We start from the raw sequence: 71,258 nt of genomic DNA, 5'->3' as shown, positions 1-71,258 counted from the left end.
GGTCCCAGAAGTCCAGCCTTGTCACAGGGAAAGCTGTCCGTTGTTTTCAGGCTGGAACTCAACATGTATCTTCCGACTGCCGCAGGGAGGCATCTCTTGGGAGCCCACAGGTTTCATTTGTGAGGCACGGTGGTGTTTCTCAGAAGAATCCAAAGGCCTCCCTGGGGCACACCAGCATGGAATGTAAGGCTGCTTGGAACGGCGTTCCTGAGGCCGTTGGAATGCTGTACAAACGAGAGCTGTCGAGCGATCCGGGCAGGGCTTTGCCATTACCGCTGCACATTCACAGCGTTAAAGCAAACGAACCCATTTGCTTCTGTTGGCTCAAACGCAACAGAAGACTTGGACGGCATTCAGTGCCCTTTCACAGATGTTACAACGAACGTGAGTGCACAATGAGTCGTGAAAGACGCAACAGTGTGGCAGCATTCCTTGAACCCATGCTTCTCCGCTACTGTGGCATACCTAAGCATACTATGGGAGAAATCCGGACTTTTACTTGAGGTCAGGGGTCCAATTTCTTGGCCGGCAAGCTCCAGTGTGCTCCTAGAGGAGCTCCCAGCAAGGAACTGAGACCAGCATGCCTCATACGAGTACACTCACAGTTCTTTCGGGACGCCGTCAGGTAGCAAAGAGAAGATGGGCAGCAGGAGTGTTTTTCAGGCAGCTTTCAAACCGCCACTGTCTCGCCTCCCACGGACGAAATTAAGGTTTTGCCAGGGTTGCCCGGTTTCAAACTGGAGCTCATAAGGTTATCCTCAGTAGTCTCTGACTACCTCAAGGAAACACACGGGACCCACAGGGCCCTTCCATGGAGACCCTTTGGGCACGGGCACCTCTGCATAGGATGAACTGGGTAAGAATTTCAGTCCCTTAGCTAGGCCTCTGTGACCATGGCTCTTGCACATACCTAACCGTGTTAAGTGTGAAAACTGTACTGGTCTTCAGGCTGGATGAAAAGCTCAGCTTTTGCTTCTGTGAGAGTGCTGTCCTGTGTCCCGGACTGAATCGTCAGCACAATGTGTATTAGCAGTGCAGTTCTGTTTCAGTCACCGAGACCGATCCACTTGCAAAGAGAGTCTGCCAGGCGCTGCTTGCGCGAGGCTCTTTGACGACTGGAACACTCTCCATAGGCAACCCCGAAAGGAGTGCGTTGCCCTTGCTATGAATGTGAAGAGTGCTTCCCGGGGGCCTATTTGGCCTAGGGCTCCTCAGAAGCCAGCGGCCGCTCTGGCGGCACACAGCGGTCATCATGCGAAATTGGTGCACGATCGACTGTCCTATGTGTCCCCAGGCGCATAGCAGAGTTAAGGCAATCCATTTCAGAGTATGGCTTCGTGGATACCACTGCACACCCAACTCTGCTGATGTGAAACACTGGACCTTACCTTGAGGCCTTAGGTCACCTTTCATTTGGCAGGAGCTGAATCTGGAGTGCAGTGGGATGAGTTTCTAGAAAGGAATTGCCAGCACATTATTGACATTGAGAGAACGCAGCCTTGGCCCACAGCGACAATCCTGCAGTGAAGAGAAGTTGGGCCGCTAGTGCTGTTCAGGCAGCTTGGAAGCCCAAAGCAAGTCCCTTCCAAACCGGGAGAATGCGACCGTTCCCATCAGTGTCCCCCTTTCACGCTTGATGACACAGCATGTTTATCTGAAGATTCTGCCTAGCCCTCTAGTACTAGGGAAAGACTGCCTCCTTCTGCTAAGCAAGGTTTTCACGTGGGGAGTGCTGTACGTGCAGAAGAGCATTCCCCCGCCGTGCAAAAGTTAGGCCTTGGTGAATCTGGAGGGTCCCAGAAGGCAGCCTTGTCACAGGGAAAGCTGTCCGTTGTTTTCAGGCTGGAACTCAACATGTAGCTTCCGACTGCCGCAGGGAGGCATCTCTTGGGAGCCCACAGGTTTCATTTGTGAGGCACGGTGGTGTTTCTCAGAAGAATCCAAAGGCCTCCCTGGGGCACACCAGCATGGAATGTAAGGCTGCTTGGAACGGCGTTCCTGAGGCCGTTGGAATGCTGTACAAACGAGAGCTGTCGAGCGATCCGGGCAGGGCTTTGCCATTACCGCTGCACATTCACAGCGTTAAAGCAAACGAACCCATTTGATTCTGTTGGCTCAAACGCAACAGAAGAGTTGGACGGCATTCAGTGCCCTTTCACAGATGTTACAACGAACGTGAGTGCACAAGGAGTCGTGAAAGGCGCAACAGTGTGGCAGCATTCCTTGAACACATGCTTCTCCGCTACTATGGCATACCTAAGCTTACTATGGAAGAAATCTGAACTTTTACTTGAGAACAGGGGTCCAATTTTTGGCCGGCAAGCTCCAGTGTGCTCCTGGAGGAGCTCCCAGCAAGGAACTGAGACCAGCATGCCTCATACGAGTACACTCACAGTTCTTTCGGGACGCCGTCAGGCAGCAAAGAGAAGATGGGCAGCAGGAGTGTTTTTCAGGCAGCTTTCAAACCGCCACTGTCTCGCCTCCCACGGACGAAATTAAGGTTTTGCCAGGGTTGCCCGGTTTCAAACTGGAGCTCATAAGGTTATCCTCAGTAGTCTCTGACTACCTCAAGGAAACACACGGGACCCACAGGGCCCTTCCATGGAGACCCTTTGGGCACGGGCACCTCTGCATAGGATGAGCTGGGTAAGTATTTCAGTACCTTAGCTAGGCCTCTGTGACCATGGCTCTTGCACATACCTAACAGTGTTAAGTGTGAAAAATGTACTGGTCTTCAGGCTGGATGAAAAGCTCAGCTTTTGCTTCTGTGAGAGTGCTGTCCTGTGTCCCGGACTGAATCATCAGCACAATGTGTATTAGCAGTGCAGTTCTGTTTCAGTCACCGAGACCGATCTACTTGCAAAGAGAGTCTGCCAGGCGCTGCTTGCGCGAGGCTCTTTGACGACTGGAACACTCTCCATAGGCAACCCAGAAAGGAGTGCGTTGCCCTTGCTATGAATGTGAAGAGTGCTTCCCGGGGGCCTATTTGGCCTAAGGCTCCTCAGAAGCCAGCGGCCGCTCTGGCGGCACACAGCGGTCATCATGCGAAATTGGTGCACGATCGACTGTCCTATGTGTCCCCAGGCGCATAGCAGAGTTAAGGCAATCCATTTCAGAGTATGGCTTCGTGGATACCACTGCACACCCAACTCTGCTGATGTGAAACACTAGACCTTACCTTGAGGCCTTAGGTCACCTTTCATTTGGCAGGAGCTGAATCTGGAGTGCAGTGGGATGAGTTTCTAGAAAGGAATTGCCAGCACATTATTGACATTGAGAGAACGCAGCCTTGGCCCACAGCGACAATCCTGCAGTGAGGAGAAGTGGGGCCGCTAGTGCTGTTCAGGCAGCTTGGAAGCCCAAAGCAACTCACTTCCAAACCGGGAGAATGCTACCGTTCCCATCAGTGTCCCCCTTTCACGCTTGATGACACAGCATGTTTATCTGAAGATTCTGCCTAGCCCTCTAGTACTAGGGAAAGACTGCCTCGTTCTGCTAAGAAAGGTTTTCACGTGGGGAGTGCTGTACGTGCAGAAGAGCATTCCCCCGCCGTGCAAAAGTTAGGCCTTGGTGAATCTGGAGGGTCCCAGAAGTCCAGCCTTGTCACAGGGAAAGCTGTCCGTTGTTTTCAGGCTGGAACTCAACATGTAGCTTCCGACTGCCGCAGGGAGGCATCTCTTGGGAGCCCACAGGTTTCATTTGTGAGGCACGGTGGTGTTTCTCAGAAGAATCCAAAGGCCTCCCTGGGGCACACCAGCATGGAATGTCAGGCTGCTTGGAACGGCGTTCCTGAGGCCGTTGGAATGCTGTACAAACGAGAGCTGTCGAGCGATCCGGGCAGGGCTTTGCCATTACCGCTGCACATTCACAGCGTTAAAGCAAACGAACCCATTTGCTTCTGTTGGCTCAAACGCAACAGAAGAGTTGGACGGCATTCAGTGCCCTTTCACAGATGTTACAACGAACGTGAGTGCACAATGAGTCGTGAAAGACGCAACAGTGTGGCAGCATTCCTTGAACCCATGCTTCTCCGCTACTGTGGCATACCTAAGCATACTATGGGAGAAATCCGGACTTTTACTTGAGGTCAGGGGTCCAATTTCTTGGCCGGCAAGCTCCAGTGTGCTCCTGGAGGAGCTCCCAGCAAGGAACTGAGACCAGCATGCCTCATACGAGTACACTCACAGTTCTTTCGGGACGCCGTCAGGCAGCAAAGAGAAGATGGGCAGCAGGAGTGTTTTTCAGGCAGCTTTCAAACCGCCACTGTCTCGCCTCCCACGGACGAAATTAAGGTTTTGCCAGGGTTGCCCGGTTTCAAACTGGAGCTCATAAGGTTATCCTCAGTAGTCTCTGACTACCTCAAGGAAACACACGGGACCCACAGGGCCCTTCCATGGAGACCCTTTGGGCACGGGCACCTCTGCATAGGATGAACTGGGTAAGAATTTCAGTCCCTTAGCTAGGCCTCGGTGACCATGGCTCTTGCACATACCTAACCGTGTTAAGTGTGAAAAATGTACTGGTCTTCAGGCTGGATGAAAAGCTCAGCTTTTGCTTCTGTGAGAGTGCTGTCCTGTGTCCCGGACTGAATCGTCAGCACAATGTGTATTAGCAGTGCAGTTCTGTTTCAGTCACCGAGACCGATCCACTTGCAAAGAGAGTCTGCCAGGCGCTGCTTGCGCGAGGCTCTTTGACGACTGGAACACTCTCCATAGGCAACCCAGAAAGGAGTGCGTTGCCCTTGCTATGAATGTGAAGAGTGCTTCCCGGGGGCCTATTTGGCCTAGGGCTCCTCAGAAGCCAGCGGCCGCTCTGGCGGCACACAGCGGTCATCATGCGAAATTGGTGCACGATCGACTGTCCTATGTGTCCCCAGGCGCATAGCAGAGTTAAGGCAATCCATTTCAGAGTATGGCTTCGTGGATACCCTGCACACACAACTCTGCTGATGTGAAACACTGGACCTTACCTTGAGGCCTTAGGTCACCTTTCATTTGTCCGGAGCTGAATCTGGAGTGCAGTGGGATGAGTTTCTAGAAAGGAATTGCCAGCACATTATTGACATTGAGAGAACGCAGCCTTGGCCCACAGCGACAATCCTGCAGTGAGGAGAAGTGGGGCCGCTAGTGCTGTTCAGGCAGCTTGGAAGCCCAAAGCAACTCACTTCCAAACCGGGAGAATGCTACCGTTCCCATCAGTGTCCCCCTTTCACGCTTGATGACAGCATGTTTATCTGAAGATTCTGCCTAGCCCTCTAGTACTAGGGAAAGACTGCCTCGTTCTGCTAAGAAAGGTTTTCACGTGGGGAGTGCTGTACGTGCAGAAGAGCATTCCCCCGCCGTGCAAAAGTTAGGCCTTGGTGAATCTGGAGGGTCCCAGAAGTCCAGCCTTGTCACAGGGAAAGCTGTCCGTTGTTTTCAGGCTGGAACTCAACATGTAGCTTCCGACTGCCGCAGGGAGGCATCTCTTGGGAGTCCACAGGTTTCATTTGTGAGGCACGGTGGTGTTTCTCAGAAGAATCCAAAGGCCTCCCTGGGGCACACCAGCATGGAATGTAAGGCTGCTTGGAACGGCGTTCCTGAGGCCGTTGGAATGCTGTACAAACGAGAGCTGTCGAGCGATCCGGGCAGGGCTTTGCCATTACCGCTGCACATTCACAGCGTTAAAGCAAACGAACCCATTTGCTTCTGTTGGCTCAAACGCAACAGAATAGTTGGACGGCATTCAGTGCCCTTTCACAGATGTTACAACGAACGTGAGTGCACAATGAGTCGTGAAAGACGCAACAGTGTGGCAGAATTCCTTGAACCCATGCTTCTCCGCTACTGTGGCATACCTAAGCATACTATGGGAGAAATCCGGACTTTTACTTGAGGTCAGGGGTCCAATTTCTTGGCCGGCAAGCTCCAGTGTGTTCCTGGAGGAGCTCCCAGCAAGGAACTGAGACCAGCATGCCTCATACGAGTACACTCACAGTTCTTTCGGGACGCCGTCAGGCAGCAAAGAGAAGATGGGCAGCAGGAGTGTTTTTCAGGCAGCTTTCAAACCGCCACTGTCTCGCCTCCCATGGACGAAATTAAGGTTTTGCCAGGGTTGCCCGGTTTCAAACTGGAGCTCATAAGGTTATCCTCAGTAGTCTCTGACTACCTCAAGGAAACACACGGGACCCACAGGGCCCTTCCATGGAGACCCTTTGGGCACGGGCACCTCTGCATAGGATGAACTGGGTAAGAATTTCAGTCCCTTAGCTAGGCCTCGGTGACCATGGCTCTTGCACATACCTAACCGTGTTAAGTGTGAAAAATGTACTGGTCTTCAGGCTGGATGAAAAGCTCAGCTTTTGCTTCTGTGAGAGTGCTGTCCTGTGTCCCGGACTGAATCGTCAGCACAATGTGTATTAGCAGTGCAGTTCTGTTTCAGTCACCGAGACCGATCCACTTGCAAAGAGAGTCTGCCAGGCGCTGCTTGCGCGAGGCTCTTTGACGACTGGAACACTCTCCATAGGCAACCCCGAAAGGAGTGCGTTGCCCTTGCTATGAATGTGAAGAGTGCTTCCCGGGGGCCTATTTGGCCTAGGGCTCCTCAGAAGCCAGCGGCCGCTCTGGCGGCACACAGCGGTCATCATGCGAAATTGGTGCACGATCGACTGTCCTATGTGTCCCCAGGCGCATAGCAGAGTTAAGGCAATCCATTTCAGAGTATGGCTTCGTGGATACCACTGCACACCCAACTCTGCTGATGTGAAACACTGGACCTTACCTTGAGGCCTTAGGTCACCTTTCATTTGGCAGGAGCTGAATCTGGAGTGCAGTGGGATGAGTTTCTAGAAAGGAATTGCCAGCACATTATTGACATTGAGAGAACGCAGCCTTGGCCCACAGCGACAATCCTGCAGTGAGGAGAAGTGGGGCCGCTAGTGCTGTTCAGGCAGCTTGGAAGCCCAAAGCAACTCACTTCCAAACCGGGAGAATGCTACCGTTCCCATCACTGTCCCCCTTTCACGCTTGATGACACAGCATGTTTATCTGAAGATTCTGCCTAGCCCTCTAGTACTAGGGAAAGACTGCCTCGTTCTGCTAAGAAAGGTTTTCACGTGGGGAGTGCTGTACGTGCAGAAGAGCATTCCCCCGCCGTGCAAAAGTTAGGCCTTGGTGAATCTGGAGGGTCCCAGAAGTCCAGCCTTGTCACAGGGAAAGCTGTCCGTTGTTTTCAGGCTGGAACTCAACATGTAGCTTCCGACTGCCGCAGGGAGGCATCTCTTGGGAGCCCACAGGTTTCATTTGTGAGGCACGGTGGTGTTTCTCAGAAGAATCCAAAGGCCTCCCTGGGGCACACCAGCATGGAATGTCAGGCTGCTTGGAACGGCGTTCCTGAGGCCGTTGGAATGCTGTACAAACGAGAGCTGTCGAGCGATCCGGGCAGGGCTTTGCCATTACCGCTGCACATTCACAGCGTTAAAGCAAACGAACCCATTTGCTTCTGTTGGCTCAAACGCAACAGAAGAGTTGGACGGCATTCAGTGCCCTTTCACAGATGTTACAACGAACGTGAGTGCACAATGAGTCGTGAAAGACGCAACAGTGTGGCAGCATTCCTTGAACCCATGCTTCTCCGCTACTGTGGCATACCTAAGCATACTATGGGAGAAATCCGGACTTTTACTTGAGGTCAGGGGTCCAATTTCTTGGCCGGCAAGCTCCAGTGTGCTCCTGGAGGAGCTCCCAGCAAGGAACTGAGACCAGCATGCCTCATACGAGTACACTCACAGTTCTTTCGGGACGCCGTCAGGTAGCAAAGAGAAGACGGGCAGCAGGAGTGTTTTTCAGGCAGCTTTCAAACCGCCACTGTCTCGCCTCCCACGGACGAAATTAAGGTTTTGCCAGGGTTGCCCGGTTTCAAACTGGAGCTCATAAGGTTATCCTCAGTAGTCTCTGACTACCTCAAGGAAACACACGGGACCCACAGGGCCCTTCCATGGAGACCCTTTGGGCACGGGCACCTCTGCATAGGATGAACTGGGTAAGAATTTCAGTCCCTTAGCTAGGCCTCGGTGACCATGGCTCTTGCACATACCTAACCGTGTTAAGTGTGAAAACTGTACTGGTCTTCAGGCTGGATGAAAAGCTCAGCTTTTGCTTCTGTGAGAGTGCTGTCCTGTGTCCCGGACTGAATCGTCAGCACAATGTGTATTAGCAGTGCAGTTCTGTTTCAGTCACCGAGACCGATCCACTTGCAAAGAGAGTCTGCCAGGCGCTGCTTGCGCGAGGCTCTTTGACGACTGGAACACTCTCCATAGGCAACCCAGAAAGGAGTGCGTTGCCCTTGCTATGAATGTGAAGAGTGCTTCCCGGGGGCCTATTTGGCCTAGGGCTCCTCAGAAGCCAGCGGCCGCTCTGGCGGCACACAGCGGTCATCATGCGAAATTGGTGCACGATCGACTGTCCTATGTGTCCCCAGGCGCATAGCAGAGTTAAGGCAATCCATTTCAGAGTATGGCTTCGTGGATACCACTGCACACCCAACTCTGCTGATGTGAGACACTGGACCTTACCTTGAGGCCTTAGGTCACCTTTCATTTGTCCGGAGCTGAATCTGGAGTGCAGTGGGATGAGTTTCTAGAAAGGAATTGCCAGCACATTATTGACATTGAGAGAACGCAGCCTTGGCCCACAGCGACAATCCTGCAGTGAGGAGAAGTGGGGCCGCTAGTGCTGTTCAGGCAGCTTGGAAGCCCAAAGCAACTCACTTCCAAACCGGGAGAATGCTACCGTTCCCATCAGTGTCCCCCTTTCACGCTTGATGACAGCATGTTTATCTGAAGATTCTGCCTAGCCCTCTAGTACTAGGGAAAGACTGCCTCGTTATGCTAAGAAAGGTTTTCACGTGGGGAGTGCTGTACGTGCAGAAGAGCATTCCCCCGCCGTGCAAAAGTTAGGCCTTGGTGAATCTGGAGGGTCCCAGAAGTCCAGCCTTGTCACAGGGAAAGCTGTCCGTTGTTTTCAGGCTGGAACTCAACATGTAGCTTCCGACTGCCGCAGGGAGGCATCTCTTGGGAGTCCACAGGTTTCATTTGTGAGGCACGGTGGTGTTTCTCAGAAGAATCCAAAGGCCTCCCTGGGGCACACCAGCATGGAATGTAAGGCTGCTTGGAACGGCGTTCCTGAGGCCGTTGGAATGCTGTACAAACGAGAGCTGTCGAGCGATCCGGGCAGGGCTTTGCCATTACCGCTGCACATTCACAGCGTTAAAGCAAACGAACCCATTTGCTTCTGTTGGCTCAAACGCAACAGAAGAGTTGGACGGCATTCAGTGCCCTTTCACAGATGTTACAACGAACGTGAGTGCACAATGAGTCGTGAAAGACGCAACAGTGTGGCAGAATTCCTTGAACCCATGCTTCTCCGCTACTGTGGCATACCTAAGCATACTATGGGAGAAATCCGGACTTTTACTTGAGATCAGGGGTCCAATTTCTTGGCCGGCAAGCTCCAGTGTGCTCCTGGAGGAGCTCCCAGCAAGGAACTGAGACCAGCATGCCTCATACGAGTACACTCACAGTTCTTTCGGGACGCCGTCAGGCAGCAAAGAGAAGATGGGCAGCAGGAGTGTTTTTCAGGCAGCTTTCAAACCGCCACTGTCTCACCTCCCACGGACGAAATTAAGGTTTTGCCAGGGTTGCCAGGTTTCAAACTGGAGCTCATAAGGTTATCCTCAGTAGTCTCTGACTACCTCAAGGAAACACACGGGACCCACAGGGCCCTTCCATGGAGACCCTTTGGGCACGGGCACCTCTGCATAGGATGAACTGGGTAAGAATTTCAGTCCCTTAGCTAGGCCTCGGTGACCATGGCTCTTGCACATACCTAACCGTGTTAAGTGTGAAAACTGTACTGGTCTTCAGGCTGGATGAAAAGCTCAGCTTTTGCTTCTGTGAGAGTGCTGTCCTGTGTCCCGGACTGAATCGTCAGCACAATGTGTATTAGCAGTGCAGTTCTGTTTCAGTCACCGAGACCGATCCACTTGCAAAGAGAGTCTGCCAGGCGCTGCTTGCGCGAGGCTCTTTGACGACTGGAACACTCCATAGGCAACCCAGAAAGGAGTGCGTTGCCCTTGCTATGAATGTGAAGAGTGCTTCCCGGGGGCCTATTTGGCCTAGGGCTCCTCAGAAGCCAGCGGCCGCTCTGGCGGCACACAGCGGTCATCATGCGAAATTGGTGCACGATCGACTGTCCTATGTGTCCCCAGGCGCATAGCAGAGTTAAGGCAATCCATTTCAGAGTATGGCTTCGTGGATACCCTGCACACCCAACTCTGCTGATGTGAAACACTGGACCTTACCTTGAGGCCTTAGGTCACCTTTCATTTGGCAGGAGCTGAATCTGGAGTGCAGTGGGATAAATTTCTAGAAAGGAATTGCCAGCACATTATTGACATTGAGAGAACGCAGCCTTGGCCCACAGCGACAATCCTGCAGTGAAGAGAAGTTGGGCCGCTAGTGCTGTTCAGGCAGCTTGGAAGCCCAAAGCAAGTCCCTTCCAAACCGGGAGAATGCGACCGTTCCCATCAGTGTCCCCCTTTCACGCTTGATGACACAGCATGTTTATCTGAAGATTCTGCCTAGCCCTCTAGTACTAGGGAAAGACTGCCTCGTTCTGCTAAGAAAGGTTTTCACGTGGGGAGTGCTGTACGTGCAGAAGAGCATTCCCCCGCCGTGCAAAAGTTAGGCCTTGGTGAATCTGGAGGGTCCCAGAAGTCCAGCCTTGTCACAGGGAAAGCTGTCCGTTGTTTTCAGGCTGGAACTCAACATGTAGCTTCCGACTGCCGCAGGGAGGCATCTCTTGGGAGCCCACAGGTTTCATTTGTGAGGCACGGTGGTGTTTCTCAGAAGAATCCAAAGGCCTCCCTGGGGCACACCAGCATGGAATGTAAGGCTGCTTGGAACGGCGTTCCTGAGGCCGTTGGAATGCTGTACAAACGAGAGCTGTCGAGCGATCTGGGCAGGGCTTTGCCATTACCGCTGCACATTCACAGCGTTAAAGCAAACGAACCCATTTGCTTCTGTTGGCTCAAACGCAACAGAAGAGTTGGACGGCATTCAGTGCCCTTTCACAGATGTTACAACGAACGTGAGTGCACAATGAGTCGTGAAAGACGCAACAGTGTGGCAGCTTTCCTTGAACCCATGCTTCTCCGCTACTGTGGCATACCTAAGCATACTATGGGAGAAATCCGGACTTTTACTTGAGGTCAGGGGTCCAATTTCTTGGCCGGCAAGCTCCAGTGTGCTCCTGGAGGAGCTCCCAGCAAGGAACTGAGACCAGCATGCCTCATACGAGTACACTCACAGTTCTTTCGGGACGCCGTCAGGTAGCAAAGAGAAGATGGGCAGCAGGAGTGTTTTTCAGGCAGCTTTCAAACCGCCACTGTCTCGCCTCCCACAGACGAAATTAAGGTTTTGCCAGGGTTGCCCGGTTTCAAACTGGAGCTCATAAGGTTATCCTCAGTAGTCTCTGACTACCTCAAGGAAACACACGGGACCCACAGGGCCCTTCCATGGAGACCCTTTGGGCACGGGCACCTCTGCATAGGATGAGCTGGGTAAGTATTTCAGTACCTTAGCTAGGCCTCGGTGACCATGGCTCTTGCACATACCTAACAGTGTTAAGTGTGAAAAATGTACTGGTCTTCAGGCTGGATGAAAAGCTCAGCTTTTGCTTCTGTGAGAGTGCTGTCCTGTGTCCCGGACTGAATCGTCAGCACAATGTGTATTAGCAGTGCAGTTCTGTTTCAGTCACCGAGACCGATCCACTTGCAAAGAGAGTCTGCCAGGCGCTGCTTGCGCGAGGCTCTTTGACGACTGGAACACTCTCCATAGGCAACCCAGAAAGGAGTGCGTTGCCCTTGCTATGAATGTGAAGAGTGCTTCCCGGGGGCCTATTTGGCCTAGGGCTCCTCAGAAGCCAGCGGCCGTTCTGGCGGCACACAACGGTCATCATGCGAAATTGGTGCACGATCGACTGTCCTATGTGTCCCCAGGCGCATAGCAGAGTTAAGGCAATCCATTTCAGAGTATGGCTTCCTGGATACCACTGCACACCCAACTCTGCTGATGCGAGACACTGGACCTTACCTTGAGGCCTTAGGTCACCTTTCATTTGTCCGGAGCTGAATCTGGAGTGCAGTAGGATGAGTTTCTAGAAAGGAATTGCCAGCACATTATTGACATTGAGAGAACGCAGCCTTGGCCCTCAGCGACAATCCTGCAGTGAGGAGAAGTGGGGCCGCTAGTGCTGTTCAGGCAGCTTGGAAGCCCAAAGCAAGTCGCTTCCAAACCGGGAGAATGCGACCGTTCCCATCAGTGTCCCCCTTTCACGCTTGATGACACAGCATGTTTATCTGAAGATTCTGCCTAGCCCTCTAGTACTAGGGAAAGACTGCCTCCTTCTGCTAAGAAAGGTTTTCACGTGGGGAGTGCTGTACGTGCAGAAGAGCATTCCCCCGCCGTGCAAAAGTTAGGCCTTGGTGAATCTGGAGGGTCCCAGAAGTCCAGCCTTGTCACAGGGAAAGCTGTCCGTTGTTTTCAGGCTGGAACTCAACATGTATCTTCCGACTGCCGCAGGGAGGCATCTCTTGGGAGCCCACAGGTTTCATTTGTGAGGCACGGTGGTGTTTCTCAGAAGAATCCAAAGGCCTCCCTGGGGCACACCAGCATGGAATGTAAGGCTGCTTGGAACGGCGTTCCTGAGGCCGTTGGAATGCTGTACAAACGAGAGCTGTCGAGCGATCCGGGCAGGGCTTTGCCATTACCGCTGCACATTCACAGCGTTAAAGCAAACGAACCCATTTGCTTCTGTTGGCTCAAACGCAACAGAAGACTTGGACGGCATTCAGTGCCCTTTCACAGATGTTACAACGAACGTGAGTGCACAATGAGTCGTGAAAGACGCAACAGTGTGGCAGCATTCCTTGAACCCATGCTTCTCCGCTACTGTGGCATACCTAAGCATACTATGGGAGAAATCCGGACTTTTACTTGAGGTCAGGGGTCCAATTTCTTGGCCGGCAAGCTCCAGTGTGCTCCTGGAGGAGCTCCCAGCAAGGAACTGAGACCAGCATGCCTCATACGAGTACACTCACAGTTCTTTCGGGACGCCGTCAGGTAGCAAAGAGAAGATGGGCAGCAGGAGTGTTTTTCAGGCAGCTTTCAAACCGCCACTGTCTCGCCTCCCACGGACGAAATTAAGGTTTTGCCAGGGTTGCCCGGTTTCAAACTGGAGCTCATAAGGTTATCCTCAGTAGTCTCTGACTACCTCAAGGAAACACACGGGACCCACAGGGCCCTTCCATGGAGACCCTTTGGGCACGGGCACCTCTGCATAGGATGAACTGGGTAAGAATTTCAGTCCCTTAGCTAGGCCTCTGTGACCATGGCTCTTGCACATACCTAACCGTGTTAAGTGTGAAAACTGTACTGGTCTTCAGGCTGGATGAAAAGCTCAGCTTTTGCTTCTGTGAGAGTGCTGTCCTGTGTCCCGGACTGAATCGTCAGCACAATGTGTATTAGCAGTGCAGTTCTGTTTCAGTCACCGAGACCGATCCACTTGCAAAGAGAGTCTGCCAGGCGCTGCTTGCGCGAGGCTCTTTGACGACTGGAACACTCTCCATAGGCAACCCCGAAAGGAGTGCGTTGCCCTTGCTATGAATGTGAAGAGTGCTTCCCGGGGGCCTATTTGGCCTAGGGCTCCTCAGAAGCCAAAGGCCGCTCTGGCGGCACACAGCGGTCATCATGCGAAATTGGTGCACGATCGACTGTCCTATGTGTCCCCAGGCGCATAGCAGAGTTAAGGCAATCCATTTCAGAGTATGGCTTCGTGGATACCACTGCACACCCAACTCTGCTGATGTGAAACACTGGACCTTACCTTGAGGCCTTAGGTCACCTTTCATTTGGCAGGAGCTGAATCTGGAGTGCAGTGGGATGAGTTTCTAGAAAGGAATTGCCAGCACATTATTGACATTGAGAGAACGCAGCCTTGGCCCACAGCGACAATCCTGCAGTGAAGAGAAGTTGGGCCGCTAGTGCTGTTCAGGCAGCTTGGAAGCCCAAAGCAAGTCCCTTCCAAACCGGGAGAATGCGACCGTTCCCATCAGTGTCCCCCTTTCACGCTTGATGACACAGCATGTTTATCTGAAGATTCTGCCTAGCCCTCTAGTACTAGGGAAAGACTACCTCCTTCTGCTAAGCAAGGTTTTCACGTGGGGAGTGCTGTACGTGCAGAAGAGCATTCCCCCGCCGTGCAAAAGTTAGGCCTTGGTGAATCTGGAGGGTCCCAGAAGGCAGCCTTGTCACAGGGAAAGCTGTCCGTTGTTTTCAGGCTGGAACTCAACATGTAGCTTCCGACTGCCGCAGGGAGGCATCTCTTGGGAGCCCACAGGTTTCATTTGTGAGGCACGGTGGTGTTTCTCAGAAGAATCCAAAGGCCTCCCTGGGGCACACCAGCATGGAATGTAAGGCTGCTTGGAACGGCGTTCCTGAGGCCGTTGGAATGCTGTACAAACGAGAGCTGTCGAGCGATCCGGGCAGGGCTTTGCCATTACCGCTGCACATTCACAGCGTTAAAGCAAACGAACCCATTTGATTCTGTTGGCTCAAACGCAACAGAAGAGTTGGACGGCATTCAGTGCCCTTTCAAAGATGTTACAACGAACGTGAGTGCACAAGGAGTCGTGAAAGGCGCAACAGTGTGGCAGCATTCCTTGAACACATGCTTCTCCGCTACTATGGCATACCTAAGCTTACTATGGAAGAAATCTGAACTTTTACTTGAGAACAGGGGTCCAATTTTTGGCCGGCAAGCTCCAGTGTGCTCCTGGAGGAGCTCCCAGCAAGGAACTGAGACCAGCATGCCTCATACGAGTACACTCACAGTTCTTTCGGGACGCCGTCAGGCAGCAAAGAGAAGATGGGCAGCAGGAGTGTTTTTCAGGCAGCTTTCAAACCGCCACTGTCTCGCCTCCCACGGACGAAATTAAGGTTTTGCCAGGGTTGCCCGGTTTCAAACTGGAGCTCATAAGGTTATCCTCAGTAGTCTCTGACTACCTCAAGGAAACACACGGGACCCACAGGGCCCTTCCATGGAGACCCTTTGGGCACGGGCACCTCTGCATAGGATGAGCTGGGTAAGTATTTCAGTACCTTAGCTAGGCCTCGGTGACCATGGCTCTTGCACATACCTAACAGTGTTAAGTGTGAAAAATGTACTGGTCTTCAGGCTGGATGAAAAGCTCAGCTTTTGCTTCTGTGAGAGTGCTGTCCTGTGTCCCGGACTGAATCATCAGCACAATGTGTATTAGCAGTGCAGTTCTGTTTCAGTCACCGAGACCGATCTACTTGCAAAGAGAGTCTGCCAGGCGCTGCTTGCGCGAGGCTCTTTGACGACTGGAACACTCTCCATAGGCAACCCAGAAAGGAGTGCGTTGCCCTTGCTATGAATGTGAAGAGTGCTTCCCGGGGGCCTATTTGGCCTAAGGCTCCTCAGAAGCCAGCGGCCGCTCTGGCGGCACACAGCGGTCATCATGCGAAATTGGTGCACGATCGACTGTCCTATGTGTCCCCAGGCGCATAGCAGAGTTAAGGCAATCCATTTCAGAGTATGGCTTCGTGGATACCACTGCACACCCAACTCTGCTGATGTGAAACACTGGACCTTACCTTGAGGCCTTAGGTCACCTTTCATTTGGCAGGAGCTGAATCTGGAGTGCAGTGGGATGAGTTTCTAGAAAGGAATTGCCAGCACATTATTGACATTGAGAGAACGCAGCCTTGGCCCACAGCGACAATCCTGCAGTGAGGAGAAGTGGGGCCGCTAGTGCTGTTCAGGCAGCTTGGAAGCCCAAAGCAACTCACTTCCAAACCGGGAGAATGCTACCGTTCCCATCAGTGTCCCCCTTTCACGCTTGATGACACAGCATGTTTATCTGAAGATTCTGCCTAGCCCTCTAGTACTAGGGAAAGACTGCCTCCTTCGGCTAAGCAAGGTTTTCACGTGCGGAGTGCTGTACGTGCAGAAGAGCATTCCCCCGCCGTGCAAAAGTTAGGCCTTGGTGAATCTGGAGGGTCCCAGAAGGCAGCCTTGTCACAGGGAAAGCTGTCCGTTGTTTTCAGGCTGGAACTCAACATGTAGCTTCCGACTGCCGCAGGGAGGCATCTCTTGGGAGCCCACAGGTTTCATTTGTGAGGCACGGTGGTGTTTCTCAGAAGAATCCAAAGGCCTCCCTGGGGCACACCAGCATGGAATGTCAGGCTGCTTGGAACGGCGTTCCTGAGGCCGTTGGAATGCTGTACAAACGAGAGCTGTCGAGGGATCCGGGCAGGGCTTTGCCATTACCGCTGCACATTCACAGCGTTAAAGCAAACGAACCCATTTGATTCTGTTGGCTCAAACGCAACAGAAGAGTTGGACGGCATTCAGTGCCCTTTCAAAGATGTTACAACGAACGTGAGTGCACAAGGAGTCGTGAAAGGCGCAACAGTGTGGCAGCATTCCTTGAACACATGCTTCTCCGCTACTATGGCATACCTAAGCTTACTATGGAAGAAATCTGAACTTTTACTTGAGAACAGGGGTCCAATTTTTGGCCGGCAAGCTCCAGTGTGCTCCTGGAGGAGCTCCCAGCAAGGAACTGAGACCAGCATGCCTCATACGAGTACACTCACAGTTCTTTCGGGACGCCGTCAGGTAGCAAAGAGAAGATGGGCAGCAGGAGTGTTTTTCAGGCAGCTTTCAAACCGCCACTGTCTCGCCTCCCACGGACGAAATTAAGGTTTTGCCAGGGTTGCCCGGTTTCAAACTGGAGCTCATAAGGTTATCCTCAGTAGTCTCTGACTACCTCAAGGAAACACACGGGACCCACAGGGCCCTTCCATGGAAACCCTTTGGGCACGGGCACCTCTGCATAGGATGAGCTGGGTAAGTATTTCAGTACCTTAGCTAGGCCTCTGTGACCATGGCTCTTGCACATACCTAACAGTGTTAAGTGTGAAAAATGTACTGGTCTTCAGGCTGGATGAAAAGCTCAGCTTTTGCTTCTGTGAGAGTGCTGTCCTGTGTCCCGGACTGAATCGTCAGCACAATGTGTATTAGCAGTGCAGTTCTGTTTCAGTCACCGAGACCGATCCACTTGCAAAGAGAGTCTGCCAGGCGCTGCTTGCGCGAGGCTCTTTGACGACTGGAACACTCTCCATAGGCAACCCCGAAAGGAGTGCGTTGCCCTTGCTATGAATGTGAAGAGTGCTTCCCGGGGGCCTATTTGGCCTAGGGCTCCTCAGAAGCCAGCGGCCGCTCTGGCGGCACACAGCGGTCATCATGCGAAATTGGTGCACGATCGACTGTCCTATGTGTCCCCAGGCGCATAGCAGAGTTAAGGCAATCCATTTCAGAGTATGGCTTCGTGGATACCACTGCACACCCAACTCTGCTGATGTGAAATACTGGACCTTACCTTGAGGCCTTAGGTCACCTTTCATTTGGCAGGAGCTGAATCTGGAGTGCAGTGGGATGAGTTTCTAGAAAGGAATTGCCAGCACATTATTGACATTGAGAGAACGCAGCCTTGGCCCACAGCGACAATCCTGCAGTGAGGAGAAGTGGGGCCGCTAGTGCTGTTCAGGCAGCTTGGAAGCCCAAAGCAACTCACTTCCAAACCGGGAGAATGCTACCGTTCCCATCAGTGTCCCCCTTTCACGCTTGATGACACAGCATGTTTATCTGAAGATTCTGCCTAGCCCTCTAGTACTAGGGAAAGACTGCCTCGTTCTGCTAAGAAAGGTTTTCACGTGGGGAGTGCTGTACGTGCAGAAGAGCATTCCCCCGCCGTGCAAAAGTTAGGCCTTGGTGAATCTGGAGGGTCCCAGAAGTCCAGCCTTGTCACAGGGAAAGCTGTCCGTTGTTTTCAGGCTGGAACTCAACATGTAGCTTCCGACTGCCGCAGGGAGGCATCTCTTGGGAGCCCACAGGTTTCATTTGTGAGGCACGGTGGTGTTTCTCAGAAGAATCCAAAGGCCTCCCTGGGGCACACCAGCATGGAATGTCAGGCTGCTTGGAACGGCGTTCCTGAGGCCGTTGGAATGCTGTACAAACGAGAGCTGTCGAGCGATCCGGGCAGGGCTTTGCCATTACCGCTGCACATTCACAGCGTTAAAGCAAACGAACCCATTTGCTTCTGTTGGCTCAAACGCAACAGAAGAGTTGGACGGCATTCAGTGCCCTTTCACAGATGTTACAACGAACGTGAGTGCACAATGAGTCGTGAAAGACGCAACAGTGTGGCAGCATTCCTTGAACCCATGCTTCTCCGCTACTGTGGCATACCTAAGCATACTATGGGAGAAATCCGGACTTTTACTTGAGGTCAGGGGTCCAATTTCTTGGCCGGCAAGCTCCAGTGTGCTCCTGGAGGAGCTCCCAGCAAGGAACTGAGACCAGCATGCCTCATACGAGTACACTCACAGTTCTTTCGGGACGCCGTCAGGTAGCAAAGAGAAGATGGGCAGCAGGAGTGTTTTTCAGGCAGCTTTCAAACCGCCACTGTCTCGCCTCCCACGGACGAAATTAAGGTTTTGCCAGGGTTGCCCGGTTTCAAACTGGAGCTCATAAGGTTATCCTCAGTAGTCTCTGACTACCTCAAGGAAACACACGGGACCCACAGGGCCCTTCCATGGAGACCCTTTGGGCACGGGCACCTCTGCATAGGATGAACTGGGTAAGAATTTCAGTCCCTTAGCTAGGCCTCGGTGACCATGGCTCTTGCACATACCTAACCGTGTTAAGTGTGAAAACTGTACTGGTCTTCAGGCTGGATGAAAAGCTCAGCTTTTGCTTCTGTGAGAGTGCTGTCCTGTGTCCCGGACTGAATCGTCAGCACAATGTGTATTAGCAGTGCAGTTCTGTTTCAGTCACCGAGACCGATCCACTTGCAAAGAGAGTCTGCCAGGCGCTGCTTGCGCGAGGCTCTTTGACGACTGGAACACTCTCCATAGGCAACCCAGAAAGGAGTGCGTTGCCCTTGCTATGAATGTGAAGAGTGCTTCCCGGGGGCCTATTTGGCCTAGGGCTCCTCAGAAGCCAGCGGCCGCTCTGGCGGCACACAGCGGTCATCATGCGAAATTGGTGCACGATCGACTGTCCTATGTGTCCCCAGGCGCATAGCAGAGTTAAGGCAATCCATTTCAGAGTATGGCTTCGTGGATACCACTGCACACCCAACTCTGCTGATGTGAGACACTGGACCTTACCTTGAGGCCTTAGGTCACCTTTCATTTGTCCGGAGCTGAATCTGGAGTGCAGTGGGATGAGTTTCTAGAAAGGAATTGCCAGCACATTATTGACATTGAGAGAACGCAGCCTTGGCCCACAGCGACAATCCTGCAGTGAGGAGAAGTGGGGCCGCTAGTGCTGTTCAGGCAGCTTGGAAGCCCAAAGCAACTCACTTCCAAACCGGGAGAATGCTACCGTTCCCATCAGTGTCCCCCTTTCACGCTTGATGACACAGCATGTTTATCTGAAGATTCTGCCTAGCCCTCTAGTACTAGGGAAAGACTGCCTCCTTCTGCTAAGAAAGGTTTTCACGTGGGGAGTGCTGTACGTGCAGAAGAGCATTCCCCCGCCGTGCAAAAGTTAGGCCTTGGTGAATCTGGAGGGTCCCAGAAGTCCAGCCTTGTCACAGGGAAAGCTGTCCGTTGTTTTCAGGCTGGAACTCAACATGTAGCTTCCGACTGCCGCAGGGAGGCATCTCTTGGGAGCCCACAGGTTTCATTTGTGAGGCACGGTGGTGTTTCTCAGAAGAATCCAAAGGCCTCCCTGGGGCACACCAGCATGGAATGTCAGGCTGCTTGGAACGGCGTTCCTGAGGCCGTTGGAATGCTGTACAAACGAGAGCTGTCGAGCGATCCGGGCAGGGCTTTGCCATTACCGCTGCACATTCACAGCGTTAAAGCAAACGAACCCATTTGCTTCTGTTGGCTCAAACGCAACAGAAGAGTTGGACGGCATTCAGTGCCCTTTCACAGATGTTACAACGAACGTGAGTGCACAATGAGTCGTGAAAGACGCAACAGTGTGGCAGCATTCCTTGAACCCATGCTTCTCCGCTACTGTGGCATACCTAAGCATACTATGGGAGAAATCCGGACTTTTACTTGAGGTCAGGGGTCCAATTTCTTGGCCGGCAAGCTCCAGTGTGCTCCTGGAGGAGCTCCCAGCAAGGAACTGAGACCAGCATGCCTCATACGAGTACACTCACAGTTCTTTCGGGACGCCGTCAGGTAGCAAAGAGAAGACGGGCAGCAGGAGTGTTTTTCAGGCAGCTTTCAAACCGCCACTGTCTCGCCTCCCACGGACGAAATTAAGGTTTTGCCAGGGTTGCCCGGTTTCAAACTGGAGCTCATAAGGTTATCCTCAGTAGTCTCTGACTACCTCAAGGAAACACACGGGACCCACAGGGCCCTTCCATGGAGACCCTTTGGGCACGGGCACCTCTGCATAGGATGAACTGGGTAAGAATTTCAGTCCCTTAGCTAGGCCTCGGTGACCATGGCTCTTGCACATACCTAACCGTGTTAAGTGTGAAAACTGTACTGGTCTTCAGGCTGGATGAAAAGCTCAGCTTTTGCTTCTGTGAGAGTGCTGTCCTGTGTCCCGGACTGAATCGTCAGCACAATGTGTATTAGCAGTGCAGTTCTGTTTCAGTCACCGAGACCGATCCACTTGCAAAGAGAGTCTGCCAGGCGCTGCTTGCGCGAGGCTCTTTGACGACTGGAACACTCTCCATAGGCAACCCAGAAAGGAGTGCGTTGCCCTTGCTATGAATGTGAAGAGTGCTTCCCGGGGGCCTATTTGGCCTAGGGCTCCTCAGAAGCCAGCGGCCGCTCTGGCGGCACACAGCGGTCATCATGCGAAATTGGTGCACGATCGACTGTCCTATGTGTCCCCAGGCGCATAGCAGAGTTAAGGCAATCCATTTCAGAGTATGGCTTCGTGGATACCACTGCACACCCAACTCTGCTGATGTGAGACACTGGACCTTACCTTGAGGCCTTAGGTCACCTTTCATTTGTCCGGAGCTGAATCTGGAGTGCAGTGGGATGAGTTTCTAGAAAGGAATTGCCAGCACATTATTGACATTGAGAGAACGCAGCCTTGGCCCACAGCGACAATCCTGCAGTGAGGAGAAGTGGGGCCGCTAGTGCTGTTCAGGCAGCTTGGAAGCCCAAAGCAACTCACTTCCAAACCGGGAGAATGCTACCGTTCCCATCAGTGTCCCCCTTTCACGCTTGATGACAGCATGTTTATCTGAAGATTCTGCCTAGCCCTCTAGTACTAGGGAAAGACTGCCTCCTTCTGCTAAGAAAGGTTTTCACGTGGGGAGTGCTGTACGTGCAGAAGAGCATTCCCCCGCCGTGCAAAAGTTAGGCCTTGGTGAATCTGGAGGGTCCCAGAAGTCCAGCCTTGTCACAGGGAAAGCTGTCCGTTGTTTTCAGGCTGGAACTCAACATGTAGCTTCCGACTGCCGCAGGGAGGCATCTCTTGGGAGTCCACAGGTTTCATTTGTGAGGCACGGTGGTGTTTCTCAGAAGAATCCAAAGGCCTCCCTGGGGCACACCAGCATGGAATGTAAGGCTGCTTGGAACGGCGTTCCTGAGGCCGTTGGAATGCTGTACAAACGAGAGCTGTCGAGCGATCCGGGCAGGGCTTTGCCATTACCGCTGCACATTCACAGCGTTAAAGCAAACGAACCCATTTGCTTCTGTTGGCTCAAACGCAACAGAAGAGTTGGACGGCATTCAGTGCCCTTTCACAGATGTTACAACGAACGTGAGTGCACAATGAGTCGTGAAAGACGCAACAGTGTGGCAGAATTCCTTGAACCCATGCTTCTCCGCTACTGTGGCATACCTAAGCATACTATGGGAGAAATCCGGACTTTTACTTGAGGTCAGGGGTCCAATTTCTTGGCCGGCAAGCTCCAGTGTGCTCCTGGAGGAGCTCCCAGCAAGGAACTGAGACCAGCATGCCTCATACGAGTACACTCACAGTTCTTTCGGGACGCCGTCAGGCAGCAAAGAGAAGATGGGCAGCAGGAGTGTTTTTCAGGCAGCTTTCAAACCGCCACTGTCTCGCCTCCCACGGACGAAATTAAGGTTTTGCCAGGGTTGCCCGGTTTCAAACTGGAGCTCATAAGGTTATCCTCAGTAGTCTCTGACTACCTCAAGGAAACACACGGGACCCACAGGGCCCTTCCATGGAGACCCTTTGGGCACGGGCACCTCTGCATAGGATGAACTGGGTAAGAATTTCAGTCCCTTAGCTAGGCCTCGGTGACCATGGCTCTTGCACATACCTAACCGTGTTAAGTGTGAAAAATGTACTGGTCTTCAGGCTGGATGAAAAGCTCAGCTTTTGCTTCTGTGAGAGTGCTGTCCTGTGTCCCGGACTGAATCGTCAGCACAATGTGTATTAGCAGTGCAGTTCTGTTTCAGTCACCGAGACCGATCCACTTGCAAAGAGAGTCTGCCAGGCGCTGCTTGCGCGAGGCTCTTTGACGACTGGAACACTCCATAGGCAACCCAGAAAGGAGTGCGTTGCCCTTGCTATGAATGTGAAGAGTGCTTCCCGGGGGCCTATTTGGCCTAGGGCTCCTCAGAAGCCAGCGGCCGCTCTGGCGGCACACAGCGGTCATCATGCGAAATTGGTGCACGATCGACTGTCCTATGTGTCCCCAGGCGCATAGCAGAGTTAAGGCAATCCATTTCAGAGTATGGCTTCGTGGATACCCTGCACACCCAACTCTGCTGATGTGAAACACTGGACCTTACCTTGAGGCCTTAGGTCACCTTTCATTTGGCAGGAGCTGAATCTGGAGTGCAGTGGGATGAATTTCTAGAAAGGAATTGCCAGCACATTATTGACATTGAGAGAACGCAGCCTTGGCCCACAGCGACAATCCTGCAGTGAAGAGAAGTTGGGCCGCTAGTGCTGTTCAGGCAGCTTGGAAGACCAAAGCAAGTCCCTTCCAAACCGGGAGAATGCGACCGTTCCCATCAGTGTCCCCCTTTCACGCTTGATGACACAGCATGTTTATCTGAAGGTTCTGCCTAGCCCTCTAGTACTAGGGAAAGACTGCCTCGTTCTGCTAAGAAAGGTTTTCACGTGGGGAGTGCTGTACGTGCAGAAGAGCATTCCCCCGCCGTGCAAAAGTTAGGCCTTGGTGAATCTGGAGGGTCCCAGAAGTCCAGCCTTGTCACAGGGAAAGCTGTCCGTTGTTTTCAGGCTGGAACTCAACATGTAGCTTCCGACTGCCGCAGGGAGGCATCTCTTGGGAGCCCACAGGTTTCATTTGTGAGGCACGGTGGTGTTTCTCAGAAGAATCCAAAGGCCTCCCTGGGGCACACCAGCATGGAATGTAAGGCTGCTTGGAACGGCGTTCCTGAGGCCGTTGGAATGCTGTACAAACGAGAGCTGTCGAGCGATCTGGGCAGGGCTTTGCCATTACCGCTGCACATTCACAGCGTTAAAGCAAACGAACCCATTTGCTTCTGTTGGCTCAAACGCAACAGAAGAGTTGGACGGCATTCAGTGCCCTTTCACAGATGTTACAACGAACGTGAGTGCACAATGAGTCGTGAAAGACGCAACAGTGTGGCAGCATTCCTTGAACCCATGCTTCTCCGCTACTGTGGCATACCTAAGCATACTATGGGAGAAATCCGGACTTTTACTTGAGGTCAGGGGTCCAATTTCTTGGCCGGCAAGCTCCAGTGTGCTCCTGGAGGAGCTCCCAGCAAGGAACTGAGACCAGCATGCCTCATACGAGTACACTCACAGTTCTTTCGGGACGCCGTCAGGTAGCAAAGAGAAGATGGGCAGCAGGAGTGTTTTTCAGGCAGCTTTCAAACCGCCACTGTCTCGCCTCCCACAGACGAAATTAAGGTTTTGCCAGGGTTGCCCGGTTTCAAACTGGAGCTCATAAGGTTATCCTCAGTAGTCTCTGACTACCTCAAGGAAACACACGGGACCCACAGGGCCCTTCCATGGAGACCCTTTGGGCACGGGCACCTCTGCATAGGATGAGCTGGGTAAGTATTTCAGTACCTTAGCTCGGCCTCGGTGACCATGGCTCTTGCACATACCTAACAGTGTTAAGTGTGAAAAATGTACTGGTCTTCAGGCTGGATGAAAAGCTCAGCTTTTGCTTCTGTGAGAGTGCTGTCCTGTGTCCCGGACTGAATCGTCAGCACAATGTGTATTAGCAGTGCAGTTCTGTTTCAGTCACCGAGACCGATCCACTTGCAAAGAGAGTCTGCCAGGCGCTGCTTGCGCGAGGCTCTTTGACGACTGGAACACTCTCCATAGGCAACCCAGAAAGGAGTGCGTTGCCCTTGCTATGAATGTGAAGAGTGCTTCCCGGGGGCCTATTTGGCCTAGGGCTCCTCAGAAGCCAGCGGCCGCTCTGGCGGCACACAGCGGTCATCATGCGAAATTGGTGCACGATCGACTGTCCTATGTGTCCCCAGGCGCATAGCAGAGTTAAGGCAATCCATTTCAGAGTATGGCTTCGTGGATACCACTGCACACCCAACTCTGCTGATGTGAAACACTGGACCTTACCTTGAGGCCTTAGGTCACCTTTCATTTGGCAGGAGCTGAATCTGGAGTGCAGTGGGATGAATTTCTAGAAAGTAATTGCCAGCACATTATTGACATTGAGAGAACGCAGCCTTGGCCCACAGCGACAATCCTGCAGTGAAGAGAAGTTGGGCCGCTAGTGCTGTTCAGGCAGCTTGGAAGACCAAAGCAAGTCCCTTCCAAACCGGGAGAATGCGACCGTTCCCATCAGTGTCCCACTTTCACGCTTGATGACACAGCATGTTTATCTGAAGATTCTGCCTAGCCCTCTAGTACTAGGGAAAGACTGCCTCGTTCTGCTAAGAAAGGTTTTCACGTGGGGAGTGCTGTACGTGCAGAAGAGCATTCCCCCGCCGTGCAAAAGTTAGGCCTTGGTGAATCTGGAGGGTCCCAGAAGTCCAGCCTTGTCACAGGGAAAGCTGTCCGTTGTTTTCAGGCTGGAACTCAACATGTAGCTTCCGACTGCCGCAGGGAGGCATCTCTTGGGAGCCCACAGGTTTCATTTGTGAGGCACGGTGGTGTTTCTCAGAAGAATCCAAAGGCCTCCCTGGGGCACACCAGCATGGAATGTAAGGCTGCTTGGAACGGCGTTCCTGAGGCCGTTGGAATGCTGTACAAACGAGAGCTGTCGAGAGATCCGGGCAGGGCTTTGCCATTACCGCTGCACATTCACAGCGTTAAAGCAAACGAACCCATTTGCTTCTGTTGGCTCAAACGCAACAGAAGAGTTGGACGGCATTCAGTGCCCTTTCACAGATGTTACAACGAACGTGAGTGCACAAGGAGTCGTGAAAGGCGCAACAGTGTGGCAGCATTCCTTGAACACATGCTTCTCCGCTACTATGGCATACCTAAGCTTACTATGGAAGAAATCTGAACTTTTACTTGAGAACAGGGGTCCAATTTTTGGCCCGCAAGCTCCAGTGTGCTCCTGGAGGAGCTCCCAGCAAGGAACTGAGACCAGCATGCCTCATACGAGTACACTCACAGTTCTTTCGGGACGCCGTCAGGCAGCAAAGAGAAGATGGGCAGCAGGAGTGTTTTTCAGGCAGCTTTCAAACCGCCACTGTCTCGCCTCCCACGGACGAAATTAAGGTTTTGCCAGGGTTGCCCGGTTTCAAACTGGAGCTCATAAGGTTATCCTCAGTAGTCTCTGACTACCTCAAGGAAACACACGGGACCCACAGGGCCCTTCCATGGAGACCCTTTGGGCACGGGCACCTCTGCATAGGATGAGCTGGGTAAGTATTTCAGTACCTTAGCTAGGCCTCTGTGACCATGGCTCTTGCACATACCTAACAGTGTTAAGTGTGAAAAATGTACTGGTCTTCAGGCTGGATGAAAAGCTCAGCTTTTGCTTCTGTGAGAGTGCTGTCCTGTGTCCCAGACTGAATCGTCAGCACAATGTGTATTAGCAGTGCAGTTCTGTTTCAGTCACCGAGACCGATCCACTTGCAAAGAGAGTCTGCCAGGCGCTGCTTGCGCGAGGCTCTTTGACGACTGGAACACTCTCCATAGGCAACCCAGAAAGGAGTGCGTTGCCCTTGCTATGAATGTGAAGAGTGCTTCCCGGGGGCCTATTTGGCCTAGGGCTCCTCAGAAGCCAGCGGCCGCTCTGGCGGCACACAACGGTCATCATGCGAAATTGGTGCACGATCGACTGTCCTATGTGTCCCCAGGCGCATAGCAGAGTTAAGGCAATCCATTTCAGAGTATGGCTTCGTGGATACCACTGCACACCCAACTCTGCTGATGTGAAACACTGGACCTTACCTTGAGGACTTAGGTCACCTTTCATTTGGCAGGAGCTGAATCTGGAGTGCAGTGGGATGACTTTCTAGAAAGGAATTGCCAGCACATTATTGACATTGAGAGAACGCAGCCTTGGCCCACAGCGACAATCCTGCAGTGAGGAGAAGTGGGGCCGCTAGTGCTGTTCAGGCAGCTTGGAAGACCAAAGCAAGTCCCTTCCAAACCGGGAGAATGCGACCGTTCCCATCAGTGTCCCCCTTTCACGCTTGATGACACAGCATGTTTATCTGAAGATTCTGCCTAGCCCTCTAGTACTAGGGAAAGACTGCCTCGTTCTGCTAAGAAAGGTTTTCACGTGGGGAGTGCTGTACGTGCAGAAGAGCATTCCCCCGCCGTGCAAAAGTTAGGCCTTGGTGAATCTGGAGGGTCCCAGAAGGCAGCCTTGTCACAGGGAAAGCTGTCCGTTGTTTTCAGGCTGGAACTCAACATGTAGCTTCCGACTGCCGCAGGGAGGCATCTCTTGGGAGCCCACAGGTTTCATTTGTGAGGCACGGTGGTGTTTCTCAGAAGAATCCAAAGGCCTCCCTGGGGCACACCAGCATGGAATGTAAGGCTGCTTGGAACGGCGTTCCTGAGGCCGTTGGAATGCTGTACAAACGAGAGCTGTCGAGAGATCCGGGCAGGGCTTTGCCATTACCGCTGCAGATTCACAGCGTTAAAGAAAACGAACCCATTTGATTCTGTTGGCTCAAACGCAACAGAAGAGTTGGACGGCATTCAGTGCCCTTTCAAAGATGTTACAACGAACGTGAGTGCACAAGGAGTCGTGAAAGGCGCAACAGTGTGGCAGCATTCCTTGAACACATGCTTCTCCGCTACTATGGCATACCTAAGCTTACTATGGAAGAAATCTGAAATTTACTTGAGAACAGGGGTCCAATTTTTGGCCGGCAAGCTCCAGTGTGCTCCTGGAGGAGCTCCCAGCAAGGAACTGAGACCAGCATGCCTCATACGAGTACACTCACAGTTCTTTCGGGACGCCGTCAGGTAGCAAAGAGAAGATGGGCAGCAGGAGTGTTTTTCAGGCAGCTTTCAAACCGCCACTGTCTCGCCTCCCACGGACGAAATTAAGGTTTTGCCAGGGTTGCCCGGTTTCAAACTGGAGCTCATAAGGTTATCCTCAGTAGTCTCTGACTACCTCAAGGAAACACACGGGACCCACAGGGCCCTTCCATGGAGACGCTTTGGGCACGGGCACCTCTGCATAGGATGAGCTGGGTAAGTATTTCAGTACCTTAGCTAGGCCTCTGTGACCATGGCTCTTGCACATACCTAACAGTGTTAAGTGTGAAAAATGTACTGGTCTTCAGGCTGGATGAAAAGCTCAGCTTTTGCTTCTGTGAGAGTGCTGTCCTGTGTCCCGGACTGAATCGTCAGCACAATGTGTATTAGCAGTGCAGTTCTGTTTCAGTCACCGAGACCGATCCACTTGCAAAGAGAGTCTGCCAGGCGCTGCTTGCGCGAGGCTCTTTGACGACTGGAACACTCTCCATAGGCAACCCAGAAAGGAGTGCGTTGCCCTTGCTATGAATGTGAAGAGTGCTTCCCGGGGGCCTATTTGGCCTAGGGCTCCTCAGAAGCCAGCGGCCGCTCTGGCGGCACAAAGCGGTCATCATGCGAAATTGGTGCACGATCAACTGTCCTATGTGTCCCCAGGCGCATAGCAGAGTTAAGGCAATCCATTTCAGAGTATGGCTTCGTGGATACCACTGCACACCCAACTCTGCTGATGTGAAACACTGGACCTTACCTTGAGGACTTAGGTCACCTTTCATTTGGCAGGAGCTGAATCTGGAGTGCAGTGGGCTGAGTTTCTAGAAAGGAATTGCCAGCACATTATTGACATTGAGAGAACGCAGCCTTGGCCCACAGCGACAATCCTGCAGTGAGGAGAAGTGGGGCCGCTAGTGCTGTTCAGGCAGCTTGGAAGCCCAAAGCAAGTCGCTTCCAAACCGGGAGAATGCTACCGTTCCCATCAGTGTCCCCCTTTCACGCTTGATGACACAGCATGTTTATCTGAAGATTCTGCCTAGCCCTCTAGTACTAGGGAAAGACTGCCTCGTTCTGCTAAGAAAGGTTTTCACGTGGGGAGTGCTGTACGTGCAGAAGAGCATTCCCCCGCCGTGCAAAAGTTAGGCCTTGGTGAATCTGGAGGGTCCCAGAAGTCCAGCCTTGTCACAGGGAAAGCTGTCCGTTGTTTTCAGGCTGGAACTCAACATGTAGCTTCCGACTGCCGCAGGGAGGCATCTCTTGGGAGCCCACAGGTTTCATTTGTGAGGCACGGTGGTGTTTCTCAGAAGAATCCAAAGGCCTCCCTGCGGCACACCAGCATGGAATGTAAGGCTGCTTGGAACGGCGTTCCTGAGGCCGTTGGAATGCTGTACAAACGAGAGCTGTCGAGCGATCCGGGCAGGGCTTTGCCATTACCGCTGCACATTCACAGCGTAAAGCAAACGAACCAATTTGCTTCTGTTGGCTCAAACGCAACAGAAGAGTTGGACGGCATTCAGTGCCCTTTCACAGATGTTACAACGAACGTGAGTGCACAATGAGTCGTGAAAGACGCAACAGTGTGGCAGCATTCCTTGAACCCATGCTTCTCCGCTACTGTGGCATACCTAAGCATACTATGGGAGAAATCCGGACTTTTACTTGAGGTCAGGGGTCCAATTTTTGGCCGGCAAGCTCCAGTGTGCTCCTGGAGGAGCTCCCAGCAAGGAACTGAGACCAGCATGCCTCATACGAGTACACTCACAGTTCTTTCGGGACGCCGTCAGGCAGCAAAGAGAAGATGGGCAGCAGGAGTGTTTTTCAGGCAGCTTTCAAACCGCCACTGTCTCGCCTCCCACGGACGAAATTAAGGTTTTGCCAGGGTTGCCCGGTTTCAAACTGGAGCTCATAAGGTTATCCTCAGTAGTCTCTGACTACCTCAAGGAAACACACGGGACCCACAGGGCCCTTCCATGGAGACCCTTTGGGCACGGGCACCTCTGCATAGGATGAGCTGGGTAAGTATTTCAGTCCCTTAGCTAGGCCTCTGTGACCATGGCTCTTGCACATACCTAACAGTGTTAAGTGTGAAAAATGTACTGGTCTTCAGGCTGGATGAAAAGCTCAGCTTTTGCTTCTGTGAGAGTGCTGTCCTGTGTCCCAGACTGAATCGTCAGCACAATGTGTATTAGCAGTGCAGTTCTGTTTCAGTCACCGAGACCGATCCACTTGCAAAGAGAGTCTGCCAGGCGCTGCTTGCGCGAGGCTCTTTGACGACTGGAACACTCTCCATAGGCAACCCAGAAAGGAGTGCGTTGCCCTTGCTATGAATGTGAAGAGTGCTTCCCGGGGGCCTATTTGGCCTAGGGCTCCTCAGAAGCCAGCGGCCGCTCTGGCGGCACAAAGCGGTCATCATGCGAAATTGGTGCACGATCGACTGTCCTATGTGTCCCCAGGCGCATAGCAGAGTTAAGGCAATCCATTTCAGAGTATGGCTTCGTGGATACCACTGCACACCCAACTCTGCTGATGTGAAACACTGGACCTTACCTTGAGGACTTAGGTCACCTTTCATTTGGCAGGAGCTGAATCTGGAGTGCAGTGGGCTGAGTTTCTAGAAAGGAATTGCCAGCACATTATTGACATTGAGAGAACGCAGCCTTGGCCCACAGCGACAATCCTGCAGTGAGGAGAAGTGGGGCCGCTAGTGCTGTTCAGGCAGCTTGGAAGCCCAAAGCAAGTCGCTTCCAAACCGGGAGAATGCGACCGTTCCCATCAGTGTCCCACTTTCACGCTTGATGACACAGCATGTTTATCTGAAGATTCTGCCTAGCCCTCTAGTACTAGGGAAAGACTGCCTCGTTCTGCTAAGAAAGGTTTTCACGTGGGGAGTGCTGTACGTGCAGAAGAGCATTCCCCCGCCGTGCAAAAGTTAGGCCTTGGTGAATCTGGAGGGTCCCAGAAGTCCAGCCTTGTCACAGGGAAAGCTGTCCGTTGTTTTCAGGCTGGAACTCAACATGTAGTTTCCGACTGCCGCAGGGAGGCATCTCTTGGGAGCCCACAGGTTTCATTTGTGAGGCACGGTGGTGTTTCTCAGAAGAATCCAAAGGCCTCCCTGGGGCACACCAGCATGGAATGTAAGGCTGCTTGGAACGGCGTTCCTGAGGCCGTTGGAATGCTGTACAAACGAGAGCTGTCGAGCGATCTGGGCAGGGCTTTGCCATTACCGCTGCACATTCACAGCGTTAAAGCAAACGAACCCATTTGCTTCTGTTGGCTCAAACGCAACAGAAGAGTTAGACGGCATTCAGTACCCTTTCACAGATGTTACAACGAACGTGAGTGCACAATGAGTCATGAAAGACGCAACAGTGTGGCAGCATTCCTTGAACCCATGCTTCTCCGCTACTGTGGCATACCTAAGCATACTATGGGAGAAATCCGGATTTTACTTGAGGTCAGGGGTCCAATTTCTTGGCCGGCAAGCTCCAGTGTGCTCCTGGAGGAGCTCCCAGCAAGGAACTGAGACCAGCATGCCTCATACGAGTACACTCACAGTTCTTTCGGGACGCCGTCAGGTAGCAAAGAGAAGATGGGCAGCAGGAGTGTTTTTCAGGCAGCTTTCAAACCGCCACTGTATCGCCTCCCACGGACGAAATTAAGGTTTTGCCAGGGTTGCCCGGTTTCAAACTGGAGCTCATAAGGTTATCCTCAGTAGTCTCTGACTACCTCAAGGAAACACACGGGACCCACAGGGGCCTTCCATGGAGACCCTTTGGGCACGGGCACCTCTGCATAGGATGAGCTGGGTAAGTATTTCAGTACCTTAGCTAGGCCTCTGTGACCATGGCTCTTGCACATAACTAACAGTGTTAAGTGTGAAAAATGTACTGGTCTTCAGGCTGGATGAAAAGCTCAGCTTTTGCTTCTGTGAGAGTGCTGTCCTGTGTCCCGGACTGAATCGTCAGCACAATGTGTATTAGCAGTGCAGTTCTGTTTCAGTCACCGAGACCGATCCACTTGCAAAGAGAGTCTGCCAGGCGCTGCTTGCGCGTGGCTCTTTGACGACTGGAACACTCTCCATAGGCAACCCAGAAAGGAGTGCGTTGCCCTTGCTATGAATGTGAAGAGTGCTTCCCGGGGGCCTATTTGGCCTAGGGCTCCTCAGAAGCCAGCGGCCGCTCTGGCGGCACAAAGCGGTCATCATGCGAAATTGGTGCACGATCGACTGTCCTATGTGACCCCAGGCGCATAGCAGAGTTAAGGCAATCCATTTCAGAGTATGGCTTCGTGGATACCACTGCACACCCAACTCTGCTGATGTGAAACACTGGACCTTACCTTGAGGCCTTAGGTCACCTTTCATTTGGCAGCAGCTGAATCTGGAGTGCAGTGGGATGAATTTCTAGAAAGGAATTGCCAGCACATTATTGACATTGAGAGAACGCAGCCTTGGCCCACAGCGACAATCCTGCAGTGAAGAGAAGTTGGGCCGCTAGTGCTGTTCAGGCAGCTTGGAAGACCAAAGCAAGTCCCTTCCAAACCGGGAGAATGCGACCGTTCCCATCAGTGTCCCCCTTTCACGCTTGATGACACAGCATGTTTATCTGAAGATTCTGCCTAGCCCTCTAGTACTAGGGAAAGACTGCCTCGTTCTGCTAAGAAAGGTTTTCACGTGGGGAGTGCTGTACGTGCAGAAGAGCATTCCCCCGCCGTGCAAAAGTTAGGCCTTGGTGAATCTGGAGGGTCCCAGAAGTCCAGCCTTGTCACAGGGAAAGCTGTCCATTGTTTTCAGGCTGGAACTCAACATGTAGCTTCCGACTGCCGCAGGGAGGTATCTCTTGGGAGCCCACAGGTTTCATTTGTGAGGCACGGTGGTGTTTCTCAGAAGAATCCAAAGGCCTCCCTGGGGCACACCAGCATGGAATGTAAGGCTGCTTGGAACGGCGTTCCTGAGGCCGTTGGAATGCTGTACAAACGAGAGCTGTCGAGAGATCCGGGCAGGTCTTTGCCATTACCGCTGCAGATTCACAGCGTTAAAGCAAACGAACCCATTTGCTTCTGTTGGCTCAAACGCAACAGAAGAGTTGGACGGCATTCAGTGCCCTTTCAAAGATGTTACAACGAACGTGAGTGCACAAGGAGTCGTGAAAGGCGCAACAGTGTGGCAGCATTCCTTGAACACATGCTTCTCCGCTACTATGGCATACCTAAGCTTACTATGGAAGAAATCTGAACTTTTACTTGAGAACAGGGGTCCAATTTTTGGCCGGCAAGCTCCAGTGTGCTCCTGGAGGAGCTCCCAGCAAGGAACTGAGACCAGCATGCCTCATACGAGTACACTCACAGTTCTTTCGGGACGCCGTCAGGCAGCAAAGAGAAGATGGGCAGCAGGAGTGTTTTTCAGGCAGCTTTCAAACCGCCACTGTCTCGCCTCCCACGGACGAAATTAAGGTTTTGCCAGGGTTGCCCGGTTTCAAACTGGAGCTCATAAGGTTATCCTCAGTAGTCTCTGACTACCTCAAGGAAACACACGGGACCCACAGGGCCCTTCCATGGAGACCCTTTGGGCACGGGCACCTCTGCATAGGATGAGCTGGGTAAGTATTTCAGTACCTTAGCTAGGCCTCTGTGACCATGGCTCTTGCACATACCTTACAGTGTTAAGTGTGAAAAATGTACTGGTCTTCAGGCTGGATGAAAAGCTCAGCTTTTGCTTCTGTGAGAGTGCTGTCCTGTGTCCCGGACTGAATCCTCAGCACAATGTGTATTAGCAGTGCAGTTCTGTTTCAGTCACCGAGACCGATCCACTTGCAAAGAGAGTCTGCCAGGCGCTGCTTGCGCGAGGCTCTTTGACGACTGGAACACTCTCCATAGGCAACCCAGAAAGGAGTGCGTTGCCCTTGCTATGAATGTGAAGAGTGCTTCCCGGGGGCCTATTTGGCCTAGGGCTCCTCAGAAGCCAGCGGCCGCTCTGGCGGCACAAAGCGGTCATCATGCGAAATTGGTGCACGATCGACTGTCCTATGTGTCCCCAGGCGCATAGCAGAGTTAAGGCAATCCATTTCAGAGTATGGCTTCGTGGATACCACTGCACACCCAACTCTGCTGATGTGAAACACTGGACCTTACCTTGAGGCCTTAGGTCACCTTTCATTTGGCAGGAGCTGAATCTGGAGTGCAGTGGTATGAGTTTCTAGAAAGGAATTGCCAGCACATTATTGACATTGAGAGAACGCAGCCTTGGCCCACAGCGACAATCCTGCAGTGAGGAGAAGTGGGGCCGCTAGTGCTGTTCAGGCAGCTTGGAAGCCCAAAGCAACTCACTTCCAAACCGGGAGAATGCTACCGTTCCCATCAGTGTCCCCCTTTCACGCTTGATGACACAGCATGTTTATCTGAAGATTCTGCCTAGCCCTCTAGTACTAGGGAAAGACTGCCTCCTTCTGCTAAGAAAGGTTTTCACGTGGGGAGTGCTGTACGTGCAGAAGAGCATTCCCCCGCCGTGCAAAAGTTAGGCCTTGGTGAATCTGGAGGGTCCCAGAAGTCCAGCCTTGTCACAGGGAAAGCTGTCCGTTGTTTTCAGGCTGGAACTCAACATGTAGCTTCCGACTGCCGCAGGGAGGCATCTCTTGGGAGCCCACAGGTTTCATTTGTGAGGCACGGTGGTGTTTCTCAGAAGAATCCAAAGGCCTCCCTGGGGCACACCAGCATGGAATGTAAGGCTGCTTGGAACGGCGTTCCTGAGGCCGTTGGAATGCTGTACAAACGAGAGCTGTCGAGCGATCCGGGCAGGGCTTTGCCATTACCGCTGCACATTCACAGCATTAAAGCAAAGGAACCCATTTGCTTCTGTTGGCTCAAACGCAACAGAAGAGTTGGACGGCATTCAGTGCCCTTTCACAGATGTTACAACGAACGTGAGTGCACAAGGAGTCGTGAAAGACGCAACAGTGTGGCAGCATTCCTTGAACCCATGCTTCTCCGCTACTGTGGCATACCTAAGCATACTATGGGAGAAATCCGGACTTTTACTTGAGGTCAGGGGTCCAATTTCTTGGCCGGCAAGCTCCAGTGTGCTCCTGGAGGAGCTCCCAGCAAGGAACTGAGACCAGCATGCCTCATACGAGTACACTCACAGTTCTTTCGGGACGCCGTCAGGTAGCAAAGAGAAGATGGGCAGCAGGAGTGTTTTTCAGGCAGCTTTCAAACCGCCACTGTCTCGCCTCCCACGGACGAAATTAAGGTTTTGCCAGGGTTGCCCGGTTTCAAACTGGAGCTCATAAGGTTATCCTCAGTAGTCTCTGACTACCTCAAGGAAACACACGGGACCCACAGGGCCCTTCCATGGAGACCCTTTGGGCACGGGCACCTCTGCATAGGATGAACTGGGTAAGAATTTCAGTCCCTTAGCTAGGCCTCGGTGACCATGGCTCTTGCACATACCTAACCGTGTTAAGTGTGAAAACTGTACTGGTCTTCAGGCTGGATGAAAAGCTCAGCTTTTGCTTCTGTGAGAGTGCTGTCCTGTGTCCCGGACTGAATCGTCAGCACAATGTGTATTAGCAGTGCAGTTCTGTTTCAGTCACCGAGACCGATCCACTTGCAAAGAGAGTCTGCCAGGCGCTGCTTGCGCGAGGCTCTTTGACGACTGGAACACTCTCCATAGGCAACCCAGAAAGGAGTGCGTTGCCCTTGCTATGAATGTGAAGAGTGCTTCCCAGGGGCCTATTTGGCCTAGGGCTCCTCAGAAGCCAGCGGCCGCTCTGGCGGCACACAGCGGTCATCATGCGAAATTGGTGCACGATCGACTGTCCTATGTGTCCCCAGGCGCATAGCAGAGTTAAGGCAATCCATTTCAGAGTATGGCTTCGTGGATACCACTGCACACCCAACTCTGCTGATGTGAGACACTGGACCTTACCTTGAGGCCTTAGGTCACCTTTCATTTGTCCGGAGCTGAATCTGGAGTGCAGTGGGATGAGTTTTTAGAAAGGAATTGCCAGCACATTATTGACATTGAGAGAACGCAGCCTTGGCCCACAGCGACAATCCTGCAGTGAGGAGAAGTGGGGCCGCTAGTGCTGTTCAGGCAGCTTGGAAGCCCAAAGCAACTCACTTCCAAACCGGGAGAATGCTACCGTTCCCATCAGTGTCCCCCTTTCACGCCTATGACAGCATGTTTATCTGAAGATTCTGCCTAGCCCTCTAGTACTAGGGAAAGTCTGCCTCGTTCTGCTAAGAAAGGTTTTCACGTGGGGAGTGCTGTACGTGCAGAAGAGCATTCCCCCGCCGTGCAAAAGTTAGGCCTTGGTGAATCTGGAGGGTCCCAGAAGTCCAGCCTTGTCACAGGGAAAGCTGTCCGTTGTTTTCAGGCTGGAACTCAACATGTAGCTTCCGACTGCCGCAGGGAGGCATCTCTTGGGAGCCCACAGGTTTCATTTGTGAGGCACGGTGGTGTTTCTCAGAAGAATCCAAAGGCCTCCCTGGGGCACACCAGCATGGAATGTAAGGCTGCTTGGAACGGCGTTCCTGAGGCCATTGGAATGCTGTACAAACGAGAGCTGTCGAGCGATCCGGGCAGGGCTTTGCCATTACCGCTGCACATTCACAGCGTTAAAGCAAACGAACCCATTTGCTTCTGTTGGCTCAAACGCAATAGAAGAGTTGGACGGCATTCAGTGCCCTTTCAAAGATGTTACAACGAACGTGAGTGCACAAGGAGTCGTGAAAGGCGCAACAGTGTGGCAGCATTCCTTGAACACATGCTTCTCCGCTACTATGGCATACCTAAGCTTACTATGGAAGAAATCTGAAGTTTTACTTGAGAACAGGGGTCCAATTTTTGGCCGGCAAGCTCCAGTGTGCTCCTGGAGGAGCTCCCAGCAAGGAACTGAGACCAGCATGCCTCATACGAGTACACTCACAGTTCTTTCGGGACGCCGTCAGGCAGCAAAGAGAAGATGGGCAGCAGGAGTGTTTTTCAGGCAGCTTTCAAACCGCCACTGTCTCGCCTCCCACGGACGAAATTAAGGTTTTGCCAGGGTTGCCCGGTTTCAAACTGGAGCTCATAAGGTTATCCTCAGTAGTCTCTGACTACCTCAAGGAAACACACGGGACCCACAGGGCCCTTCCATGGAGACCCTTTGGGCACGGGCACCTCTGCATAGGATGAGCTGGGTAAGTATTTCAGTACCTTAGCTAGGCCTCTGTGACCATGGCTCTTGCACATACCTAACAGTGTTAAGTGTGAAAAATGTACTGGTCTTCAGGCTGGATGAAAAGCTCAGCTTTTGCTTCTGTGAGAGTGCTGTCCTGTGTCCCAGACTGAATCGTCAGCCCAATGTGTATTAGCAGTGCAGTTCTGTATCAGTCACCGAGACCGATCCACTTGCAAAGAGAGTCTGCCAGGCGCTGCTTGCGCGAGGCTCTTTGACGACTGGAACACTCTCCATAGGCAACCCACAAAGGAGTGCGTTGCCCTTGCTATGAATGTGAAGAGTGCTTCCCGGGGGCCTATTTGGCCTAGGGCTCCTCAGAAGCCAGCGGCCGCTCTGGCGGCACACAGCGGTCATCATGCGAAATTGGTGCACGATCGACTGTCCTATGTGTCCCCAGGCGCATAGCAGAGTTAAGGCAATCCATTTCAGAGTATGGCTTCGTGGATACCACTGCACACCCAACTCTGCTGATGTGAAACACTGGACCTTACCTTGAGGCCTTAGGTCACCTTTCATTTGGCAGGAGCTGAATCTGGAGTGCAGTGGGATGAGTTTCTAGAAAGGAATTGCCAGCACATTATTGACATTGAGAGAACGCAGCCTTGGCCCACAGCGACAATCCTGCAGTGAGGAGAAGTGGGGCCGCTAGTGCTGTTCAGGCAGCTTGGAAGCCCAAAGCAACTCACTTCCAAACCGGGAGAATGCTACCGTTCCCATCAGTGTCCCCCTTTCACGCTTGATGACACAGCATGTTTATCTGAAGATTCTGCCTAGCCCTCTAGTACTAGGGAAAGACTGCCTCGTTCTGCTAAGAAAGGTTTTCACGTGGGGAGTGCTGTACGTGCAGAAGAGCATTCCCCCGCCGTGCAAAAGTTAGGCCTTGGTGAATCTGGAGGGTCCCAGAAGTCCAGCCTTGTCACAGGGAAAGCTGTCCGTTGTTTTCAGGCTGGAACTCAACATGTAGTTTCCGACTGCCGCAGGGAGGCATCTCTTGGGAGCCCACAGGTTTCATTTGTGAGGCACGGTGGTGTTTCTCAGAAGAATCCAAAGGCCTCCCTGGGGCACACCAGCATGGAATGTAAGGCTGCTTGGAACGGCGTTCCTGAGGCCGTTGGAATGCTGTACAAACGAGAGCTGTCGACCGATCTGGGCAGGGCTTTGCCATTACCGCTGCACATTCACAGCGTTAAAGCAAACGAACCCATTTGCTTCTGTTGGCTCAAACGCAACAGAAGAGTTAGACGGCATTCAGTGCCCTTTCACAGATGTTACAACGAACGTGAGTGCACAATGAGTCATGAAAGACGCAACAGTGTGGCAGCATTCCTTGAACCCATGCTTCTCCGCTACTGTGGCATACCTAAGCATACTATGGGAGAAATCCGGATTTTACTTGAGGTCAGGGGTCCAATTTCTTGGCCGGCAAGCTCCAGTGTGCTCCTGGAGGAGCTCCCAGCAAGGAACTGAGACCAGCATGCCTCATACGAGTACACTCACAGTTCTTTCGGGACGCCGTCAGGTAGCAAAGAGAAGATGGGCAGCAGGAGTGTTTTTCAGGCAGCTTTCAAACCGCCACTGTCTCGCCTCCCACGGACGAAATTAAGGTTTTGCCAGGGTTGCCCGGTTTCAAACTGGAGCTCATAAGGTTATCCTCAGTAGTCTCTGACTACCTCAAGGAAACACACGGGACCCACAGGGGCCTTCCATGGAGACCCTTTGGGCACGGGCACCTCTGCATAGGATGAGCTGGGTAAGTATTTCAGTACCTTAGCTAGGCCTCTGTGACCATGGCTCTTGCACATAACTAACAGTGTTAAGTGTGAAAAATGTACTGGTCTTCAGGCTGGATGAAAAGCTCAGCTTTTGCTTCTGTGAGAGTGCTGTCCTGTGTCCCGGACTGAATCGTCAGCACAATGTGTATTAGCAGTGCAGTTCTGTTTCAGTCACCGAGACCGATCCACTTGCAAAGAGAGTCTGCCAGGCGCTGCTTGCGCGAGGCTCTTTGACGACTGGAACACTCTCCATAGGCAACCCAGAAAGGAGTGCGTTGCCCTTGCTATGAATGTGAAGAGTGCTTCCCGGGGGCCTATTTGGCCTAGGGCTCCTCAGAAGCCAGCGGCCGCTCTGGCGGCACACAGCGGTCATCATGCGAAATTGGTGCACGATCGACTGTCCTATGTGTCCCCAGGCGCATAGCAGAGTTAAGGCAATCCATTTCAGAGTATGGCTTCGTGGATACCACTGCACACCCAACTCTGCTGATGTGAAACACTGGACCTTACCTTGAGGCCTTAGGTCACCTTTCATTTGGCAGGAGCTGAATCTGGAGTGCAGTGGGATGAGTTTCTAGAAAGGAATTGCCAGCACATTATTGACATTGAGAGAACGCAGCCTTGGTCCACAGCGACAATCCTGCAGTGAGGAGAAGTGGGGCCGCTAGTGCTGTTCAGGCAGCTTGGAAGCCCAAAGCAACTCACTTCCAAACCGGGAGAATGCTACCGTTCCCATCAGTGTCCCCCTTTCACGCTTGATGACACAGCATGTTTATCTGAAGATTCTGCCTAGCCCTCTAGTACTAGGGAAAGACTGCCTCGTTCTGCTAAGAAAGGTTTTCACGTGGGGAGTGCTGTACGTGCAGAAGAGCATTCCCCCGCCGTGCAAAAGTTAGGCATTGGTGAATCTGGAGGGTCCCAGAAGTCCAGCCTTGTCACAGGGAAAGATGTCCGTTGTTTTCAGGCTGGAACTCAACATGTAGCTTCCGACTGCCGCAGGGAGGTATCTCTTGGGAGCCCACAGGTTTCATTTGTGAGGCACGGTGGTGTTTCTCAGAAGAATCCAAAGGCCTCCCTGGGGCACACCAGCATGGAATGTAAGGCTGCTGGGAACGGCGTTCCTGAGGCCGTTGGAATGCTGTACAAACGAGAGCTGTCGAGAGATCCGGGCAGGTCTTTGCCATTACCGCTGCAGATTCACAGCGTTAAAGCAAACGAACCCATTTGCTTCTGTTGGCTCAAACGCAACAGAAGAGTTGGACGGCATTCAGTGCCCTTTCAAAGATGTTACAACGAACGTGAGTGCACAAGGAGTCGTGAAAGGCGCAACAGTGTGGCAGCATTCCTTGAACACATGCTTCTCCGCTACTATGGCATACCTAAGCTTACTATGGAAGAAATCTGAACTTTTACTTGAGAACAGGGGTCCAATTTTTGGCCGGCAAGCTCCAGTGTGCTCCTGGAGGAGCTCCCAGCAAGGAACTGAGACCAGCATGCCTCATACGAGTACACTCACAGTTCTTTCGGGACGCCGTCAGGCAGCAAAGAGAAGATGGGCAGCAGGAGTGTTTTTCAGGCAGCTTTCAAACCGCCACTGTCTCGCCTCCCACGGACGAAATTAAGGTTTTGCCAGGGTTGCCCGGTTTCAAACTGGAGCTCATAAGGTTATCCTCAGTAGTCTCTGACTATCTCAAGGAAACACACGGGACCCACAGGGCCCTTCCATGGAGACCCTTTGGGCACGGGCACCTCTGCATAGGATGAGCTGGGTAAGTATTTCAGTACCTTAGCTAGGCCTCTGTGACCATGGCTCTTGCACATACCTTACAGTGTTAAGTGTGAAAAATGTACTGGTCTTCAGGCTGGATGAAAAGCTCAGCTTTTGCTTCTGTGAGAGTGCTGTCCTGTGTCCCGGACTGAATCATCAGCACAATGTGTATTAGCAGTGCAGTTCTGTTTCAGTCACCGAGACCGATCCACTTGCAAAGAGAGTCTGCCAGGCGCTGCTTGCGCGAGGCTCTTTGACGACTGGAACACTCTCCATAGGCAACCCAGAAAGGAGTGCGTTGCCCTTGCTATGAATGTGAAGAGTGCTTCCCGGGGGCCTATTTGGCCTAGGGCTCCTCAGAAGCCAGCGGCCGCTCTGGCGGCACAAAGCGGTCATCATGCGAAATTGGTGCACGATCGACTGTCCTATGTGTCCCCAGGCGCATAGCAGAGTTAAGGCAATCCATTTCAGAGTATGGCTTCGTGGATACCACTGCACACCCAACTCTGCTGATGTGAGACACTGGACCTTACCTTGAGGCCTTAGGTCACCTTTCATTTGGCAGGAGCTGAATCTGGAGTGCAGTGGGATGAGTTTCTAGAAAGGAATTGCCAGCACATTATTGACATTGAGAGAACGCAGCCTTGGCCCACAGCGACAATCCTGCAGTGAGGAGAAGTGGGGCCGCTAGTGCTGTTCAGGCAGCTTGGAAGCCCAAAGCAACTCACTTCCAAACCGGGAGAATGCTACCGTTCCCATCAGTGTCCCCCTTTCACGCTTGATGACACAGCATGTTTATCTGAAGATTCTGCCTAGCCCTCTAGTACTAGGGAAAGACTGCCTCCTTCTGCTAAGAAAGGTTTTCACGTGGGGAGTGCTGTACGTGCAGAAGAGCATTCCCCCGCCGTGCAAAAGTTAGGCCTTGGTGAATCTGGAGGGTCCCAGAAGTCCAGCCTTGTCACAGGGAAAGCTGTCCGTTGTTTTCAGGCTGGAACTCAACATGTAGCTTCCGACTGCCGCAGGGAGGCATCTCTTGGGAGCCCACAGGTTTCATTTGTGAGGCACGGTGGTGTTTCTCAGAAGAATCCAAAGGCCTCCCTGGGGCACACCAGCATGGAATGTAAGGCTGCTTGGAACGGCGTTCCTGAGGCCGTTGGAATGCTGTACAAACGAGAGCTGTCGAGCGATCCGGGCAGGGCTTTGCCATTACCGCTGCACATTCACAGCGTTAAAGCAAACGAACCCATTTGCTTCTGTTGGCTCAAACGCAACAGAAGAGTTGGACGGCATTCAGTGCCCTTTCACAGATGTTACAACGAACGTGAGTGCACAAGGAGTCGTGAAAGACGCAACAGTGTGGCAGCATTCCTTGAACCCATGCTTCTCCGCTACTGTGGCATACCTAAGCATACTATGGGAGAAATCCGGACTTTTACTTGAGGTCAGGGGTCCAATTTCTTGGCCGGCAAGCTCCAGTGTGCTCCTGGAGGAGCTCCCAGCAAGGAACTGAGACCAGCATGCCTCATACGAGTACACTCACAGTTCTTTCGGGACGCCGTCAGGTAGCAAAGAGAAGATGGGCAGCAGGAGTGTTTTTCAGGCAGCTTTCAAACCGCCACTGTCTCGCCTCCCACGGACGAAATTAAGGTTTTGCCAGGGTTGCCCGGTTTCAAACTGGAGCTCATAAGGTTATCCTCAGTAGTCTCTGACTACCTCAAGGAAACACACGGGACCCACAGGGCCCTTCCATGGAGACCCTTTGGGCACGGGCACCTCTGCATAGGATGAACTGGGTAAGAATTTCAGTCCCTTAGCTAGGCCTCGGTGACCATGGCTCTTGCACATACCTAACCGTGTTAAGTGTGAAAACTGTACTGGTCTTCAGGCTGGATGAAAAGCTCAGCTTTTGCTTCTGTGAGAGTGCTGTCCTGTGTCCCGGACTGAATCGTCAGCACAATGTGTATTAGCAGTGCAGTTCTGTTTCAGTCACCGAGACCGATCCACTTGCAAAGAGAGTCTGCCAGGCGCTGCTTGCGCGAGGCTCTTTGACGACTGGAACACTCTCCATAGGCAACCCAGAAAGGAGTGCGTTGCCCTTGCTATGAATGTGAAGAGTGCTTCCCAGGGGCCTATTTGGCCTAGGGCTCCTCAGAAGCCAGCGGCCGCTCTGGCGGCACACAGCGGTCATCATGCGAAATTGGTGCACGATCGACTGTCCTATGTGTCCCCAGGCGCATAGCAGAGTTAAGGCAATCCATTTCAGAGTATGGCTTCGTGGATACCACTGCACACCCAACTCTGCTGATGTGAGACACTGGACCTTACCTTGAGGCCTTAGGTCACCTTTCATTTGTCCGGAGCTGAATCTGGAGTGCAGTGGGATGAGTTTTTAGAAAGGAATTGCCAGCACATTATTGACATTGAGAGAACGCAGCCTTGGCCCACAGCGACAATCCTGCAGTGAGGAGAAGTGGGGCCGCTAGTGCTGTTCAGGCAGCTTGGAAGCCCAAAGCAACTCACTTCCAAACCGGGAGAATGCTACCGTTCCCATCAGTGTCCCCCTTTCACGCCTATGACAGCATGTTTATCTGAAGATTCTGCCTAGCCCTCTAGTACTAGGGAAAGTCTGCCTCGTTCTGCTAAGAAAGGTTTTCACGTGGGGAGTGCTGTACGTGCAGAAGAGCATTCCCCCGCCGTGCAAAAGTTAGGCCTTGGTGAATCTGGAGGGTCCCAGAAGTCCAGCCTTGTCACAGCGAAAGCTGTCCGTTGTTTTCAGGCTGGAACTCAACATGTAGCTTCCGACTGCCGCAGGGAGGCATCTCTTGGGAGCCCACAGGTTTCATTTGTGAGGCACGGTGGTGTTTCTCAGAAGAATCCAAAGGCCTCCCTGGGGCACACCAGCATGGAATGTAAGGCTGCTTGGAACGGCGTTCCTGAGGCCATTGGAATGCTGTACAAACGAGAGCTGTCGAGCGATCCGGGCAGGGCTTTGCCATTACCGCTGCACATTCACAGCGTTAAAGCAAACGAACCCATTTGCTTCTGTTGGCTCAAACGCAACAGAAGAGTTGGACGGCATTCAGTGCCCTTTCACAGATGTTACAACGAACGTGAGTGCACAAGGAGTCGTGAAAGGCGCAACAGTGTGGCAGCATTCCTTGAACACATGCTTCTCCGCTACTATGGCATACCTAAGCTTACTATGGAAGAAATCTGAACTTTTACTTGAGAACAGGGGTCCAATTTTTGGCCGGCAAGCTCCAGTGTGCTCCTGGAGGAGCTCCCAGCAAGGAACTGAGACCAGCATGCCTCATACGAGTACACTCACAGTTCTTTCGGGACGCCGTCAGGCAGCAAAGAGAAGATGGGCAGCAGGAGTGTTTTTCAGGCAGCTTTCAAACCGCCACTGTCTCGCCTCCCACGGACGAAATTAAGGTTTTGCCAGGGTTGCCCGGTTTCAAACTGGAGCTCATAAGGTTATCCTCAGTAGTCTCTGACTACCTCAAGGAAACACACGGGACCCACAGGGCCCTTCCATGGAGACCCTTTGGGCACGGGCACCTCTGCATAGGATGAGCTGGGTAAGTATTTCAGTACCTTAGCTAGGCCTCTGTGACCATGGCTCTTGCACATACCTAACAGTGTTAAGTGTGAAAAATGTACTGGTCTTCAGGCTGGATGAAAAGCTCAGCTTTTGCTTCTGTGAGAGTGCTGTCCTGTGTCCCAGACTGAATCGTCAGCACAATGTGTATTAGCAGTGCAGTTCTGTATCAGTCACCGAGACCGATCCACTTGCAAAGAGAGTCTGCCAGGCGCTGCTTGCGCGAGGCTCTTTGACGACTGGAACACTCTCCATAGGCAACCCACAAAGGAGTGCGTTGCCCTTGCTATGAATGTGAAGAGTGCTTCCCGGGGGCCTATTTGGCCTAGGGCTCCTCAGAAGCCAGCGGCCGCTCTGGCGGCACACAGCGGTCATCATGCGAAATTGGTGCACGATCGACTGTCCTATGTGTCCCCAGGCGCATAGCAGAGTTAAGGCAATCCATTTCAGAGTATGGCTTCGTGGATACCACTGCACACCCAACTCTGCTGATGTGAAACACTGGACCTTACCTTGAGGCCTTAGGTCACCTTTCATTTGGCAGGAGCTGAATCTGGAGTGCAGTGGGATGAGTTTCTAGAAAGGAATTGCCAGCACATTATTGACATTGAGAGAACGCAGCCTTGGCCCACAGCGACAATCCTGCAGTGAGGAGAAGTGGGGCCGCTAGTGCTGTTCAGGCAGCTTGGAAGCCCAAAGCAACTCACTTCCAAACCGGGAGAATGCTACCGTTCCCATCACTGTCCCCCTTTCACGCTTGATGACACAGCATGTTTATCTGAAGATTCTGCCTAGCCCTCTAGTACTAGGGAAAGACTGCCTCGTTCTGCTAAGAAAGGTTTTCACGTGGGGAGTGCTGTACGTGCAGAAGAGCATTCCCCCGCCGTGCAAAAGTTAGGCCTTGGTGAATCTGGAGGGTCCCAGAAGTCCAGCCTTGTCACAGGGAAAGCTGTCCGTTGTTTTCAGGCTGGAACTCAACATGTAGTTTCCGACTGCCGCAGGGAGGCATCTCTTGGGAGCCCACAGGTTTCATTTGTGAGGCACGGTGGTGTTTCTCAGAAGAATCCAAAGGCCTCCCTGGGGCACACCAGCATGGAATGTAAGGCTGCTTGGAACGGCGTTCCTGAGGCCGTTGGAATGCTGTACAAACGAGAGCTGTCGACCGATCTGGGCAGGGCTTTGCCATTACCGCTGCACATTCACAGCGTTAAAGCAAACGAACCCATTTGCTTCTGTTGGCTCAAACGCAACAGAAGAGTTAGACGGCATTCAGTGCCCTTTCACAGATGTTACAACGAACGTGAGTGCACAATGAGTCATGAAAGACGCAACAGTGTGGTAGCATTCCTTGAACCCATGCTTCTCCGCTACTGTGGCATACCTAAGCATACTATGGGAGAAATCCGGATTTTACTTGAGGTCAGGGGTCCAATTTCTTGGCCGGCAAGCTCCAGTGTGCTCCTGGAGGAGCTCCCAGCAAGGAACTGAGACCAGCATGCCTCATACGAGTACACTCACAGTTCTTTCGGGACGCCGTCAGGTAGCAAAGAGAAGATGGGCAGCAGGAGTGTTTTTCAGGCAGCTTTCAAACCGCCACTGTCTCGCCTCCCACGGACGAAATTAAGGTTTTGCCAGGGTTGCCCGGTTTCAAACTGGAGCTCATAAGGTTATCCTCAGTAGTCTCTGACTACCTCAAGGAAACACACGGGACCCACAGGGCCCTTCCATGGAGACCCTTTGGGCACGGGCACCTCTGCATAGGATGAGCTGGGTAAGTATTTCAGTACCTTAGCTAGGCCTCTGTGACCATGGCTCTTGCACATACCTAACAGTGTTAAGTGTGAAAAATGTACTGGTCTTCAGGCTGGATGAAAAGCTCAGCTTTTGCTTCTGTGAGAGTGCTGTCCTGTGTCCCGGACTGAATCGTCAGCACAATGTGTATTAGCAGTGCAGTTCTGTTTCAGTCACCGAGACCGATCCACTTGCAAAGAGAGTCTGCCAGGCGCTGCTTGCGCGAGGCTCTTTGACGACTGGAACACTCTCCATAGGCAACCCAGAAAGGAGTGCGTTGCCCTTGCTATGAATGTGAAGAGTGCTTCCCGGGGGCCTATTTGGCCTAGGGCTCCTCAGAAGCCAGCGGCCGCTCTGGCGGCACAAAGCGGTCATCATGCGAAATTGGTGCACGATCGACTGTCCTATGTGTCCCCAGGCGCATAGCAGAGTTAAGGCAATCCATTTCAGAGTATGGCTTCGTGGATACCACTGCACACCCAACTCTGCTGATGTGAAACACTGGACCTTACCTTGAGGCCTTAGGTCACCTTTCATTTGGCAGGAGCTGAATCTGGAGTGCAGTGGGATGAATTTCTAGAAAGGAATTGCCAGCACATTATTGACATTGAGAGAACGCAGCCTTGGCCCACAGCGACAATCCTGCAGTGAAGAGAAGTTGGGCCGCTAGTGCTGTTCAGGCAGCTTGGAAGACCAAAGCAAGTCCCTTCCAAACCGGGAGAATGCCACCGTTCCCATCAGTGTCCCCCTTTCACGCTTGATGACACAGCATGTTTATCTGAAGATTCTGCCTAGCCCTCTAGTACTAGGGAAAGACTGCCTCGTTCTGCTAAGAAAGGTTTTCACGTGGGGAGTGCTGTACGTGCAGAAGAGCATTCCCCCGCCGTGCAAAAGTTAGGCCTTGGTGAATCTGGCGGGTCCCAGAAGTCCAGCCTTGTCACAGGGAAAGCTGTCCGTTGTTTTCAGGCTGGAACTCAACATGTAGCTTCCGACTGCCGCAGGGAGGTATCTCTTGGGAGCCCACAGGTTTCATTTGTGAGGCACGGTGGTGTTTCTCAGAAGAATCCAAAGGCCTCCCTGGGGCACACCAGCATGGAATGTAAGGCTGCTTGGAACGGCGTTCCTGAGGCCGTTGGAATGCTGTACAAACGAGAGCTGTCGAGAGATCCGGGCAGGTCTTTGCCATTACCGCTGCAGATTCACAGCGTTAAAGCAAACGAACCCATTTGCTTCTGTTGGCTCAAACGCAACAGAAGAGTTGGACGGCATTCAGTGCCCTTTCAAAGATGTTACAACGAACGTGAGTGCACAAGGAGTCGTGAAAGGCGCAACAGTGTGGCAGCATTCCTTGAACACATGCTTCTCCGCTACTATGGCATACCTAAGCTTACTATGGAAGAAATCTGAACTTTTACTTGAGAACAGGGGTCCAATTTTTGGCCGGCAAGCTCCAGTGTGCTCCTGGAGGAGCTCCCAGCAAGGAACTGAGACCAGCATGCCTCATACGAGTACACTCACAGTTCTTTCGGGACGCCGTCAGGCAGCAAAGAGAAGATGGGCAGCAGGAGTGTTTTTCAGGCAGCTTTCAAACCGCCACTGTCTCGCCTCCCACGGACGAAATTAAGGTTTTGCCAGGGTTGCCCGGTTTCAAACTGGAGCTCATAAGGTTATCCTCAGTAGTCTCTGACTACCTCAAGGAAACACACGGGACCCACAGGGCCCTTCCATGGAGACCCTTTGGGCACGGGCACCTCTGCATAGGATGAGCTGGGTAAGTATTTCAGTACCTTAGCTAGGCCTCTGTGACCATGGCTCTTGCACATACCTTACAGTGTTAAGTGTGAAAAATGTACTGGTCTTCAGGCTGGATGAAAAGCTCAGCTTTTGCTTCTGTGAGAGTGCTGTCCTGTGTCCCGGACTGAATCATCAGCACAATGTGTATTAGCAGTGCAGTTCTGTTTCAGTCACCGAGACCGATCCACTTGCAAAGAGAGTCTGCCAGGCGCTGCTTGCGCGAGGCTCTTTGACGACTGGAACACTCTCCATAGGCAACCCAGAAAGGAGTGCGTTGCCCTTGCTATGAATGTGAAGAGTGCTTCCCGGGGGCCTATTTGGCCTAGGGCTCCTCAGAAGCCAGCGGCCGCTCTGGCGGCACAAAGCGGTCATCATGCGAAATTGGTGCACGATCGACTGTCCTATGTGTCCCCAGGCGCATAGCAGAGTTAAGGCAATCCATTTCAGAGTATGGCTTCGTGGATACCACTGCACACCCAACTCTGCTGATGTGAAACACTGGACCTTACCTTGAGGCCTTAGGTCACCTTTCATTTGGCAAGAGCTGAATCTGGAGTGCAGTGGGATGAGTTTCTAGAAAGGAATTGCCAGCACATTATTGACATTGAGAGAACGCAGCCTTGGCCCACAGCGACAATCCTGCAGTGAGGAGAAGTGGGGCCGCTAGTGCTGTTCAGGCAGCTTGGAAGCCCAAAGCAACTCACTTCCAAACCGGGAGAATGCTACCGTTCCCATCAGTGTCCCCCTTTCACGCTTGATGACACAGCATGTTTATCTGAAGATTCTGCCTAGCCCTCTAGTACTAGGGAAAGACTGCCTCCTTCTGCTAAGAAAGGTTTTCACGTGGGGAGTGCTGTACGTGCAGAAGAGCATTCCCCCGCCGTGCAAAAGTTAGGCCTTGGTGAATCTGGAGGGTCCCAGAAGTCCAGCCTTGTCACAGGGAAAGCTGTCCGTTGTTTTCAGGCTGGAACTCAACATGTAGCTTCCGACTGCCGCAGGGAGGCATCTCTTGGGAGCCCACAGGTTTCATTTGTGAGGCACGGTGGTGTTTCTCAGAAGAATCCAAAGGCCTCCCTGGGGCACACCAGCATGGAATGTAAGGCTGCTTGGAACGGCGTTCCTGAGGCCGTTGGAATGCTGTACAAACGAGAGCTGTCGAGCGATCCGGGCAGGGCTTTGCCATTACCGCTGCAGATTCACAGCGTTAAAGCAAACGAACCCATTTGCTTCTGTTGGCTCAAACGCAACAGAAGAGTTGGACGGCATTCAGTGCCCTTTCACAGATGTTACAACGAACGTGAGTGCACAATGAGTCGTGAAAGACGCAACAGTGTGGCAGCATTCCTTGAACCCATGCTTCTCCGCTACTGTGGCATACCTAAGCATACTATGGGAGAAATCCGGACTTTTACTTGAGGTCAGGGGTCCAATTTCTTGGCCGGCAAGCTCCAGTGTGCTCCTGGAGGAGCTCCCAGCAAGGAACTGAGACCAGCATGCCTCATACGAGTACACTCACAGTTCTTTCGGGACGCCGTCAGGTAGCAAAGAGAAGATGGGCAGCAGGAGTGTTTTTCAGGCAGCTTTCAAACCGCCACTGTCTCGCCTCCCACGGACGAAATTAAGGTTTTGCCAGGGTTGCCCGGTTTCAAACTGGAGCTCATAAGGTTATCCTCAGTAGTCTCTGACTACCTCAAGGAAACACACGGGACCCACAGGGCCCTTCCATGGAGACCCTTTGGGCACGGGCACCTCTGCATAGGATGAACTGGGTAAGAATTTCAGTCCCTTAGCTAGGCCTCGGTGACCATGGCTCTTGCACATACCTAACCGTGTTAAGTGTGAAAACTGTACTGGTCTTCAGGCTGGATGAAAAGCTCAGCTTTTGCTTCTGTGAGAGTGCTGTCCTGTGTCCCGGACTGAATCGTCAGCACAATGTGTATTAGCAGTGCAGTTCTGTTTCAGTCACCGAGACCGATCCACTTGCAAAGAGAGTCTGCCAGGCGCTGCTTGCGCGAGGCTCTTTGACGACTGGAACACTCTCCATAGGCAACCCAGAAAGGAGTGCGTTGCCCTTGCTATGAATGTGAAGAGTGCTTCCCAGGGGCCTATTTGGCCTAGGGCTCCTCAGAAGCCAGCGGCCGCTCTGGCGGCACACAGCGGTCATCATGCGAAATTGGTGCACGATCGACTGTCCTATGTGTCCCCAGGCGCATAGCAGAGTTAAGGCAATCCATTTCAGAGTATGGCTTCGTGGATACCACTGCACACCCAACTCTGCTGATGTGAGACACTGGACCTTACCTTGAGGCCTTAGGTCACCTTTCATTTGTCCGGAGCTGAATCTGGAGTGCAGTGGGATGAGTTTTTAGAAAGGAATTGCCAGCACATTATTGACATTGAGAGAACGCAGCCTTGGCCCACAGCGACAATCCTGCAGTGAGGAGAAGTGGGGCCGCTAGTGCTGTTCAGGCAGCTTGGAAGCCCAAAGCAACTCACTTCCAAACCGGGAGAATGCTACCGTTCCCATCAGTGTCCCCCTTTCACGCTTGATGACACAGCATGTTTATCTGAAGATTCTGCCTAGCCCTCTAGTACTAGGGAAAGACTGCCTCGTTCTGCTAAGAAAGGTTTTCACGTGGGGAGTGCTGTACGTGCAGAAGAGCATTCCCCCGCCGTGCAAAAGTTAGGCCTTGGTGAATCTGGAGGGTCCCAGAAGTCCAGCCTTGTCACAGGGAAAGCTGTCCGTTGTTTTCAGGCTGGAACTCAACATGTAGCTTCCGACTGCCGCAGGGAGGCATCTCTTGGGAGCCCACAGGTTTCATTTGTGAGGCACGGCGGTGTTTCTCAGAAGAATCCAAAGGCCTCCCTGGGGCACACCAGCATGGAATTTAAGGCTGCTTGGAACGGCGTTCCTGAGGCCGTTGGAATGCTGTACAAACGAGAGCTGTCGAGCGATCCGGGCAGGGCTTTGCCATTACCGCTGCACATTCACAGCGTTAAAGCAAACGAACCCATTTGCTTCTGTTGGCTCAAACGCAACAGAAGAGTTGGACGGCATTCAGTGCCCTTTCACAGATGTTACAACGAACGTGAGTGCACAATGAGTCGTGAAAGACGCAACAGTGTGGCAGCATTCCTTGAACCCATGCTTCTCCGCTACTGTGGCATACCTAAGCATACTATGGGAGAAATCCGGACTTTTACTTGAGGTCAGGGGTCCAATTTCTTGGCCGGCAAGCTCCAGTGTGCTCCTGGAGGAGCTCCCAGCAAGGAACTGAGACCAGCATGCCTCATACGAGTACACTCACAGTTCTTTCGGGACGCCGTCAGGCAGCAAAGAGAAGATGGGCAGCAGGAGTGTTTTTCAGGCAGCTTTCAAACCGCCACTGTCTCGCCTCCCACGGACGAAATTAAGGTTTTGCCAGGGTTGCCCGGTTTCAAACTGGAGCTCATAAGGTTATCCTCAGTAGTCTCTGACTACCTCAAGGAAACACACGGGACCCACAGGGCCCTTCCATGGAGACCCTTTGGGCACGGGCACCTCTGCATAGGATGAGCTGGGTAAGTATTTCAGTACCTTAGCTAGGCCTCTGTGACCATGGCTCTTGCACATACCTTACAGTGTTAAGTGTGAAAAATGTACTGGTCTTCAGGCTGGATGAAAAGCTCAGCTTTTGCTTCTGTGAGAGTGCTGTCCTGTGTCCCGGACTGAATCATCAGCACAATGTGTATTAGCAGTGCAGTTCTGTTTCAGTCACCGAGACCGATCCACTTGCAAAGAGAGTCTGCCAGGCGCTGCTTGCGCGAGGCTCTTTGACGACTGGAACACTCTCCATAGGCAACCCAGAAAGGAGTGCGTTGCCCTTGCTATGAATGTGAAGAGTGCTTCCCGGGGGCCTATTTGGCCTAGGGCTCCTCAGAAGCCAGCGGCCGCTCTGGCGGCACAAAGCGGTCATCATGCGAAATTGGTGCACGATCGACTGTCCTATGTGTCCCCAGGCGCATAGCAGAGTTAAGGCAATCCATTTCAGAGTATGGCTTCGTGGATACCACTGCACACCCAACTCTGCTGATGTGAAACACTGGACCTTACCTTGAGGCCTTAGGTCACCTTTCATTTGGCAGGAGCTGAATCTGGAGTGCAGTGGGATGAGTTTCTAGAAAGGAATTGCCAGCACATTATTGACATTGAGAGAACGCAGCCTTGGCCCACAGCGACAATCCTGCAGTGAGGAGAAGTGGGGCCGCTAGTGCTGTTCAGGCAGCTTGGAAGCCCAAAGCAACTCACTTCCAAACCGGGAGAATGCTACCGTTCCCATCAGTGTCCCCCTTTCACGCTTGATGACACAGCATGTTTATCTGAAGATTCTGCCTAGCCCTCTAGTACTAGGGAAAGACTGCCTCCTTCTGCTAAGAAAGGTTTTCACGTGGGGAGTGCTGTACGTGCAGAAGAGCATTCCCCCGCCGTGCAAAAGTTAGGCCTTGGTGAATCTGGAGGGTCCCAGAAGTCCAGCCTTGTCACAGGGAAAGCTGTCCATTGTTTTCAGGCTGGAACTCAACATGTAGCTTCCGACTGCCGCAGGGAGGCATCTCTTGGGAGCCCACAGGTTTCATTTGTGAGGCACGGTGGTGTTTCTCAGAAGAATCCAAAGGCCTCCCTGGGGCACACCAGCATGGAATGTAAGGCTGCTTGGAACGGCGTTCCTGAGGCCGTTGGAATGCTGTACAAACGAGAGCTGTCGAGCGATCCGGGCAGGGCTTTGCCATTACCGCTGCAGATTCACAGCGTTAAAGCAAACGAACCCATTTGCTTCTGTTGGCTCAAACGCAACAGAAGAGTTGGACGGCATTCAGTGCCCTTTCACAGATGTTACAACGAACGTGAGTGCACAATGAGTCGTGAAAGACGCAACAGTGTGGCAGCATTCCTTGAACCCATGCTTCTCCGCTACTGTGGCATACCTAAGCATACTATGGGAGAAATCCGGACTTTTACTTGAGGTCAGGGGTCCAATTTCTTGGCCGGCAAGCTCCAGTGTGCTCCTGGAGGAGCTCCCAGCAAGGAACTGAGACCAGCATGCCTCATACGAGTACACTCACAGTTCTTTCGGGACGCCGTCAGGTAGCAAAGAGAAGATGGGCAGCAGGAGTGTTTTTCAGGCAGCTTTCAAACCGCCACTGTCTCGCCTCCCACGGACGAAATTAAGGTTTTGCCAGGGTTGCCCGGTTTCAAACTGGAGCTCATAAGGTTATCCTCAGTAGTCTCTGACTACCTCAAGGAAACACACGGGACCCACAGGGCCCTTCCATGGAGACCCTTTGGGCACGGGCACCTCTGCATAGGATGAACTGGGTAAGAATTTCAGTCCCTTAGCTAGGCCTCGGTGACCATGGCTCTTGCACATACCTAACCGTGTTAAGTGTGAAAACTGTACTGGTCTTCAGGCTGGATGAAAAGCTCAGCTTTTGCTTCTGTGAGAGTGCTGTCCTGTGTCCCGGACTGAATCGTCAGCACAATGTGTATTAGCAGTGCAGTTCTGTTTCAGTCACCGAGACCGATCCACTTGCAAAGAGAGTCTGCCAGGCGATGCTTGCGCGAGGCTCTTTGACGACTGGAACACTCTCCATAGGCAACCCAGAAAGGAGTGCGTTGCCCTTGCTATGAATGTGAAGAGTGCTTCCCAGGGGCCTATTTGGCCTAGGGCTCCTCAGAAGCCAGCGGCCGCTCTGGCGGCACACAGCGGTCATCATGCGAAATTGGTGCACGATCGACTGTCCTATGTGTCCCCAGGCGCATAGCAGAGTTAAGGCAATCCATTTCAGAGTATGGCTTCGTGGATACCACTGCACACCCAACTCTGCTGATGTGAGACACTGGACCTTACCTTGAGGCCTTAGGTCACCTTTCATTTGTCCGGAGCTGAATCTGGAGTGCAGTGGGATGAGTTTTTAGAAAGGAATTGCCAGCACATTATTGACATTGAGAGAACGCAGCCTTGGCCCACAGCGACAATCCTGCAGTGAGGAGAAGTGGGGCCGCTAGTGCTGTTCAGGCAGCTTGGAAGCCCAAAGCAACTCACTTCCAAACCGGGAGAATGCTACCGTTCCCATCAGTGTCCCCCTTTCACGCTTGATGACACAGCATGTTTATCTGAAGATTCTGCCTAGCCCTCTAGTACTAGGGAAAGACTGCCTCGTTCTGCTAAGAAAGGTTTTCACGTGGGGAGTGCTGTACGTGCAGAAGAGCATTCCCCCGCCGTGCAAAAGTTAGGCCTTGGTGAATCTGGAGGGTCCCAGAAGTCCAGCCTTGTCACAGGGAAAGCTGTCCGTTGTTTTCAGGCTGGAACTCAACATGTAGCTTCCGACTGCCGCAGGGAGGCATCTCTTGGGAGCCCACAGGTTTCATTTGTGAGGCACGGCGGTGTTTCTCAGAAGAATCCAAAGGCCTCCCTGGGGCACACCAGCATGGAATTTAAGGCTGCTTGGAACGGCGTTCCTGAGGCCGTTGGAATGCTGTACAAACGAGAGCTGTCGAGCGATCCGGGCAGGGCTTTGCCATTACCGCTGCACATTCACAGCGTTAAAGCAAACGAACCCATTTGCTTCTGTTGGCTCAAACGCAACAGAAGAGTTGGACGGCATTCAGTGCCCTTTCACAGATGTTACAACGAACGTGAGTGCACAATGAGTCGTGAAAGACGCAACAGTGTGGCAGCATTCCTTGAACCCATGCTTCTCCGCTACTGTGGCATACCTAAGCATACTATGGGAGAAATCCGGACTTTTACTTGAGGTCAGGGGTCCAATTTCTTGGCCGGCAAGCTCCAGTGTGCTCCTGGAGGAGCTCCCAGCAAGGAACTGAGACCAGCATGCCTCATACGAGTACACTCACAGTTCTTTCGGGACGCCGTCAGGTAGCAAAGAGAAGATGGGCAGCAGGAGTGTTTTTCAGGCAGCTTTCAAACCGCCACTGTCTCGCCTCCCACGGACGAAATTAAGGTTTTGCCAGGGTTGCCCGGTTTCAAACTGGAGCTCATAAGGTTATCCTCAGTAGTCTCTGACTACCTCAAGGAAACACACGGGACCCACAGGGCCCTTCCATGGAGACCCTTTGGGCACGGGCACCTCTGCATAGGATGAACTGGGTAAGAATTTCAGTCCCTTAGCTAGGCCTCGGTGACCATGGCTCTTGCACATACCTAACCGTGTTAAGTGTGAAAAATGTACTGGTCTTCAGGCTGGATGAAAAGCTCAGCTTTTGCTTCTGTGAGAGTGCTGTCCTGTGTCCCGGACTGAATCGTCAGCACAATGTGTATTAGCAGTGCAGTTCTGTTTCAGTCACCGAGACCGATCCACTTGCAAAGAGAGTCTGCCAGGCGCTGCTTGCGCGAGGCTCTTTGACGACTGGAACACTCTCCATAGGCAACCCAGAAAGGAGTGCGTTGCCCTTGCTATGAATGTGAAGAGTGCTTCCCGGGGGCCTATTTGGCCTAGGGCTCCTCAGAAGCCAGCGGCCGCTCTGGCGGCACACAGCGGTCATCATGCGAAATTGGTGCACGATCGACTGTCCTATGTGTCCCCAGGCGCATAGCAGAGTTAAGGCAATCCATTTCAGAGTATGGCTTCGTGGATACCCTGCACACCCAACTCTGCTGATGTGAAACACTGGACCTTACCTTGAGGCCTTAGGTCACCTTTCATTTGGCAGGAGCTGAATCTGGAGTGCAGTGGGATGAATTTCTAGAAAGGAATTGCCAGCACATTATTGACATTGAGAGAACGCAGCCTTGGGCCACAGCGACAATCCTGCAATGAAGAGAAGTTGGGCCGCTAGTGCTGTTCAGGCAGCTTGGAAGACCAAAGCAAGTCCCTTCCAAACCGGGAGAATGCGACCGTTCCCATCAGTGTCCCCCTTTCACGCTTGATGACACAGCATGTTTATCTGAAGATTCTGCCTAGCCCTCTAGTACTAGGGAAAGACTGCCTCGTTCTGCTAAGAAAGGTTTTCACGTGGGGAGTGCTGTACGTGCAGAAGAGCATTCCCCCGCCGTGCAAAAGTTAGGCCTTGGTGAATCTGGAGGGTCCCAGAAGGCAGCCTTGTCACAGGGAAAGCTGTCCGTTGTTTTCAGGCTGGAACTCAATATGTAGCTTCCGACTGCCGCAGGGAGGCATCTCTTGGGAGCCCACAGGTTTCATTTGTGAGGCACGGTGGTGTTTCTCAGAAGAATCTAAAGGCCTCCCTGGGGCACACCAGCATGGAATGTAAGGCTGCTTGGAACGGCGTTCCTGAGGCCGTTGGAATGCTGTACAAACGAGAGCTGTCGAGAGATCCGGGCAGGGCTTTGCCATTACCGCTGCACATTCACAGCGTTAAAGCAAACGAACCCATTTGATTCTGTTGGCTCAAACGCAACAGAAGAGTTGGACGGCATTCAGTGCCCTTTCAAAGATGTTACAACGAACGTGAGTGCACAAGGAGTCGTGAAAGGCGCAACAGTGTGGCAGCATTCCTTGAACCCATGCTTCTCCGTTACTATGGCATACCTAAGCTTACTATGGAAGAAATCTGAACTTTTACTTGAGAACAGGGGTCCAATTTTTGGCCGGCAAGCTCCAGTGTGCTCCTGGAGGAGCTCCCAGCAAGGAACTGAGACCAGCATGCCTCATACGAGTACACTCACAGTTCTTTTGGGACGCCGTCAGGCAGCAAAGAGAAGATGGGCAGCAGGAGTGTTTTTCAGGCAGCTTTCAAACCGCCACTGTCTCGCCTCCCACGGACGAAATTAAGGTTTTGCCAGGGTTGCCCGGTTTCAAACTGGAGCTCATAAGGTTATCCTCAGTAGTCTCTGACTACCTCAAGGAAACACACGGGACCCACAGGGCCCTTCCATGGAGACCCTTTGGGCACGGGCACCTCTGCATAGGATGAGCTGGGTAAGTATTTCAGTACCTTAGCTAGGCCTCTGTGACCATGGCTCTTGCACATACCTAACAGTGTTAAGTGTGAAAAATGTACTGGTCTTCAGGCTGGATGAAAAGCTCAGCTTTTGCTTCTGTGAGAGTGCTGTCCTGTGTCCCGGACTGAATCATCAGCACAATGTGTATTAGCAGTGCAGTTCTGTTTCAGTCACCGAGACCGATCCACTTGCAAAGAGAGTCTGCCAGGCGCTGCTTGCGCGAGGCTCTTTGACGACTGGAACACTCTCCATAGGCAACCCAGAAAGGAGTGCGTTGCCCTTGCTATGAATGTGAAGAGTGCTTCCCAGGGGCCAATTTGGCCTAGGGCTCCTCAGAAGCCAGCGGCCGCTCTGGCGGCACACAGCGGTCATCATGCGAAATTGGTGCACGATCGACTGTCCTATGTGTCCCCAGGCGCATAGCAGAGTTAAGGCAATCCATTTCAGAGTATGGCTTCGTGGATACCCTGCACACCCAACTCTGCTGATGTGAAACACTGGACCTTACCTTGAGGCCTTAGGTCACCTTTCATTTTTCCGGAGCTGAATCTGGAGTGCAGTGGGATGAATTTCTAGAAAGGAATTGCCAGCACATTATTGACATTGAGAGAACGCAGCCTTGGCCCACAGCGACAATCCTGCAGTGAGGAGAAGTGGGGCCGCTAGTGCTGTTCAGGCAGCTTGGAAGCCCAAAGCAACTCACTTCCAAACCGGGAGAATGCTACCGTTCCCATCAGTGTCCCCCTTTCACGCTTGATGACACAGCATGTTTATCTGAAGATTCTGCCTAGCCCTCTAGTACTAGGGAAAGACTGCCTCGTTCTGCTAAGAAAGGTTTTCACGTGGGGAGTGCTGTACGTGCAGAAGAGCATTCCCCCGCCGTGCAAAAGTTAGGCCTTGGTGAATCTGGAGGGTCCCAGAAGTCCAGCCTTGTCACAGGGAAAGCTGTCCGTTGTTTTCAGGCTGGAACTCAACATGTAGCTTCCGACTGCCGCAGGGAGGCATCTCTTGGGAGCCCACAGGTTTCATTTGTGAGGCACGGCGGTGTTTCTCAGAAGAATCCAAAGGCCTCCCTGGGGCACACCAGCATGGAATTTAAGGCTGCTTGGAACGGCGTTCCTGAGGCCGTTGGAATGCTGTACAAACGAGAGCTGTCGAGCGATCCGGGCAGGGCTTTGCCATTACCGCTGCACATTCACAGCGTTAAAGCAAACGAACCCATTTGCTTCTGTTGGCTCAAACGCAACAGAAGAGTTGGACGGCATTCAGTGCCCTTTCACAGATGTTACAACGAACGTGAGTGCACAAGGAGTCGTGAAAGACGCAACAGTGTGGCAGCATTCCTTGAACCCATGCTTCTCCGCTACTGTGGCATACCTAAGCATACTATGGGAGAAATCCGGACTTTTACTTGAGGTCAGGGGTCCAATTTCTTGGCCGGCAAGCTCCAGTGTGCTCCTGGAGGAGCTCCCAGCAAGGAACTGAGACCAGCATGCCTCATACGAGTACACTCACAGTTCTTTCGGGACGCCGTCAGGTAGCAAAGAGAAGATGGGCAGCAGGAGTGTTTTTCAGGCAGCTTTCAAACCGCCACTGTCTCGCCTCCCACGGACGAAATTAAGGTTTTGCCAGGGTTGCCCGGTTTCAAACTGGAGCTCATAAGGTTATCCTCAGTAGTCTCTGACTACCTCAAGGAAACACACGGGACCCACAGGGCCCTTCCATGGAGACCCTTTGGGCACGGGCACCTCTGCATAGGATGAACTGGGTAAGAATTTCAGTCCCTTAGCTAGGCCTCGGTGACCATGGCTCTTGCACATACCTAACCGTGTTAAGTGTGAAAAATGTACTGGTCTTCAGGCTGGATGAAAAACTCAGCTTTTGCTTCTGTGAGAGTGCTGTCCTGTGTCCCGGACTGAATCGTCAGCACAATGTGTATTAGCAGTGCAGTTCTGTTTCAGTCACCGAGACCGATCCACTTGCAAAGAGAGTCTGCCAGGCGCTGCTTGCGCGAGGCTCTTTGACGACTGGAACACTCTCCATAGGCAACCCAGAAAGGAGTGCGTTGCCCTTGCTATGAATGTGAAGAGTGCTTCCCGGGGGCCTATTTGGCCTAGGGCTCCTCAGAAGCCAGCGGCCGCTCTGGCGGCACACAGCGGTCATCATGCGAAATTGGTGCACGATCGACTGTCCTATGTGTCCCCAGGCGCATAGCAGAGTTAAGGCAATCCATTTCAGAGTATGGCTTCGTGGATACCCTGCACACCCAACTCTGCTGATGTGAAACACTGGACCTTACCTTGAGGCCTTAGGTCACGTTTCATTTGGCAGGAGCTGAATCTGGAGTGCAGTGGGATGAATTTCTAGAAAGGAATTGCCAGCACATTATTGACATTGAGAGAACGCAGCCTTGGGCCACAGCGACAATCCTGCAGTGAAGAGAAGTTGGGCCGCTAGTGCTGTTCAGGCAGCTTGGAAGACCAAAGCAAGTCCCTTCCAAACCGGGAGAATGCGACCGTTCCCATCAGTGTCCCCCTTTCACGCTTGATGACACAGCATGTTTATCTGAAGATTCTGCCTAGCCCTCTAGTACTAGGGAAAGACTGCCTCCTTCTGCTAAGCAAGGTTTTCACGTGGGGAGTGCTGTACGTGCAGAAGAGCATTCCCCCGCCGTGCAAAAGTTAGGCCTTGGTGAATCTGGAGGGTCCCAGAAGGCAGCCTTGTCACAGGGAAAGCTGTCCGTTGTTTTCAGGCTGGAACTCAACATGTAGCTTCCGACTGCCGCAGGGAGGCATCTCTTGGGAGCCCACAGGTTTCATTTGTGAGGCACGGCGGTGTTTCTCAGAAGAATCCAAAGGCCTCCCTGGGGCACACCAGCATGGAATGTAAGGCTGCTTGGAACGGCGTTCCTGAGGCCGTTGGAATGCTGTACAAACGAGAGCTGTCGAGCGATCCGGGCAGGGCTTTGCCATTACCGCTGCACATTCACAGCGTTAAAGCAAACGAACCCATTTGCTTCTGTTGGCTCAAACGCAACAGAAGAGTTGGACGGCATTCAGTGCCCTTTCACAGATGTTACAACGAACGTGAGTGCACAAGGAGTCGTGAAAGACGCAACAGTGTGGCAGCATTCCTTGAACCCATGCTTCTCCGCTACTGTGGCATACCTAAGCATACTATGGGAGAAATCCGGACTTTTACTTGAGGTCAGGGGTCCAATTTCTTGGCCGGCAAGATCCAGTGTGCTCCTGGAGGAGCTCCCAGCAAGGAACTGAGACCAGCATGCCTCATACGAGTACACTCACAGTTCTTTCGGGACGCCGTCAGGCAGCAAAGAGAAGATGGGCAGCAGGAGTGTTTTTCAGGCAGCTTTCAAACCGCCACTGTCTCGCCTCCCACGGACGAAATTAAGGTTTTGCCAGGGTTGCCCGGTTTCAAACTGGAGCTCATAAGGTTATCCTCAGTAGTCTCTGACTACCTCAAGGAAACACACGGGACCCACAGGGCCCTTCCATGGAGACCCTTTGGGCACGGGCACCTCTGCATAGGATGAGCTGGGTAAGTATTTCAGTACCTTAGCTAGGCCTCTGTGACCATGTCTCTTGCACATACCTAACAGTGTTAAGTGTGAAAAATGTACTCGTCTTCAGGCTGGATGAAAAGCTCAGCTTTTGCTTCTGTGAGAGTGCTGTCCTGTGTCCCGGACTGAATCGTCAGCACAATGTGTATTAGCAGTGCAGTTCTGTTTCAGTCACCGAGACCGATCCACTTGCAAAGAGAGTCTGCCAGGCGCTGCTTGCGCGAGGCTCTTTGACGACTGGAACACTCTCCATAGGCAACCCAGAAAGGAGTGCGTTGCCCTTGCTATGAATGTGAAGAGTGCTTCCCGGGGGCCTATTTGGCCTAGGGCTCCTCAGAAGCCAGCGGCCGCTCTGGCGGCACACAGCGGTCATCATGCGAAATTGGTGCACGATCGACTGTCCTATGTGTCCCCAGGCGCATAGTAGAGTTAAGGCAATCCATTTCAGAGTATGGCTTCGTGGATACCACTGCACACTCAATTCTGCTGATGTGAAACACTGGACCTTACCTTGAGGCCTTAGGTCACCTTTCATTTGGCAGGAGCTGAATCTGGAGTGCAGTGGGATGAGTTTCTAGAAAGGAATTGCCAGCACATTATAGACATTGAGAGAACGCAGCCTTGGCCCACAGCGACAATCCTGCAGTGAGGAGAAGTTGGGCCGCTAGTGCTCTTCAGGCAGCTTGGAAGCCCAAAGCAACTCACTTCCAAACCGGGAGAATGCTACCGTTCCCATCAGTGTCTCCCTTTCACGCTTGATGACACAGCATGTTTATCTGAAGATTCTGCCTAGCCCTCTAGTACTAGGGAAAGACTGCCTCGTTCTGCTAAGAAAGGTTTTCACGTGGGGAGTGCTGTACGTGCAGAAGAGCATTCCCCCGCCGTGCAAAAGTTAGGCCTTGGTGAATCTGGAGGGTCCCAGAAGTCCAGCCTTGTCACAGGGAAATCTGTCCGTTGTTTTCAGGCTGGAACTCAACATGTAGCTTCCGACTGCCGCAGGGAGGCATCTCTTGGGAGCCCACAGGTTTCATTTGTGAGGCACGGTGGTGTTTCTCAGAAGAATCCAAAGGCCTCCCTGGGGCACACCAGCATGGAATGTAAGGCTGCTTGGAACGGCGTTCCTGAGGCCGTTGGAATGCTGTACAAACGAGAGCTGTCGAGCGATCCGGGCAGGACTTTGCCATTACCGCTGCACATTCACAGCGTTAAAGCAAACGAACCCATTTGCTTCTGTTGGCTCAAACGCAACAGAACAGTTGGACGGCATTCAGTGCCCTTTCACAGATGTTACAACGAACGTGAGTGCACAATGAGTCGTGAAAGACGCAACAGTGTGGCAGCATTCCTTGAACCCATGCTTCTCCGCTACTGTGGCATACCTAAGCATACTATGGGAGAAATCCGGACTTTTACTTGAGGTCAGGGGTCCAATTTTTTGGCCGGCAAGCTCCAGTGTGCTCCTGGAGGAGCTCCCAGCAAGGAACTGAGACCAGCATGCCTCATACGAGTACACTCACAGTTCTTTCGGGACGCCGTCAGGTAGCAAAGAGAAGATGGGCAGCAGGAGTGTTTTTCAGGCAGCTTTCAAACCGCCACTGTCTCGCCTCCCACGGACGAAATTAAGGTTTTGCCAGGGTTGCCCGGTTTCAAACTGGAGCTCATAAGGTTATCCTCAGTAGTCTCTGACTACCTCAAGGAAACACACGGGACCCACAGGGCCCTTCCATGGAGACCCTTTGGGCACGGGCACCTCTGCATAGGATGAGCTGGGTAAGAATTTCAGTCCCTTAGCTAGGCCTCGGTGACCATGGCTCTTGCACATACCTAACCGTGTTAAGTGTGAAAAATGTACTGGTCTTCAGGCTGGATGAAAAGCTCAGCTTTTGCTTCTGTGAGAGTGCTGTCCTGTGTCCCGGACTGAATCGTCAGCACAATGTGTATTAGCAGTGCAGTTCTGTTTCAGTCACCGAGACCGATCCACTTGCAAAGAGAGTCTGCCAGGCGCTGCTTGCGCGAGGCTCTTTGACGACTGGAACACTCTCCATAGGCAACCCAGAAAGGAGTGCGTTGCCCTTGCTATGAATGTGAAGAGTGCTTCCCGGGGGCCTATTTGGCCTAGGGCTCCTCAGAAGCCAGCGGCCGCTCTGGCGGCACACAGCGGTCATCATGCGAAATTGGTGCACGATCGACTGTCCTATGTGTCCCCAGGCGCATAGCAGAGTTAAGGCAATCCATTTCAGAGTATGGCTTCGTGGATACCCTGCACACCCAACTCTGCTGATGTGAAACACTGGACCTTACCTTGAGGCCTTAGGTCACGTTTCATTTGGCAGGAGCTGAATCTGGAGTGCAGTGGGATGAATTTCTAGAAAGGAATTGCCAGCACATTATTGACATTGAGAGAACGCAGCCTTGGGCCACAGCGACAATCCTGCAGTGAAGAGAAGTTGGGCCGCTAGTGCTGTTCAGGCAGCTTGGAAGACCAAAGCAAGTCCCTTCCAAACCGGGAGAATGCGACCGTTCCCATCAGTGTCCCCCTTTCACGCTTGATGACACAGCATGTTTATCTGAAGATTCTGCCTAGCCCTCTAGTACTAGGGAAAGACTGCCTCCTTCTGCTAAGCAAGGTTTTCACGTGGGGAGTGCTGTACGTGCAGAAGAGCATTCCCCCGCCGTGCAAAAGTTAGGCCTTGGTGAATCTGGAGGGTCCCAGAAGGCAGCCTTGTCACAGGGAAAGCTGTCCGTTGTTTTCAGGCTGGAACTCAACATGTAGCTTCCGACTGCCGCAGGGAGGCATCTCTTGGGAGCCCACAGGTTTCATTTGTGAGGCACGGCGGTGTTTCTCAGAAGAATCCAAAGGCCTCCCTGGGGCACACCAGCATGGAATGTAAGGCTGCTTGGAACGGCGTTCCTGAGGCCGTTGGAATGCTGTACAAACGAGAGCTGTCGAGCGATCCGGGCAGGGCTTTGCCATTACCGCTGCACATTCACAGCGTTAAAGCAAACGAACCCATTTGCTTCTGTTGGCTCAAACGCAACAGAAGAGTTGGACGGCATTCAGTGCCCTTTCACAGATGTTACAACGAACGTGAGTGCACAAGGAGTCGTGAAAGACGCAACAGTGTGGCAGCATTCCTTGAACCCATGCTTCTCCGCTACTGTGGCATACCTAAGCATACTATGGGAGAAATCCGGACTTTTACTTGAGGTCAGGGGTCCAATTTCTTGGCCGGCAAGCTCCAGTGTGCTCCTGGAGGAGCTCCCAGCAAGGAACTGAGACCAGCATGCCTCATACGAGTACACTCACAGTTCTTTCGGGACGCCGTCAGGCAGCAAAGAGAAGATGGGCAGCAGGAGTGTTTTTCAGGCAGCTTTCAAACCGCCACTGTCTCGCCTCCCACGGACGAAATTAAGGTTTTGCCAGGGTTGCCCGGTTTCAAACTGGAGCTCATAAGGTTATCCTCAGTAGTCTCTGACTACCTCAAGGAAACACACGGGACCCACAGGGCCCTTCCATGGAGACCCTTTGGGCACGGGCACCTCTGCATAGGATGAGCTGGGTAAGTATTTCAGTACCTTAGCTAGGCCTCTGTGACCATGTCTCTTGCACATACCTAACAGTGTTAAGTGTGAAAAATGTACTCGTCTTCAGGCTGGATGAAAAGCTCAGCTTTTGCTTCTGTGAGAGTGCTGTCCTGTGTCCCGGACTGAATCGTCAGCACAATGTGTATTAGCAGTGCAGTTCTGTTTCAGTCACCGAGACCGATCCACTTGCAAAGAGAGTCTGCCAGGCGCTGCTTGCGCGAGGCTCTTTGACGACTGGAACACTCTCCATAGGCAACCCAGAAAGGAGTGCGTTGCCCTTGCTATGAATGTGAAGAGTGCTTCCCGGGGGCCTATTTGGCCTAGGGCTCCTCAGAAGCCAGCGGCCGCTCTGGCGGCACACAGCGGTCATCATGCGAAATTGGTGCACGATCGACTGTCCTATGTGTCCCCAGGCGCATAGCAGAGTTAAGGCAATCCATTTCAGAGTATGGCTTCGTGGATACCCTGCACACCCAACTCTGCTGATGTGAAACACTGGACCTTACCTTGAGGCCTTAGGTCACGTTTCATTTGGCAGGAGCTGAATCTGGAGTGCAGTGGGATGAATTTCTAGAAAGGAATTGCCAGCACATTATTGACATTGAGAGAACGCAGCCTTGGGCCACAGCGACAATCCTGCAGTGAAGAGAAGTTGGGCCGCTAGTGCTGTTCAGGCAGCTTGGAAGACCAAAGCAAGTCCCTTCCAAACCGGGAGAATGCGACCGTTCCCATCAGTGTCCCCCTTTCACGCTTGATGACTCAGCATGTTTATCTGAAGATTCTGCCTAGCCCTCTAGTACTAGGGAAAGACTGCCTCCTTCTGCTAAGCAAGGTTTTCACGTGGGGAGTGCTGTACGTGCAGAAGAGCATTCCCCCGCCGTGCAAAAGTTAGGCCTTGGTGAATCTGGAGGGTCCCAGAAGGCAGCCTTGTCACAGGGAAAGCTGTCCGTTGTTTTCAGGCTGGAACTCAACATGTAGCTTCCGACTGCCGCAGGGAGGCATCTCTTGGGAGCCCACAGGTTTCATTTGTGAGGCACGGCGGTGTTTCTCAGAAGAATCCAAAGGCCTCCCTGGGGCACACCAGCATGGAATGTAAGGCTGCTTGGAACGGCGTTCCTGAGGCCGTTGGAATGCTGTACAAACGAGAGCTGTCGAGCGATCCGGGCAGGGCTTTGCCATTACCGCTGCACATTCACAGCGTTAAAGCAAACGAACCCATTTGCTTCTGTTGGCTCAAACGCAACAGAAGAGTTGGACGGCATTCAGTGCCCTTTCACAGATGTTACAACGAACGTGAGTGCACAAGGAGTCGTGAAAGACGCAACAGTGTGGCAGCATTCCTTGAACCCATGCTTCTCCGCTACTGTGGCATACCTAAGCATACTATGGGAGAAATCCGGACTTTTACTTGAGGTCAGGGGTCCAATTTCTTGGCCGGCAAGCTCCAGTGTGCTCCTGGAGGAGCTCCCAGCAAGGAACTGAGACCAGCATGCCTCATACGAGTACACTCACAGTTCTTTCGGGACGCCGTCAGGCAGCAAAGAGAAGATGGGCAGCAGGAGTGTTTTTCAGGCAGCTTTCAAACCGCCACTGTCTCGCCTCCCACGGACGAAATTAAGGTTTTGCCAGGGTTGCCCGGTTTCAAACTGGAGCTCATAAGGTTATCCTCAGTAGTCTCTGACTACCTCAAGGAAACACACGGGACCCACAGGGCCCTTCCATGGAGACCCTTTGGGCACGGGCACCTCTGCATAGGATGAGCTGGGTAAGTATTTCAGTACCTTAGCTAGGCCTCTGTGACCATGTCTCTTGCACATACCTAACAGTGTTAAGTGTGAAAAATGTACTCGTCTTCAGGCTGGATGAAAAGCTCAGCTTTTGCTTCTGTGAGAGTGCTGTCCTGTGTCCCGGACTGAATCGTCAGCACAATGTGTATTAGCAGTGCAGTTCTGTTTCAGTCACCGAGACCGATCCACTTGCAAAGAGAGTCTGCCAGGCGCTGCTTGCGCGAGGCTCTTTGACGACTGGAACACTCTCCATAGGCAACCCAGAAAGGAGTGCGTTGCCCTTGCTATGAATGTGAAGAGTGCTTCCCGGGGGCCTATTTGGCCTAGGGCTCCTCAGAAGCCAGCGGCCGCTCTGGCGGCACACAGCGGTCATCATGCGAAATTGGTGCACGATCGACTGTCCTATGTGTCCCCAGGCGCATAGTAGAGTTAAGGCAATCCATTTCAGAGTATGGCTTCGTGGATACCACTGCACACTCAATTCTGCTGATGTGAAACACTGGACCTTACCTTGAGGCCTTAGGTCACCTTTCATTTGGCAGGAGCTGAATCTGGAGTGCAGTGGGATGAGTTTCTAGAAAGGAATTGCCAGCACATTATAGACATTGAGAGAACGCAGCCTTGGCCCACAGCGACAATCCTGCAGTGAGGAGAAGTTGGGCCGCTAGTGCTCTTCAGGCAGCTTGGAAGCCCAAAGCAACTCACTTCCAAACCGGGAGAATGCTACCGTTCCCATCAGTGTCTCCCTTTCACGCTTGATGACACAGCATGTTTATCTGAAGATTCTGCCTAGCCCTCTAGTACTAGGGAAAGACTGCCTCGTTCTGCTAAGAAAGGTTTTCACGTGGGGAGTGCTGTACGTGCAGAAGAGCATTCCCCCGCCGTGCAAAAGTTAGGCCTTGGTGAATCTGGAGGGTCCCAGAAGTCCAGCCTTGTCACAGGGAAATCTGTCCGTTGTTTTCAGGCTGGAACTCAACATGTAGCTTCCGACTGCCGCAGGGAGGCATCTCTTGGGAGCCCACAGGTTTCATTTGTGAGGCACGGTGGTGTTTCTCAGAAGAATCCAAAGGCCTCCCTGGGGCACACCAGCATGGAATGTAAGGCTGCTTGGAACGGCGTTCCTGAGGCCGTTGGAATGCTGTACAAACGAGAGCTGTCGAGCGATCCGGGCAGGACTTTGCCATTACCGCTGCACATTCACAGCGTTAAAGCAAACGAACCCATTTGCTTCTGTTGGCTCAAACGCAACAGAACAGTTGGACGGCATTCAGTGCCCTTTCACAGATGTTACAACGAACGTGAGTGCACAATGAGTCGTGAAAGACGCAACAGTGTGGCAGCATTCCTTGAACCCATGCTTCTCCGCTACTGTGGCATACCTAAGCATACTATGGGAGAAATCCGGACTTTTACTTGAGGTCAGGGGTCCAATTTCTTGGCCGGCAAGCTCCAGTGTGCTCCTGGAGGAGCTCCCAGCAAGGAACTGAGACCAGCATGCCTCATACGAGTACACTCACAGTTCTTTCGGGACGCCGTCAGGTAGCAAAGAGAAGATGGGCAGCAGGAGTGTTTTTCAGGCAGCTTTCAAACCGCCACTGTCTCGCCTCCCACGGACGAAATTAAGGTTTTGCCAGGGTTGCCCGGTTTCAAACTGGAGCTCATAAGGTTATCCTCAGTAGTCTCTGACTACCTCAAGGAAACACACGGGACCCACAGGGCCCTTCCATGGAGACCCTTTGGGCACGGGCACCTCTGCATAGGATGAGCTGGGTAAGAATTTCAGTCCCTTAGCTAGGCCTCGGTGACCATGGCTCTTGCACATACCTAACCGTGTTAAGTGTGAAAAATGTACTGGTCTTCAGGCTGGATGAAAAGCTCAGCTTTTGCTTCTGTGAGAGTGCTGTCCTGTGTCCCGGACTGAATCGTCAGCACAATGTGTATTAGCAGTGCAGTTCTGTTTCAGTCACAGAGACCGATCCACTTGCAAAGAGAGTCTGCCAGGCGCTGCTTGCGCGAGGCTCTTTGACGACTGGAACACTCTCCATAGGCAACCCAGAAAGGAGTGCGTTGCCCTTGCTATGAATGTGAAGAGTGCTTCCCGGGGGCCTATTTGGCCTAGGGCTCCTCAGAAGCCAAAGGCCGCTCTGGCGGCACACAGCGGTCATCATGCGAAATTGGTGCACGATCGACTGTCCTATGTGTCCCCAGGCGCATAGCAGAGTTAAGGCAATCCATTTCAGAGTATGGCTTCGTGGATACCACTGCACACCCAACTCTGCTGATGTGAAACACTGGACCTTACCTTGAGGCCTTAGGTCACCTTTCATTTGGCCGGAGCTGAATCTGGAGTGCAGTGGGATGAATTTCTAGAAAGGAATTGCCAGCACATTATTGACATTGAGAGAACGCAGCCTTGGCCCACAGCGACAATCCTGCAGTGAAGAGAAGTTGGGCCGCTAGTGCTGTTCAGGCAGCTTGGAAGACCAAAGCAAGTCCCTTCCAAACTGGGAGAATGCTACCGTTCCCATCAGTGTCCCCCTTTCACGCTTGATGACACAGCATGTTTATCTGAAGATTCTGCCTAGCCCTCTAGTACTAGGGAAAGACTGCCTCGTTCTGCTAAGAAAGGTTTTCACGTGGGGAGTGCTGTACGTGCAGAAGAGCATTCCCCCGCCGTGCAAAAGTTAGGCCTTGGTGAATCTGGAGGGTCCCAGAAGTCCAGCCTTGTCACAGGGAAAGCTGTCCGTTGTTTTCAGGCTGGAACTCAACATGTAGCTTCCGACTGCCGCAGGGAGGCATCTCTTGGGAGCCCACAGGTTTCATTTGTGAGGCATGGTGGTGTTTCTCAGAAGAATCCAAAGGCCTCCCTGGGGCACACCAGCATGGAATGTAAGGCTGCTTGGAACGGCGTTCCTGAGGCCGTTGGAATGCTGTACAAACGAGAGCTGTCGAGCGATCCGGGCAGGGCTTTGCCATTACCGCTGCAGATTCACAGCGTTAAAGCAAACGAACCCATTTGCTTCTGTTGGCTCAAACGCAACAGAAGAGTTGGACGGCATTCAGTGCCCTTTCACAGATGTTACAACGAACGTGAGTGCACAAGGAGTCGTGAAAGACGCAACAGTGTGGCAGCATTCCTTGAACACATGCTTCTCCGCTACTATGGCATACCTAAGCTTACTATGGAAGAAATCTGAACTTTTACTTGAGACCAGGGGTCCAATTTCTTGGCCGGCAAGCTCCAGTGTGCTCCTGGAGGAGCTCCCAGCAAGGAACTGAGACCAGCATGCCTCATACGAGTACACTCACAGTTCTTTCGGGACGCCGTCAGGCACCAAAGAGAAGATGGGCAGCAGGAGTGTTTTTCAGGCAGCTTTCAAACCGCCACTGTCTCGCCTCCCACGGACGAAATTAAGGTTTTGCCAGGGTTGCCCGGTTTCAAACTGGAGCTCATAAGGTTATCCTCAGTAGTCTCTGACTACCTCAAGGAAACACACGGGACCCACAGGGCCCTTCCATGGAGACCCTTTGGGCACGGGCACCTCTGCATAGGATGAGCTGGGTAAGTATTTCAGTACCTTAGCTTGGCCTCTGTGACCATGGCTCTTGCACATACCTAATGGTGTTAAGTGTGAAAAATGTACTGGTCTTCAGGCTGGATGCAAAGCTCAGCTTTTGCTTCTGTGAGAGTGCTGTCCTGTGTCCCGGACTGAATCGTCAGCACAATGTGTATTAGCAGTGCAGTTCTGTTTCAGTCACCGAGACCGATCCACTTGCAAAGAGAGTCTGCCAGGCGCTGCTTGCGCGAGGCTCTTTGACGACTGGAACACTCTCCATAGGCAACCCAGAAAGGAGTGCGTTGCCCTTGCTATGAATGTGAAGAGTGCTTCCCAGGGGCCTATTTGGCCTAGGGCTCCTCAGAAGCCAGCGGCCGCTCTGGCGGCACAAAGCGGTCATCATGCGAAATTGGTGCCAGATCGACTGTCCTATGTGTCCCCAGGGGCATAGCAGAGTTAAGGCACTCCATTTCAGAGTATGGCTTCGTGGATACCACTGCACACCCAACTCTGCTGATGTGAAACACTGGACCTTACCTTGAGGCCTTAGGTCACCTTTCATTTGGCAGGAGCTGAATCTGGAGTGCAGTGGGATGAATTTCTAGAAAGGAATTGCCAGCACATTATTGACATTGAGAGAACGCAGCCTTGGCCCACAGCGACAATCCTGCAGTGAAGAGAAGTTGGGCCGCTAGTGCTGTTCAGGCAGCTTGGAAGACCAAAGCAAGTCCCTTCCAAACTGGGAGAATGCTACCGTTCCCATCAGTGTCCCCCTTTCACGCTTGATGACACAGCATGTTTATCTGAAGATTCTGCCTAGCCCTCTAGTACTAGGGAAAGACTGCCTCGTTCTGCTAAGAAAGGTTTTCACGTGGGGAGTGCTGTACGTGCAGAAGAGCATTCCCCCGCCGTGCAAAAGTTAGGCCTTGGTGAATCTGGAGGGTCCCAGAAGTCCAGCCTTGTCACAGGGAAAGCTGTCCGTTGTTTTCAGGCTGGAACTCAACATGTAGCTTCCGACTGCCGCAGGGAGGCGTCTCTTGGGAGCCCACAGGTTTCATTTGTGAGGCATGGTGGTGTTTCTCAGAAGAATCCAAAGGCCTCCCTGGGGCACACCAGCATGGAATGTAAGGCTGCTTGGAACGGCGTTCCTGAGGCCGTTGGAATGCTGTACAAACGAGAGCTGTCGAGCGATCCGGGCAGGGCTTTGCCATTACCGCTGCACATTCACAGCGTTAAAGCAAACGAACCAATTTGCTTCTGTTGGCTCAAACGCAACAGAAGAGTTGGACGGCATTCAGTGCCCTTTCAAAGATGTTACAACGAACGTGAGTGCACAAGGAGTCGTGAAAGACGCAACAGTGTGGCAGCATTCCTTGAACACATGCTTCTCCGCTACTATGGCATACCTAAGCTTACTATGGAAGAAATCTGAACTTTTACTTGAGACCAGGGGTCCAATTTTTTGGCCGGCAAGCTCCAGTGTGCTCCTGGAGGAGCTCCCAGCAAGGAACTGAGACCAGCATGCCTCATACGAGTACACTCACAGTTCTTTCGGGACGCCGTCAGGTAGCAAAGAGAAGATGGGCAGCAGGAGTGTTTTTCAGGCAGCTTTCAAACCGCCACTGTCTCGCCTCCCACGGACGAAATTAAGGTTTTGCCAGGGTTGCCCGGTTTCAAACTGGAGCTCATAAGGTTATCCTCAGTAGTCTCTGACTACCTCAAGGAAACACACGGGACCCACAGGGCCCTTCCATGGAGACCCTTTGGGCACGGGCACCTCTGCATAGGATGAGCTGGGTAAGTATTTCAGTACCTTAGCTAGGCCTCTGTGACCATGTCTCTTGCACATACCTAACAGTGTTAAGTGTGAAAAATGTACTCGTCTTCAGGCTGGATGAAAAGCTCAGCTTTTGCTTCTGTGAGAGTGCTGTCCTGTGTCCCGGACTGAATCGTCAGCACAATGTGTATTAGCAGTGCAGTTCTGTTTCAGTCACCGAGACCGATCCACTTGCAAAGAGAGTCTGCCAGGCGCTGCTTGCGCGAGGCTCTTTGACGACTGGAACACTCTCCATAGGCAACCCAGAAAGGAGTGCGTTGCCCTTGCTATGAATGTGAAGAGTGCTTCCCGGGGGCCTATTTGGCCTAGGGCTCCTCAGAAGCCAGCGGCCGCTCTGGCGGCACACAGCGGTCATCATGCGAAATTGGTGCACGATCGACTGTCCTATGTGTCCCCAGGCGCATAGCAGAGTTAAGGCAATCCATTTCAGAGTATGGCTTCGTGGATACCCTGCACACCCAACTCTGCTGATGTGAAACACTGGACCTTACCTTGAGGCCTTAGGTCACGTTTCATTTGGCAG

The sequence above is a fragment of the Eubalaena glacialis genome, chromosome 13, assembly GCF_028564815.1.
Source record: "Eubalaena glacialis isolate mEubGla1 chromosome 13, mEubGla1.1.hap2.+ XY, whole genome shotgun sequence".
NCBI lineage: Eukaryota > Metazoa > Chordata > Mammalia > Artiodactyla > Balaenidae > Eubalaena > Eubalaena glacialis.
The sequence above is the reverse complement of the archived record's forward strand: the minus strand, read 5'-3'. Positions refer to the sequence as shown.